We start from the raw sequence: 72,089 nt of genomic DNA on the forward strand, positions 1-72,089 counted from the left end.
AGAATCAATCCTTCCTTGGAATTCTCCGTGTTGTTATTAAAAAGAAATCTGGAAAATAGAGAATGGTAGCAGTTTTAAGAGCTGTTAATAAGGTGATTCAGCCAATTGTAGAATGAGGACCGGCTTGTTGGGGTTTCTGTCCCACCCGGTACCCCACAACCGGCATACCCCAAGAAAAATCACACACAGGACTCCATAAGATTATAAACTGATTGGCCCATTAGATCAGGCTACTTATTAGTTTTTATAACTTATGTTACCCCATTATCCTTACCTATGTTAGCCACACGGCTCCGTACCTTTCTCAGCTGGACAGCTTGCATCTTTCCTCTCCGGTGGTCTGGGCAGAACTGGCAGAGGAACCTCCCTGCTTCCCAGAATTCTCCTGTTCTCATTGCATCACCTCTACTTCCTGTCTGGTTTTCCTGCCTATACTACCTGCCTGGCCAATCAGCATTTTATTAAAATATGATTGACAGAATGCAGACAATTCTCCTGCATCAGTCAATGGACTCTCTACAGTCTGGCAATCATTTGCCTTCTCTATTGCCTAAAGGATGTCCTTTTACAGTTACTGATTTAAAAGATTTTTCTTCACTATACATTTACAGGACAAAGAAAAATTTGTCTTCACAATGCCTACTTATAATACTCTCAGCCCTTTAAGAGATATCAGTGGAAGGGTATTCCATGGGGAACGTCAAATCGCTCCACCCTATGCCAGTATTTTGTAAGTTAGCTATTGGAAATAATACACAATGAATTTTACCATTGTATACTTTACCATTACATGAGCAACATCTTATTAGCTGATTCAAATGTAGATACATTAGAAAGAATGCTTCAGGAAATAAAGAAAATTTTGTCTTGTTGGAGATTACAAATTGATCCTGAAAAAATATAAAGAGGAGATTCTGTTAATTATTTAGGCTATAAAATAGGTTTACAAAAAAATTAGACCACAAAAGGTGCAAATTAGAAGAGATGATTGCAGACTCTTAATGACTGTGGAAGATTGGTAAAAGACATTTCCAATCTATAACCTATTATTGGGATAAAGCCTGATAAGCTAATTAATTTAAACAAAACCTTAGATGGTAACAAGAACTTAAATAGTCTCAAAAAAATGTAATATGAAGCTGAGAGAGATTTGACTTTGAAAGAAGATAAATTACAGATTGCACATGTGGATTGTATGGATCTGAAGTTTAACTGCATTCTGGTCATATTAGCTCCAATCATTCCCCTATAGGAATTTTAATGCAGAGGGAAGATATTATCTTAGAATAGATATTATTGCCACATAAATTGAGTAAAAAACTAAAACTAACGTGGAAAAAGACTCCGCATAAAAGGAAAATTAAGACTTCATCAGTTAGCAGGTATAGATCCAGCACAAATTATAGTGCCTTCTAAAATTGATGAAATTGACAAAATTATGGGAAGAAGGGAAACCCAGCTAAATAACTTGTAGCAATTTTAGGGAGAGATTAACAATAAATATCCCAAAAGCAAGACAACTTATAAAGAGAACTAATTGGATCCTTCCTCATATTGTACAGGAAATACCAATAACCAAAGACCCTGCATTCTATGCTGATGCAAATAAATCAGGAAAGGCAGATTACAAATCAGAAAATGTAAGTAAATTTGTACAAAGTCGTTTTGATACTGTCCAAAAGTCAGAATTGTTTGTTATTCTCATGGTGCTAAGGATTTTAAATTAACTCTCAACATAGTTACCAATTCACAATATGCAGAAAGAGTTGTTTTGTGCCAGGCCTCCTTAGCTTTATTCCTCAGGGAAAGGTGAGTGTGCTGTCTGCCAGTTCTGTAGCCCCATGATGCAGGCCAATCAGACATGACAGGGAGTCAAGTCAAAGCAAGAACTCAGTTTATTACTGTGAGTGTCAGCTTATATAGGTTAAGTGACATCCTGTGATATGGAGGTAACTCCGGCCAATGAGAGACAGTCAATCCCTCTCTCTGGCTGGAGAGGTGTCTACCTCGATTTTGCTGTCTCATCCTCACTTGGTAGCTTTGAGACTATCCTTCAATCTCAGGCAAGGCTTTTGAATGTCCTACAGGACTCAAGGTTCAAGCCCTGAGACAATTTTGGCCCAACATTTCCTGCTTTTTTGTTTTTATATCCCACCCCCTACTCCAGTCCTAAGCCAGAATATTATTCCTAAGCCAGAATAGCCCACCAAGGAGAGTACGGGTCAGGGCCACCCCTATCCTGGAGTTTCTGCCTCCAGGGCCATGAGTTACACCTTTTGTATCTGTTTTTGGAATACTTGTTTTTGGAATCCTTTGAAGAATGCATGGGTCAAAAAGACAGATCAATAAACAAATGGGCATCCTCCCAATTAGGGAAGAGATGAGTGTGGTTAGCCATGGGGACCGATTAAACCAGGCCTCATAGGGGGTTCTTGACTTAAAGAAATTAATACATTCTCTTAACTCATCTAAGGTTATTTTAACTATCCTGGATTGGTCTGCATAGAAGCAACCTTCTTACCCATGTGCCCTGAAAATTCCTCCCAGTTCCATAAATAGCAAGTCCTCTCATAATTTGTAAGGTTACCCTTGCTAAGGAATCCAAAGACTTTTGTAAGTCTTTGCAGTCTCTGTCTTTTCTAAAGTTGCTGTCAATTGTGAGTGAATTATTCCCATTTCTTGTTGCAAAATCAACAGAGATGAAGTGCCCAGGGCAGTCCTGGCCATACCTAGCCCCATCAATGTGGTGACGGCCAGGGCTGTTAGCGGCTCTTTCTTATGACCCAGGGCCAGGAATTCTTCTTGTGTGTGGTAAAGCACGTGAGGGAAAATTAATGCAAACAGGTAAGTATCAGTATGCTAAATGATAATGCTAAATGATAATGATAATAATGATAATGCTAAATGGGTCAGACAGGCAGGGAGTAACCCCTATCTCTTGGAAGGTCCAAAAATACCCATGATCTTTGGGCACCCTCCATAAAGCTATAGACCCTTTAGCTACATCACAATTGAGGTTAGAAAGAGTGTGTCTGATGCATGAGACACAAGTTGCATTTGACATCTGCCAAAGAGAGATAGTCAGTCCCGACATTTCCTCCATTTTGGGGTGTCCCCATCTACAAATATTAGCTTTATCTAGTATTTCATAACAGCCATTTACCCCAAAGGCTTCAAAGTAGGGGAATAGTGGCTGCAAGCAAAGCCAACAAGTTTTGGGAGGCCAAGGGGAAGGAGATAAGGTTTAAAGCCATAAAGGCCATCTTAATGGCCTCCATTAAATAAGGTGTGGCTTCTAATCCCACTATATCTCTAGGTAGCTTGGTAAAAGATACCATAGGGGTAGAAGGGGTAGATGAAGGTGAGATTGAGGTGTGTAAAGTTGAGGTATATAAAGTTGAAGTATATACAGATGTGTCCCCTTTGGGCATTAGCTTGGAAGCAGGCCCCAGCATCCAAGTAGGGTCCTCAGGAAGTATCTCCATTTGAAGCATGAGTATAAGGCTATGATCATATAACCCTTTTGGTATATCCTTAATCTCCACACCTTTCCAGAAAACCAGGATAGGTCCCTTTTCTTCCCCTGATCTATCTATCTGAATATCAGAGGTTTACATCTATATAAAGTGCATCTTCCATATACGGGGTTCTAGAATAGGGGTACCTGGGACACCCTGGAAATCATTATATCTCCATGTTGTTTTATCCAGTGTCCAGTCCCAGTCTGCTCACATTCCCAGGGAGAACAAGAGTAATCAAGGAGCCCCTGCAGTTTCTAATAACAGAGCCATCTTGTTGCTTCCTGGTCATACATAAAAGGGTGTCTGCAGGAAGTCATGTCTCCTAAGGACATGAGAACACTCAGGCTCATTAGGGTAAGATGCCTGGGGTATGGTGCACTCCCGAGAGCCTCCGCATTCAGGTCTCTCTTTGATCCCCCGAATCCAGTCTCCCATGTCCCAGCTCCCACTCACCAAATCAGAGAGGTCAAACATCAGGTCAGGCCACCATTTCCAGGGTTTTGTCATTTGAAAAGTCTGGTTTAGGAACTTTCCAATGCCAGCGCATGGCAAAATCCATGTCACCTTCTGTGGTTGGTGGGGGCTTGCTGCCTGGACCTTGGTCCATGTGAGAAGAATCAACATGATTACCACCAGGAGGGTCATTTGAAATAGATAAACAGACAACATGTTCCTCAAGAGTCAGTCTCCCTTGGAAAGACTTGATGATTTTTCTTTTCTTGTGTTTGAATTTAAGGGTTGTCCACCATAATCTCTTTCTTTCTTTATTGATCATCTTGGTATTCCCCTTTGTTCTAAGGGGAGGGGAGAAGTTTTAAGTAACAAGCAGGTAGCCATATAAGCATTTCTTCTCTGTTTCAGAAGACACATCCATATACTTGGCCCTGTGGCAACAAGTGACCTGGGCCTCTCTTTGTTAGTGAGAGGATCCTTCCACCTAACCTTTAGGCAGGGCCTCATCTACTGGTAGGGATCCCCAATGTTTCTAGAATATATTTTGTTCATCTGGTTTTTGAAAATTTAAAATATTGATGGTTAATAATGCCTTTTGCAGTTGTAGGTGGGGGGAAGACTTCTTCCCCTTTTGCTTTATAAGGACCTCTTTGAGATATTAGTGATGTCTTTCAACAATTGCTTGACCCTGAGGATTATATGGGATCCTGGTGGTAGGGGATATATTCCGTTTCTGGAAAAATTCTTTTAATGTTTTAGTTATAAAACAGGGGCCATTGTTGGTCTTGACCTGTTGTCATAGTCCCACTTTAGCAAAACATTGTAAGAAGTGGTTTTGGTATGGGTTGCCTTTTCCCCTGAGTGGGTAGGAGCCCAGCATGCCATAGAATATGTGTCTATGGTCACAAACATATATTTTAATTTGCCAAATAATGGGAAATGTTAACACATATTTGTTTGCTAGATGATATTGTGTTCTAATACTCTTGGGTTCACCCCCAGCCCTTGTAAAGGTGTGTGTGTGTGTGTGTGTGTGTGTGTGTGTGTGTGTGTGTGTGTGTATAGAAACTGTTGGCAAGTCTTACATGGATCTGTGGCTTCAAGTATTGAGTCCTTTCCAACTGACATGAGTTAAGTCATTCATTTTGATAGCACTTTTTATGGACAGAGTTGAGACCTCTATGAGACAAGTCCTTGAAGCTGCAGCATCTTTAGCAGCATTCCCTTGGGAAATGAGGTCTGGGAGGTTTGGTGTCCTCTGAGATGTTTAATATATATGGGTTTTATTCTGCTTTCTCGGCATGATCCAGTTTGTATGATGAAGGCAGAAATAGGATTAGCATCCAATCTGCTATAGGCATAGGGTAAGTGTGGCAGTAAGTTCAACACATAAGAGCTGTCTGAATAGAGGTTTCAGGGTTCTGGGACTTCTTTAAGGATGCCTTTCACGCTAAGGCTGAGCTCAATAGAGCGGCCGCCCGCCCAATTCCCATCACTTATCCAATGCTAACTGGTACGGGGGAAGGCTTTTCCAATGGGGTCCAACAAGCCACAGTTGCGGCTCCTTATCGGAACCAAGTTAGACAAGCAGGTGATTCAGTGGGTCCTTCCTCTAGCTTGGTCCAGGCCTCCAGACCTGCTTGTCTAACTTGTAGTGTGAAAGGTATCCTTAAAGAAGGCCATCCATTAATATATTGAGATTTCCCCAGGGTGGCCTTAGCCAGATCATACCAGTCCTTGGGGACACAGATGGTAGGCTGCCTCCTGAAGGCAGGTCACGGCCCAAAAGGAGTTGGCACCATCCTTGGTCACTGTCTTTCTCATTTCTTTCAGGTCCTTATGTTCCAAGGATACCAGGTTAGGAGCAGTTGGAATAGGGGCAACATTAACAGGGAAGGCTTGGGGTCCATAAACCTTAACCCTATAGGCCTCAGCGTAAGTAGGGTTAGGATCCGTAGGAGGTTCCGCCCCACATTCTTCTGTGTGAGAGCCCCAACTTTGCAAGTCTGGCAGGAGGCTGGTATATTCATTTCCTCCTGGCAAGGATGGAGCCCCATTATTTGTCCCATTTTCCTCTCCCATATTATTCTTTCTAGGGAAGCTGGGGGCATAAGGAGGTGGCGCTTCTCATCACAGACAATATCTACTTCCGTTTTTGTCTTTGCCTCTACCTGCCTTATTCCTCCCCCACCCCACCCCTCCCGCTCTTCAGTAAACTGTGCCTATTTTTGATCTTAACCTTCTTCTCCTTTTCTCCCATTCTGTTGGTTAATTGGTTACTTTAGGATCCTTCAGACTTCCCGATCTTTGACTTTTTTCTGCTTCTCCCATGTCTGCTTCTCCCCACCCTTCTAGTCAGTTGGTTATTTTCAGATTCTCTAGACCTTTCCTGATCTCTCTCTTTTTCCTCTACCTGCCATTGGGGAAGGCAGATCAGTGGCCTGAAAACTTGCCTTCAGGGCCGTAATAGTTGAATAGAAACTCAATGGTGGGGGTTTATCAAAGCGTTTTTTCCATAGTCTCCACCCGGTTCCACGTGTCCCATAAGAAAAGATTCCTGGTTGGTACCCAGGGGGCCAAGTAATTATATCGTACCATTCCTGCACCGCATTGTGTTCTGACAATCCCATGCCTAGAGAGAGTAACACATATCTCAGTTCCTTAAGTGCTGGGTCATTTTTATGTGAAGTTTTATTACCCATTGTGGAGTCCCACTCAACTTGACCACCGCTTTGCCCTGGGATCAGTTGCCCCACTTTCAGGTGCCAGTTGCTAGACCTCCTTAGTCTTATTCCCCAGGGAAAGGTAAGTGCACTATCTGCCCATTCTGTAGCCCCATGATGCAGGACAATCAGACCTGCAGCCCTACAATGTAGGAAAATCAGACACAAAAGGGAGTCAAGTCAAAGCAGGAACTCAGTTCATTACTATGAGCATCAGCTAATACAGGTAAAGTGACATGCCGTGATGCGGGGTATCTCCAGTCAATAAGAGACAGCCAAGTCCTCCCTCTGGATGGAGGGATGTCTACCTAGATTTTGCTGTCTCATCCTACTTGGTAGCTTTGAGACTATCCTTCAAACTTGAGCCAGGCTTTTCTCGGTCCTATATGCTTGAGGTACAGGCCCTGAGATAATTTTGATCCAACAGTGTTGTATATTGAAACCACTGAATTTATATCAGATGACACATAATTGATTTCATTATTTATTCAGTTACAAGATACAATCAGGAATATATATATGTAACACACATCTGATCCCATATGGGTCTGCCAGGTTCTCTAGCACAAGGTAATGCAGAAATCAATTATTGATTGGAAATGTGCTGGAAGCCTCAAAATTTCATAAAAAACATCATGTCAATAGCAAAGGTTTAAAAAAACTTTTCTATCACATGAACATAAGCCAAGGAAACTACAAAGAAGTGTCTTACTTGTTCTTTATGCAACTAAACATGACTACCTGCAAGAAGTACCCCAAATGATACTCAAAGGAATGAAATCTGTGAGATGAATGTGATCCATTTGTAGAATTTGAAAAACTAAAATATGTACACCACAGCATTGATACCTATTCAGATTTTCAATGGGAAACTGCTTTGAATTTGGAAAAAGCTGATTCGGTAATCACATATTTGCTAGAAGTTATGGCCTTCATGGATATACCTACACAAATAAAGACAAACACTGCTCCAGCATATACCTCTAACAAAATGAAACACTTTCTTTATGCTTTTAATAATATAAAAGCATATTACAGGTATACCATATAATCCTACAGGCCAGTCAGTTATAGAAAAATCAAATCGAACTCAAAGGATACATTAAATAAACAGAAACAGATTGCATAATATAACAGGAGACTGTTCTTTAATTTCCCAGCTGTCCAGACCCGAACAATCTCACAGAAACTATATTAATTGTAACAGTGTTTGACCTATTAGCTCAAACTTCTTATTAACTAATGCTTACATCTTAAATTAGCCTGTTTCTATTAATTTGTGTATTGCCATGAGGCTGTGGCTTATCGGGTAAGGTTCTGTTCCAGCATCTTTCTTCTTTGACAGCTACATGGCATCTCTCTGACTCTGCCTGCTATTTTTATATTTCTTCCAACCTGACTATATTCTGCCCTGCTACATGCTGAAGCAGCTTCTTTATTAACCAATGAAAATAAAACATATTCATAGCATACAGAGAGGAATGACACAACAGTATAATATTTTATTAATTTTGCATTTTCTCAATGCTAATGAGAAGGGTATAGCATCTGTGAAGAGACAATGTATAGTAAAAAAAATTCCAAATTAAGTCAACTGATATGCTTTAAAACTGTACTGACTTCAGATTAGAAACCAAGACATGTGTTATATTGAGGAAAAAGCTTTGATTTTGTTACCACAATAGAAGAAAAGTTATGGATACCATCAAATTGATAAAAATTTGATTTGAACAAGAGGCACCTCTTAATAATTCATCAAACAGAATGGCCATTTAATCTAAGCTAACCTGTAAAACACACAAATGCTTTTCATTTGATCAGAAATAACTTGCCAAACAATAAACTCCCCCAAACTAGGGTTGGGTTAGGATTTTGATTTTGTCTTTTCAGGAGAATAAAGGTATCCTGCTAAGGAATCTGAAGACCACTGGACAAATAAGACATCTGAAAAAAAGAAAAATAATCCAGAAAAAAAATGTCCCAAGAAAAAGAATAAATCAGCCTATTGTATATCACATTAACAACAGGATAAAATTTCATAAATCTTCTCAAATGTTTGTTTCTGCTATTTTCTACAGACATATAATTCAAATGGTCTTTTTGTAGTCCCAGTTCAATTAAAGATTAAACCTGACTTTGGAGTTTGAGTGTGGCTCTCTCCTTCTCTAAACCCCAACACGCTTTTTAAAATAAATTCTAGATCTCTATCTCATGTCAGAAGAGCCACCTAATATGGGACAGAAGAAAAACAGATACTTAAGTACTATTTTATTGCCAGTAGTCTCATAATTTTTTGATTTTATATTGACTCTTTAACAACTTTTCATAAGATATAAGATTAATATATGTATATATGTATATACATATACTAAACATTTGTCATGATATTAATGCAAATATAGAGTACTAAGTTATTCTAGAAAGAGGTTTCGTCTACCTTCCTATACATGATTTCATGTTTGAGGCTTTATCAGTTTTCTGCAGTGAGCCATGGTCACTCTTAACAGCTACATTTGAAGTCTCCCAAAAGAGGATGGGGCTCCACAGTGACAATTCCTCTAGGACTATGATAACACCATTAAGAAAAAAAAAACACCACCGAAAGAATTACTTTGGACTACAAACTTCTCACAAGCTGAGATGATCCAGTCAGGAGGAAAGTTGAACAAAGGAGATTAGATTCAGCATTCTTGTGTTGAAAAGAATAAAGGGGGTAGAGATATGATAGGATGAAAGGACAGATTATTGAATTTACCCTGAAAAGAAAAAGGGAGGGTGCTGAAACACAGCTTGCTCCAGCAGGGAGTTTCCTGTGGCTAGGATCCTCCCAAACCCAAACCCGTCCAGCAATGGTCAAGATGGGAGAAGGATAGAGATGAGAGCAAGGAGAGAGGTATCTTAATTGAGGGAGCCATTATAGGGTTAGCAGAAATCTGGCTCTAGAGAAATTCCTAGGAAATCAAAAGTATGACCCCACCTAGGACCCAGGGCAATAGAGGAGAGGGAACCCAATCTTAACTTGCCCTGTAGCCAGACTGATGATTATCTTAAATATCATCATAGAGCCTTCATCCAGCAACTGATGGAGACAAAGGCAGAGACCTTCACCAACATTGGACTGTGGTGTGGGAGAATTATCTGTATTCTGTCAATCACGTATTTTAATAAAACGCTGATTGGCCAGGCAGGAAGTATAGGTGGGTCAACCAGACAGGAAGTATAGGCGGGGCGATGAGAACAGGAGAAGGCTAGGAAAGAGGAAGCTCCCTCCACCATTCCTGCCCAGATCACCAAAGAAGCAACATGTGAACTGACAGCTGAAAAAGGTACCAAGTCATATGGCTAATGTAGATAAGGATAATGGGGTAATATATGTTATAAGAGCTAATAAGTAGCCAGAGCTAATGGGCCAATCAGTTTATAATCTTATGGAGTCCTCTGTGTGATATTCTTTTGGGCTTGCCGGATGTGGGGTACTGGTCGGGACAGATACCCCAACAAGCCGGCCTTCATGTTACAGGACTGAGCTCCCAAAGTCCAGCTGAAGAGTGGAAGGAATAAAAATATGAGCAAAGAGGTCAAGACCATGATGGGTACACCCACTGAAACAGTTTGCCTGAGCTAATGGGAGATCATCAACTCCAGCTGGACTGGGAAGGAACAAGCATAGGACTGAGCTAGTTCCTCTGAATGTGGTAGACAGTTGCATGGCTGGGGCAGACTGAGGGGCCACTGGCAATGGCACCAGGATTTATCCTTACTCCATGTATACTGGATTTTCGGGATCCTATTCTCTTTGGGTGCATACCTTGCTCAGCCTCGATATAGCAGGGAGGGCCTTGGACCTTCAACAAGGCTATGTGCCTTACATTTTCTGAGGATTAGATGGGGGTGGGGTGAGAGGGTGCATGGAGGGAATGGGAGGAGGAGAGGGAGTGGAAACTTGGATTGACATTTTTCTTAAATGAAATAAATTTTTAAAAGAAGAAAAAGGGAGGGTATAGATATGACAAGATAAAAGGTAGATTATTGAATCTACATTTAAAAATCAACTACTACTTTTATTTATTTCATTGAGCTCCACATTTTTCTCTGCTCCCCTTCCTGCCTCTTCCCTCTTTTCCAATGATCTCCCAAGGTCCCTATGCTCCCAATTTACTCAGGAGATCTTGTCTTTTTATACTACCCAATGTAGATTAGATCTATGTAAGTCTCTCTTAGGGTCCTCATTGTTGTCTAGGTTTTCTCGATTATGATTTGTGGGCTGTTTTTCTTTGCTTTATGTTTAAAAGCCACTTATGAGTGAGTACATGTGATAGTTGTCTTTCTGAGTCTGGGTTACCTCACTCAAAATGGTATTTTGAAGCTCCATCCATTTGCCTGCAAAATTCAAGATGTCGTTATTTTTTCTGCTGTGTGGTACTTCATTATGTAAATGTACCACATTTTCCTTATCCATTCTTTGGTTGAGGGGCACTTAGGTTGTTTCCAGGCTCTGGCTATGACAAACAAAGCTGCTAGGAACATAGCTGAGCACATGTCCTTGTGGCACAATTGAGCATCTTTGGATATATACCCCAAAGTGATATTACTTGGTCTTGAGGAAAGTTGTTTCCTAATTTTCTAAGAAATCACCACACTGACATCCAAAGGGGCTGTACCAGCTTGCATTCCCACCAGCAATGCAGGAGTGTGCTCTTTACCCCACAACCGTTTCAACATAAGTTGTCGTCAGTGTTTTTAATCTTGGACATTCTTACAGGTGTAAGATGGCAGCTACTAGTTTTAAATATTTTACATTGGTTTTGACTTTTGTATGCTGTATACAATTTTTGTAAATTAATACAAATTTAAGATTAACTTTGTTATAACATACTGAATATACATTTCTAATCCTCTTCAAGGTATTGTACCTATGCAACTCATTTAATAACTTAATGCAAAAATCTAGAACTTGAAAGTTATTATAACCAACTGTTTAGGATAATAAGGAAATGTAGTTTTATATTTAATGACTACATTTAAACTTGTAGTCATATTAGGCATGCTTTCAAGGTCAAACAGATATATTTTAAATACACAGGCCATTTTCAAATACTTCAGAAATCTACAGAAAATGACATTTCAAATGCTTTAATATCATAGGTTCTCTTTTTTATGGCAATGAGACATACCTGCTCCTGGCAGCACCAATCTACTTTAAAGAAGATAATAGGCATCAAAAAATCTCGACATAGAGTTTGTTTTCTTACTGACAAAAGTAGGCCACTGGGCAAGGAAATGCCCTTACCTTGACTGCTGACAGTATGCTACCCTACTTGGACAAGAAGGACACAAAAGAGAGTGACTGCCAAATTTATCAAGACAAGGAAGAACAGTTCTTCAGTTTTCCAAGAATTCTACTTCACAGAAAAGTCTGTTGATGAAGTCTAGGCCTTAATCCTAAAGATGCATGCCTTAATGTTGCAGAGAAACTGTGGGTGACTGCCTAGGCAGTCATGTGTTTCTGTCATTTCTTACATTTTTTGGAAGTCACTTGTTTACGCTTCCTGTTTACTCAGTTATTATTTACTTCTCAGGTCTCTATGGCAATTAAAGACCAACTAGTGACATTTATAGCTTTCCTTGTTTAAGAGACTCAGAAAAACAATTCACTAAAGAAGTGTAAAATGTATAAGGTTTGGTGATATCAAAAGATAGCTTTGAATGGTGATGCAAGTTACGATAGAAAATAAGTTAGGTGCAGGACTTTGGACTCACCAAGATAGGATAGATATTAGAATATTTTCTCTGAATTTGTCAAATTTCTACTTATTTCCTTTATATATTTTATGTAATTATTATATTTATTTTATGTAGTTTTACTTATATTAATTATAGCCTTCTTTTTTACTTTAGTCAAAAGGGAAAATATAGTGGTATTTATTTGTGTTTTAATAAATAAAGCTTGCCTGAAGATCAGAGTGCAAAGCTAGCCACACTAGACAGCCACACAGTCTAGGCAGACGTGGCTCACACCTTTAATCCCAGCAGCCACATTAGTTATCCATAGAAAGCAGGCATTGGTAGTGCATTCATTTAGTACCATCAGTCAGAGTACTTACTATAAAGTAGGGTAAGAATTTTCAGTCGAAGATTTTATAGATGTCAGAGATCTATAGCAGTTGTAGCAGTTGACTGTTTGCTTGTCTGATCTTTCAGCTTGAACACCATTGTCTGTCTCTCAGTTTTTATTAGTCATGCTATAATTTTCTATTTTTCTTATATTTATTTTTGTGCCTCTTTGTTTTACTACAAACATCCTGATTTCAAGAAATTTCCAATTTACTTATGTATTTCAATATGGACACAGAGTTCCAATCTTATAATCCATCTCTGTTGTTATTTGTTACTCAGATTGTCTTAGTCCTGTCTGTTAGTAGTTGTTTCAAACTGATCTCTGTATCTTTTTGTCTATGCCATGTCATTCTTTGAGCAATATTTTGCCTTCTTGAATAAACATAGTCCAAACTCCTTTTCTACTTTTGTCACTCAACAAAAGTAGTCAGAAATAATAATATCTCTAAACAATCCTGTTGCAAAAAAATAATGTTGAAGATCCAGGATCTGAAATTCAGTTATGATCCTTATAAATCCACAGTGGTCTTCTGTATCCTTGGCTCTATGTTAAGTATTCAAGTGGCTATAGATCAAAACTGTGTGTTAAAAACTGATTCTGCTCTGAACATGACATTATTCCCTAAACAATACGAGCTTTCAGTTATTTACATAGCTTGCTTTTATCATTTGTAATCTGAAAATGACTTAAAGGATTAAAGTAGAACACACATAAAGCAGAGACAAATACCACATTATTTTATATCAGAAGCTTGAAAATGCAAAGATTTGAATATTCAAGAATGTTCTAGAACCAGCTACCCATGGATATGGAGGAACAACTATATTTGAAAATCTTCAAATCCAACATTCTAGGGGTCATTCTACCTCTATTCTTTTATTTTCAAATCTTTTTTCAATAAAATTCAATCTTATTATTCTCATTTTTTTCCTTAGCTAAGCCTCTTCTCATGTTACCAATTTCCCATCATCCCATTCCTATGTTTGGTGTTCATGTCCTCCCCAATCTATGCCAAATCACTCTTTTTTGTAGAATATTACATCATGCCCTAACACCCCATGCCAGACACCTCAATCATCAAAACTTGTGAATGACACTGTTTGCTTTTAAATCATTATTTAAAAATTTATATTTAATTATTAGTCTTAAATTTTCATTTCATTCTGACATTTTCTATCACTTTGCCTATTATATCTTCTTTTTCCTATAAATTTATCAAAATAAATTTTAATTCATTTTAATTTTTACCTGTTGATAATATTTACAACTTTGTTGTCTTCTTAATTCTTTTTCCTTAACATTAAATTTCATAAGTAAGTACTTTAATGGGCTATCACAAATTAAAATTACAATTTAAAGGATGTGATACAATTGACATTGAAAACTTTTTTAAAAAGAATTCCAAAATGCCATATGCATATATGCATATGCCACATGGGAAATTACATAGCTCTAATAAGAAGCTCTTAACATTTCAAAAAGATTTTATAGTAAAATAAATAATAATAAATGGGCAAGTGCTGGTATTTAGCTGAGTAGTAGCTGAGCATTGATAAGCATGTATTCTGATTTAATCCTTGGGATGGGGTTTAAACTAAAATATATCTTGCAGGGTATCAGATTGGGAAGATGTTCAAAGTACTACTACCATGACTCTATACTCTTGCTAATGGATCCAATTTTTCTCATTAATAAGTGTGTTCTTCTTAACTGTACAAGAACATTGCAGAGTAACATATAGTATATGTGTACATGTGTATGTACCTCTCTGTGCAGAATCACATATTTTTCTTTATGGGTGATTAGAATGAGAGATTTGCCCTTTAAAACACTCTGCAAGTTGAAATAAGACAGGGGTAGACTGTAGCTTGAAATAGGTTGGGTCCTTCAGTAAGCATGGACCCTAACTTTCCAAGAGACTGAGAAATTTGCTCTTTTCAGTGTTTGAACCAGAAGGGGGACAATTTTAGGTAATTTTTATTCATATTTAGCTTCCTATAGCACTACAGACACTAGAATCCAAGCAACATGAGAATGCATACAACTGTGTAGAATATTGGGTTATTAGGCCTTCTCCACTATCATTATCTTTCCAGTGTTTCAGAGAAAAAAGCAGAACTGGTGTTTGAGCAGACATTTAAAAACCCATTTCACCATTTTAGTTCTCAGGAAAATTGGCAGCTCCACTGTTTATCCCTCAATATTCACCAGGTATTTGGTCCCATGTTTGTTTGCAGCTTGAGCCCCCACTTATCACCAAGGACACCTTCCTTCATTCACTTCCCCCTGACTTGCTTATACAAACTACTCTGCAGTCACTTCGCTAAAGAGCACACTGATTTATTCTGGTATTTCTCTAACATTTCCACTGGAGTAAAGCATTTTCAGCCATTCATGTTCGACTAGGAGTAGAGTCCATTTTACCATGCTTTGTGAAAAATGAAAATGAAATCAACTTATACTTCAAGATAATATAATGAATGACTTAAAGTTTTCTCCCCCAGTTCACATTAAATTTACAGGGAAATAAAAATTTTACTGTACTATCAAGAAGTAGAGAGTAGAAGAATCAATCATCAGACCTGAGATTTCAATACATATCTAAACAATAAAAACAGAAAAACATGACAATATATTTCAGAGAAGAGTGAGCTGTAACCAAACAGCCTCAGAGAAGACTCTTTGAGAGAATCACCAACATTCAGTATTTGGAACAACAAAGTCAAATAGAAGACTGAAGCTGAATGCATAAAGGGGGGAAATGTGAGTCAAATAATCCCAAGCTGACTCCAAAAGGAGTATTCTAAAGTTTTTCTTTATTAAAGGGGAAAACTCATGGAACAGGACTGGAGTTCCTACCTCAAGATGTGGAACACAAGAAGGAGAACTGAGATGGGCAGGCTAGTGGCTTTCTCTGGGTGCCCAAAAGTTAAGCCCCAACCTGGTCCAGCCTCCCAAAGGCCATTGGTTAAAAGAGGTTCCCCATCACCTCATGCTTTTTTCAAAATAAAAGAGTTCCAAAACCAATACAAAACTGTATACACCAAGAAAAAATATCAAGTATAAAAATTAGAATTATAACCAGCATAAACAATATCAAGCAAGAGTCATATGCTAAATTTTTTAATAATCATTCTATCCTAAGGAGTCTAAGTCTTGTATTAGAAATGACTTGACGAAGTCATGAAAGAAAAGTAACTATGACTATCTAGTCTTCAACCCCGTTAAAGACCTCAAAAGGGAAATAATAATACTTGAGAAAACAGGAAGTGTAATCAAGTAACTTCTAAAATGTCCAGTAGATGACAGAGACAACTGGCTTTCTAGGTAGTCACTCAAAGTCTCATTTGCAATGTTGAAGCAACCAACTTTGACTTAAGGCCTAGAGTAACTGAGAGGCCATTTTCAGAGGCAGGAAAAATTTTCAAAACAATATTACTCTGTCTTGGCAAGGTTTGGCAGTCTTTTTCCTTGTACCCTGTTTGTCCTGTCCGAACATCATACACATTGTCAATGGTCGAGGCATGGGCAGTTCTTTGCCCAAAGGCCAGTTTGCCAAGAAGAAAACAAGCTTCAAGTGGAGTGTCTTCAGGGTCCAACATTCTCCCAGTATTGCCAGGAGCAATCGTGTCTCACATCAACAGAACCCTAAGTTATTTAAATGCCATGTTCTACAGAAGTGGTTGAAGATTATCTATCTATGTAGACTATAATCTCTATGTATCTAAAAAACCTAATTAATCTGACTATAAGTATGACAAATATGAATGACTTGATCTATAATACTTAATACCTATATAACTTAAAGACTAAGACTTCATATCAGAACAATAAACAATCTTTAAACAACTATGCAGCAAATAAGGAAAATGACCTCAAAATATAGACAGTGTACAAGTATCTTGATCAGAGGTAGAAATGTATTATGCAATATGATAAATATATCCTAAAATTATATCAATATTCAAAATATATTAGACAGAGGTAGAAACATGCATGCTTCCAATTTGACAAAATAACTTTGCATAGGTGTACAAATATTGTAAACAGAAATAGGAGCTTATTCAATATAACAAATATAGTTTGAACTTGTATCAATATACAAGAATCTATATCAATGTAAATTGTCCATAAAAATAGCTTACAATATGCACATTATGCAATTAGCAAATGATAACCAGACTACAATCCACAGCTCCAGAGAAGCTAGGTAACAAGGAGAACCCTAAGAGGGATGCATGGATCACCCTTTGAAGGGGAATTAGATGTGATCTCCTGGGTAAACTGAGGGCAAAGGGGTGGTTGAGGGAACAGGATGGGGTATGAACATGAGGGAACAGGATGGCTGAGTTTTTGGAGGAGGAAAGGAGTGGGAGAGCAATGAAAGAGATGTTATGATAGAGAGAGATACTATTGGGTTAGGGAGAAACCTGATTTTGGGAATTTCCCAGGAATCCATAAGGATGATCCCAGCTAAGACTCCTAGTCTTAATGGAGAGAGTGCCTGAATTGGCCTTCCCCTTTAATCAGATTGGTGAATAGCCTAACTGTCACCATAGAGCCTTTATCCTGTGTAACTGATGGAACCAGATGCAGAGAACTGGGAATCCAGACAAAAAGAAGGAGAAGGAATTATATGAGCAAGGGGGTGGGGGTGTCAAGATCATGAAGGGGAAACCCACAAAGACAGCTGACCTGAGCTTGTGGGAGCTCGGACTCTAGACCTATGGCTGGGGAACCTGCATGTACCGAACTAGGACCATTGCATGTAGGAGACAGCTGTGTAGCTTGGTCTATCTGATGGGCTGCTGACAGTAGGACCAAGATCTATCATTGGAAAATGAGCTGGCTTTTTGAGTCCACTCCCTATGGTAGGGTGCCTTTCTCAGCCACGAGGCAGGATAAAGGATTTTGTTTCTGCCTCAGCTTAATGTGCCAGGCTTTTTGACTCTCCAAGAGGGGAATTACCGTTTGGGAGGAGTGGATAAAGTATGGGCTGGGAGGGGGAGGTTGGCGAGCTGGGATAGCAGAAGGGGCAGGAGAGAAAATTGTGGGTGGAATGTAAAATGAATAAAGAAATGGGACTCATTAACTCATTCTGAAGTTAGTAGTTAAAGGTCTGTATATTGCCCTATTGCCCATTTCCTCTGTACTCATAGACAGATTTTTAGGCAGAATAACTCCAACAGTGCTATAAAGGATATCTGCATTCACCTAAGGGCTAAATCCTCCTTTCTTTCCACCATGTGAGCAATTGCCAAAATATACAAATGATGAATTTCCATAATTTTTCTTAAATATGAAATTCTGTGACTATCAACAGTACTTACCATGAACCAGGAAACTGAAGGCAGCCACTTTATATTACTCCGTCTTAAATACAAACAGGCATCCAATGCATTCCGATGTTTTAGGAAGCCTAGATTGCCAAGGGGAGACTAATGGAGACTGAATGAATGACATCAAATTCCAGAAGAAGCGTGATAGAAATCCAAACATGTTTTTGAAAGTCTAATTTACTATTTAGAAAAGTCTGAGACACTTAATTCGTATTGTAAAAGAGAAATTGTAAACAGAGTTCTTGGACGTTAAAAATGTGATTGCCAAGGAGAAAGTATCATGAGAAGTACTGGAAGACAAACCCAAGGAAATATTCAAAACTAAAGAACAACATCAAAAGGAACAAATACAAATACATGAGGCTCTACTTCTCAGTAGCATGGCATTAACAAAGTGAGTAGGCAGAAAGTATAGAAGAGAAAACACTACAATTTTAAGCTCTATGAAGATATAAGTCGTCAAATGAAAAGGACTTGCTATGGAATGCTCATAAAAATGTCTAAATTAGGTTGGGTGTGGTGGCTACCAGTAACCAGAATGCAGAGGTCAGTGGATATTTGGATCTCTAGAAATTTGAGACTAGCACATTCTGTATAGTAAGTTTCAAAAGTTAGGTGGGGCTACATAGTGAGACCCTGTCTAAATCAATAAATAAATACCCACAGAAATAATGACTAAATTACCTTTACATATGATGAGTGTCTCAATCAAGGACCAAAGACAATGAAATCAGTCAGCCAGGGACTGAAACCTTTGGAACCAGGAGATAAAAGAATTCATTTCTCCTTTTAAATTGTTTGTTGGATATTTTGTTACACTGGTGGAAAACAACCACAATGGCCTGATTTGGCCTTTCTAAGAAATAGGTTCATGTGCTGGTTACAGAACAGTGATTTGTTTTGATACATGTCTGAGAAATCTGAACTAGAGCAGGAATGGGTAGGCACAGGAGAATGTGCTGACGGGTCGCTTCAGATTTGTATGCATGCCTAGGCTTGTCAGGGCAAGATTGTGAAGGGTTTTAATTTGACTAAAGGATGGCCTTGAACACAGGTTTAAGATGTGATTATATAGGTCACTACTGTAAGTGAATAAACCATAAGAGCAAACAGACCTGATAGATGCTATGATGTCTGATGAGTTCCCAAGGGAAGAGTAAGGAAAACAGACGAGTGAACACAGGTGGGAGATTCCCAGTAAAAGAGAATAAATACTGCTCAGAGGCACAGAGCTAGAGTCATGTTACCATGTTAGAGAGTCCCAAATCTTTTCTGACCTCACTTACACCTCACTTCACCCCACCCAATATCCTTCAAAGCTGAAAAGTGAAGTTGAAAAAATGAAGATTACGAAAACATTCATATTATTTTCTCACCTAACTAAAGAAGGTAGGTCTAACTAGAATTTTGATGAAGCTGGAATCTTTGATCATTTTTTCACGACTATACTGAAACTGTATTTTCAAATTATGCCTAGAAAAATCAACAAATAATAACACATGCAATTACTGAAATTTTTATCTTGCCACCCAGGATAAATTAGGCCTATCAAAAAAATTTAGGAAGACACTGGGAAACCAAAGCTGTAGATGTATTCGGCATCAAACCTATGGGGTAGAAGAAGGCAAGTCATGGTTTCAGTGTGAAGTCTTCTAGAGAAACATGCAGGTATCTCTGAATTTTTCTGCCTCCTGGCAGACTTGAACTTCAAATACGCTAGGAAGAAACTGCTAATGCCATTTGAAGGTCATGCTGGGGCAAGATTCCCTTCTTTGTGGAGTTGGGTTATTTCTTGACTAAATTGTATTTCTCTGGCCTGTGATACATTTCTTAAAGGGTCTGGAGTGAGAATAAGGACTAGATCTTCCACTCTGGAGTTTGAGATCTAGTTACTAGATTACATCGAGTGGGAAGAATTCCACTTAACTTGCACGTACCCTGAATCTCTGGTTTTATGAACTGATGAGTCCCACCTTGCATGTATGAGGCCATGTGAGAATTATTTCATACTTTCCAGATGCTGGCCTTCTCTTTCCACCTTATTCTTTGCTAAACATAGCTGTGTCCAGATGCCGAAGAAAAATCTTCAAGCAAAGTTTTGCAAGTAAGCTATTTCATCCATGTTCTTGGTGGTTATTCTCCTGCTTTCCACAATCTGAATAATAAATATTAACAAATGTTTCAATAAAGTTCAGGTTTTGGAATGTGTTCCTGTCTCTAGTAAAATGGAACTTGTGGTGAGGAATAGCATTGTAGATCAAGTTTAAATCTAGACCTAGTTCTCCAGCAGATCTAAGGCCTTTCCCTCCCCAGTCATGATTATTCCATCTCCAACATGCCATGGATACTAATGATCCTACATTTATCTTTCAGATGGTTATCCTCAATAACTTCTGCTCATGCCTATCTGTTGACTGAAGTTTCTGTCCCACTTAGTCCTGCAGTCATTCAGTCCAAAGAAATATACAGTGACCTACATTAACAATTATAAACTGATTGGTGTAGTTGCTCAGTCTTCTTAATTAATTCTTACATCTTATGTTAACCCATCATTCTTGTCTGGGTTAGCCATGTGGCTTGGTGCCTTTTTTGGCAAGACTGTCACATCTTGCATCTTTTGCATCTGGGTGACAACTACAGACTGCAACTTCCCTCCTCCCAGAATTCTTATTGTCCCACCTTTACTTCCTGCCTAGCTACTGGCCAATCAGCATTTATTCAAAAATTAAGTGACAAGGTACAGACCATTATCACAGCACCTGTCGTCTACTCTGACAATCTCTGCAATCTGAATTCATAACTGTGATTCATACAGAGTATGGGAAAAGCCATTTTGTACCAGATTTAAGTCAAAAGAACTCTCTGTCTGCTCTGCCAATGTAGCTACTGTGGTAACTGTGACAAATGTTCATAGCACGGAAATGTTTTTAATTGTATGAATTTTCTGAAGATTTACAAATAGTTCTTGATAATAATGAGGAATGGCTAGAGGCCAAAAGCTGCCAACTGGTAAACCTAGTCTGATTATCTAAAGAGCAGAGGTTCTCAACTTTCCTAATGTTGTAATTTTTTAACACGGTTGGTTCTTTAGTTATGGTGACCATCAGTCATAAAAATTTTTGTTGCTACTTCATAGTAACTAAAATGTTTTGAAACAGAGCTAAATTTGGGACTAAATTTGGATCTCAAATTGGCATCCGAGAAGTTTTATAGTGTTATAGATCCAATTTATGTCATTTTGTACAAGTCTACTACTCTAGTTTTATCACTTAAGGAACAAAAAAAATGTTTACATTAAATCATTAAGTGTTTAGGAAAATGTGATTAAACCAATTGGAGAAAAATACTTCAAACAATAATTAGAACATCAGAAACAATATCCATGGTCATTTACAAAGTTGTTTCGTATGTAAAGGAAGAAAAGAATTCAAGGATTAGAGCTGGAGAAAGCAGTTAGGTAGGGAGAATTGGCTATTGATGAAAATGAATGTGCATAGCAAATAACAACTGAACACTATTTTCCTTACTAAAATTTAGTTGTATGGACCAGAAAAATCACTACAAGGACCCCAAGAAACCTAGAAATTGTACAAAACTGATTTGAAATGGCACCCATCTGAAATTTCACAGATTTGTACAAATGAATACTTTGCTCATTGAAATTTACTATTTGTATTTTAAATCATTGGGCCTCTATACAGGATGTCACTAACTTCCAATATTGTATCAAACATTTCTTAAGTATTCTGGAATAAGGAAGATAAAATAAATAACCTTCTTGAACATTGGAATTTTTGAAGTAATATGAATTATATTTAAATTTAATGCAATATTTTTCAATGATACACTGGCATACATTTTAATATAAAAATATTTTTATATAGAGTGAGCATTTCTGCTTTAGAAGATACCCTGAGCTCCTTCATCACCCTCAGGACCCTGCTATAAACTTATGGTTTGTGATAAACTGGCATTTTAAGATATAGACCAAATAAACAATAGCTTACTAAAATTATCTACCTCTTCTATTTTCAGTTCAGATTGACTGCTCAATTTGCTTTTTATAATCAACCAGTATTAATGTATTAAGACATGTAAAAATATAAAAACAAAATCTTGGCTGCTTTGGTCACGAAACTTCAAAGTTTTGAGTCAGTTTGGTCCAATAATGAATGAACATTTCCCTAAAAGCAGACTTGCACTTTATATAGAATGGTGCTCAAAATTACTACAGCTTAGATTTAATCATTTTTTTGTTTTACTTCTGTGTATTGAAACTAGTAAGGAAGACACTCTGAAAATGAGACTTTCCCTGACTTCTTATTAAATATAGTTAGTAGGTCTAGTTTTCTGGTTATGCAACTAAATTGTCACTGATTAGGTAGTCACACTTTGTTCATCAGTCATACTTCGCAAGTTTCATTTTCGACAAATCTTCAATCTGATTTAATGTAGAAATGAAGAAAATCCAACCTTCCTAGCCTAGAAAGGGAGTATGTGGCCCAGAGAAAACAAAAATAAAAGTCAGAAATAAATTATTTATTTACTTACTTGCTTATTTAATTTTAGAGGAAGGTTCTCATTATATAGCCCAGGCTGATCCTGAATTCATGATTCTCCTGCCTCTACATCAGGAGTGTTGATTTCCTACTTGCCTAAGACAAAATATTTAAATAGAGTAACAACCTAATTGGAAAGTCTCCACATTGTGTGCATATATTTTTAAGATTTTTCTTTTTTAAATTTGTTTTTATATCCTGACCATAATTTCTTCTCCTGCCTCACCCCCTCTCCACATCCACTCCTCCTCCTTCGTTTTTCTCTTCAGAAAAGGGCAGATCTCCCATGGCTATTAACCAGCCATGGTATATCAAGCTGCAGTGAGAGTAGAAACCTCCTATCGTATTATGGTTGGAGGAGGCAATCTTAAGAGGTATGGGTCCCAAGAGCATCAACAGAGTCAGAGACAACCCTGTTCTGTCAGGAGGCTCACAAAAAGACCAAGCTACAAAACTATTCCATACATGCAGAGGGCCTAGGTCAGTCCCATGCAGGCTCCCTGGTTGTTAATTCAGTCTGTGAGCCCCTATGAGCCCAGGTTGGTTGATTCTGTGGGGTTTCTTGTATTTTCTTTCATCCCCTCTTGGTGTGGGAGAATTGTCTGTATTCTGTCAATCATATTTTAATAAAACGCTGACTGGCCAGGCAGGCAGTATAGGTGGGAAAGCCAGACGGGAAGTAGGGGTGGAGTAAAGAGATTGGGGGTATTCTGGGAAGCAGGAAGCTCCCTCCGCCACTCCTGCGCAAACCACCAGAGAAGCAACATGTGAGCTGACAGCTGAAAAAGGTACCAAGCCACATGGCTAATGTAGATAAGGATAATGGGGAACATATGTCATAAGAGCTAATAAGTAGCCTGACGTAATGGGCCAATCAGTTTATAATCTTGTGGAGTCTCTGTGTGGTTGATTCTCTCTTGGACTTGCCGGCTGTAGGGTACTGGGCAGGAACAGATACAACAAGCCGGCCGTCATGTTACACCCTCTGACTCTTACAATCCTTCCTTCCCTCAATTTCACAGGTTTCCCAGAACTCTGCCTAATGTTTGGCTGTGGGTCTCTGCATCTGTATCCATCAGTTACTGGGTGAATATCATTAGCAATCATTTCATTGATTGTTTTTTCAGGTCCTGTTTGGTTCTATCCTAGGTCTCTAGATTATCCTACCTCTGGGTCCTGGTCTCCAGGCAGTGTCAGGGCGAGCTTATTCTCAGGGTATGTACTTACAAGTGGATAGTAGCCATAAAGAAAAAGACAACCATGCTTCAACCTACAGACTCCAAAAAGCTAAGTAACAAGGAGGGCTCAAGGAGGAGGATGTATGAATCTCACTGTGAAGGGAAAATAGAATAGACATCATGGGAGGTGGTGGGGTAGCAAAAGGGCGAGGATGGGAACAGGGGGAATCAGGTTGCGGGGAGGATGAAGGCAGAGAATACTGGGAGACAGTTGGAATCTCGGAACACATCTAGGAAGAGCTAGAATGGAATGACCCTAGCTAAAACTCTTAGCAATGGGGTACAGGAAGCCTAAACCGGCCCTCTCCTGTAACCAGGAAGACTTCCAGTGGAGAGATTAGGACACCAACCCAGACACAAACCCATCGACCTACAATTTGTCCTGCCTACAAGATGGGCTGGGGTAAAAGTGGCACAGAAACTGTGGGAATGGCCAACTAATGACTGGTCTAGCTTAAAAATGTTTTAAAGGGGAAGCACTTTTGTTGATTTCACGTAAATATTATGACAAACTGTGTTGAAAACTATCCCCGTATTATCACTGTCTTGTGTAATTGTAAGGTTTTGGCCTAAATTAATTCTTTTCACTCCAAATAACAATTTCACATCATCACATGAAAAATGGCAATCCTGTGGCTATTTCATTGTTGATCTATTCTTTCAAAATTTTAGATATTAGTAAGCAAATAGTTTATCCTTCTTAAAAAGTTTCTTCTTTGCACTATGGATCACTGATTTAGACTCAGTAGCTTTCATTTCGAATTTTATCCCAGAATTATTAAGTTGTTTTTATTTGGGGGGCAGAAATATCAACCCAAGTGGGCAGACTATAAATTTTTATTAAGTTAAGTCACATTTGTATTCCAAAGACTTCTTTTGGTTGCTCTTACACTACACACGCATACATACACACACACACACACACACACACACACACACACACACACGGCTTGTGGTTTTAAATAGCTGCCATCTTTTGAATGTACCTCTAGTGCCATTTAAATAATACTACTTTATGAGAAATGAAGAATATACTTTTACATTTGGCTTCCTCAGTAAAAACTATGCTTTACTTAAAACTAACTTGCTTGCTGTTGGCTGAGAAATGTGAGAAGGAAATTCTGCTTAGTGTTAACTGTTTTAAGAAGGCAAGTGCTAAATAATTTCAGCTCACAGCTTTTCTACATCATTACTCAACAGAACAATCGTGACACACCACACTAGTGCATTTAGATTATACAAATATAAACAACACAATGCTATCTGCTTTCATAGCAACCTGCCACCAAACATGAAGCAGGCATTTTGCATAACTTCCACGTTTAATACAGTAAAATATTCAGGCACTTTTAATTTCACATTAAATGAAAATTTAATTTTTAACAAAATTTTATTCAAAGTATTAGGAATACAATATTCTAAACATAGAAATAGTCAGGCTGTAGCAATGGTGCATAGATAGTGGTAAATAAGTTCCCTGGTGCTCTGACTTCTTCCTAAATAAAACTTCAGTTTTCAAGTTGGTAGAAAATGATAGCTTCATTAACTCCTCTTTCTAAGGGATGGAAAATGGCTTCAGTGGTGAGAAGTCACATCACTTTAACAAAACTAATCTCCCAATTTATTTATAATTCCCTCTTTCAAAGATGAAAATTTAGAATGTAAGTATCATTGGAAGGGAACAAGAAGTAAACTACCTCTTAAGGTGATATCCTGATCAGTGCCTACTTTACTTCAACAAAACACTGAATTAAAGTTTAAAAATTACAACCACACCATTATGCTTACCTAAAATTGCCAACACGAATACTTTTTTACATAATACAATACAGGAATACAAAGAAAAAATGATCTGTTCCCATCCTTTTACCTTCAGCAGAAAAGTTTATAATAGGATCTGAAAAATAATTTTCATGGCAGAGAACTAACTCCACAGAGATACTTAAAACAGAATGAACTGGTCAATGAGAAATTGCTACATTTATTCTATAATAGTACTTTGTAAAAAGAATGGCAATTTACTTGGAAGGAATTGTATTGGAAATACTACTCATTAAGAAAACATAAAGTTACCCTGAGAAAGACTCTTAAAAATACCAGTATTTTCAGAGTCCCTTACTAACATATGAAGAAACATTTGTAGGCTCTAAACTCTTATTATTACCTACATCAACAATGTTTTCATCTCAAAGGCATTTTGGCCTTCTCTGCTGTACTGGTAAAGGTCATAGCCAAGACTTTTGGGTATGATGGAGGAAGGGCACGTAGCAGTCATTATGAGCAGGTCTCTTCCTGCTCCAAGAGTTTATTCTTTTGCAAACAGTCTTGGGGTCAAACCTATGAGTCACACACATGAAGGAATCATCTATTAAGTAAATTGGTAGTTTTCTTAAAATAGTAAACACATTAGTCTATGTTCTCTAATGTATGCCTAGAAAATAAGGCATTAAGAATTCTTCATTGGCCAGTGCAGAGAACAGACAACTGTTTTTCTTTTCATTGGAGAGAAATGAAAACATACTTGAAAGTGCACTGCTATTTTTAACTTCTTACACATTTACATTCAGCATTTTTATGGCCCTCTGTATACTTTTAGTATAAAATCATGCTTACTCCCAATATCTTACATATCCCATAATTACTTAAGAAAAGACAAAGTGAGAGCAGCTACAAAAGTAGCAAGATATTTTCCACAAATAAAAATACAGTATACAAAAAATGGCAAGTTAGTGATGAATGGTAACATGAACTTTCAATAGTATCTTTCCTTGGTGTCCAAACTAAGATTTGACAAGTTTAAAACCTTGTCCCGTGTCCAGCACCGTAGGAAGAAACCAACTCATTTTCAATCTTTTCAAGCACCTAAAACAAGTTTTGCAGATCCAAAAAAGGTTCAGACCACATAACCAGTTTGCCAAATGCACTAACGGATATGTAATCCGAGGGAAATGTAACATCCAGTGCTTGGCCACATCACTTCCTGTCGGCAGGTGCAGCGTGTAGTCACTCCAGCGCTTCGACACACCGTACACGGCTCTCACGGTGCGGCCCTTCTCAGTCCAGCAGACGTTGTTGCTGGGGTTGCAGTTGTACTCTACCCAGTCTTTTGTGAAGTCACCCAGCTGTGGGGGGTCGGCTTCTTCAATATCTACTGTCTTTGCCAGCTCAGCTCCCTGAACTGCAATGTACTGGTCATTAATCTTTCTCACTTCTTTCACCCACGGGGTTGAGTTCTCACTGTCTAAGATGATAATAAGCCGGGAGCAGAAGGAACCGTTCTTTTCTCTCCACCATTCTAAAAGCGTATCAAGGCGAAGTATGTCTCCACCTGTGAACAAGAAAAATCCAGTTTAGTGGTGATTTCTGAAGTCTCTTGTTCCTTCAAATTTTTAGAATATTAAACAATAACAAAAAATGAAAGATACTTTCAAAGTGTCTTTTCAGAAGATACTTTTAAAACCTACATAACTTAGAAAAAAATATGCTATGATAATGTTCCTTGATTTACAATAAGGTTACATACAAATGAAAATCATTCTAAAATGAAAACAATGTAAGTTGAAACAGTATATATGACACCTTCTAAATACAAAGACCAAAGCCTACCAACACAGTATATTCAAGCATTAGCTGTCTACCATTGTGACTGTGGCTGGCAGACACTGCCTAGCATTCTGGGATTATCACATTGCTGGTATGGTAAAGCATCAAAATATAAAATATGATTTGCAGTGACTGCATCTACTTTTCATACCACTCTAAAATTATGAAGTTGAACTACTGTAAGTTAGAGACTATAGATAAATTTAGTAAAATTATACAGAAAAGCAAACGTTCTACAGTTGCGTAGTAAAAGACAGCTCATAATCCTCATGAAAACTGCCACCTCATTTTTATGATGATAATTCATATTATGTTTTTACATAGCAGAAAATCAAAGGAAGACTTTATGAAACTTTAAATTAATAGAAAATTCAATTTTATTAAATTATTAATATTGCTAATTAATTAATAACTCTCAATAATTATTTACACAAATAACACTGAATTCGAACAAACCCACACTTTTTCAGTTTTATCTCTGGTTGCTTGCACAGCTACTGTGGTTACAGGGGTCCTACAGCTCAAATAGTAACAGAATAGTTCTTCCAGATTCTGAAGTCACCTGAATAAAAAGTATAGATTCATTCAGAATACTCCACTAAGAGAAAAGATTGTGATAATGAAAGAAATAAAGAAAGGAAGAAAAGATGGGGAGGGAAGAAGAGAGGTGGAGAAGAGGAAGAGACTGCTAAAGAAAAAACAGTAAGTTCTGTTTACTGCTGTGTACTGGGCTTCTCAGTCACTAGAAGGAAGTGCCATGGAAAAGTAACACTCTAAAAAGCACTGGAAAAGTAGAGTCATTACTATACATATAAAGCTAGTTGACATCCCAGCACCGACACTATACTAGAGGCACTACACGTTTTGCTCAGTCTGCTTGGTTATTCAAAGCCTATATGTCTTCACATGAATTCTGTTAGGTCCAAAGCAGGCCCCCAAAACAAAAGTGCTGCTGACAATGTCCGGAATGACAGTCTGGACATCTCAGGCTAGACTTTAATCAGGCAAACAGAAAAACTGCTACCAGACAAACAAAACCTAAACTCAGCATTCATCAGAAATCTTGTAAAGTGGGTTTCTGTTTGCCAGGAAAAGTCATTATTTCCCTTATCCTTTACTGCCTCAACCCCCCCAGGCAACTACCTAAAACAAGGGCATCTAATTCCTGATTAACTCAAACGAGACTGTAACAGATCAAATGTCCACCTAGCTCCCAGCTCACTTCTAGCTATTCAAACTCCCAGACTGTTCTGACTCACAAGCATCATCCACTCCCTGCTCCGCACAACTCGCAAGGCTTTCTGCCATTTGCTGTTTCTCTTCCCACACTCAAGAGCCTGGCAGGCTGAAGGCCTCAACAAACCTTTATTTTACTTGCAAAACACTTCTGTGGCTTCACTCCCAGAGCCCTTGCTTACAGACTGCAGGATATTTCTCTTATTTGGAAAGAATTTCATTAGTACTTAAGAGGGATTGCATGAAATCTGTAGATTTTCTTGCAATGTGGCAGTTCAACAATATTCATTGTCCCACAATATGACCATGGGAGAATTTTCCATCTTCTTTTGCTTTCTTCAATTGCTTTCTTTGGTGTGTTATAATTTTCACTATAGTGGTCTTTGTCTTCTTCAATAGGAATATTCTTGTGCGGGAGAATTGTCTGTATTCTGTCAATCATGTTTTAAATAAAAGCTGATTGGCCAGGCAGGAAGTATAGGTGGGTCAACCAGATAGGAAGTAGAGGTGGGGAATAAGAACAGGAGTATTCTGAGAGGCAGGAAGCTCCCAGGAAGTAGAGGTGGGTCAACCAAACAGGAAGTAGAGGCGAGGCAAAGAGAACAGGAAAATTCTAAGAAGGAGAAAACCCATTCCTCCCCGTCCAGCCCAGACCACCAAAGAAGCAAGATGTAATCTGCCCGTCTAGAAAAGGTACTGAGCCATGTGGCTAACATAGATAAGAATAATGGGTTGATATAAGCTACAAGAGCTAATAAGTAGCCTGAGCTAATAACTTACGGAGACCTCTGTGTGGCTTTCTTTGGGGCTTGCTGGCTGTGGGGTACTGGGCAGGACAGAAACCCCAACAAGCAGGCCCTTCATGTTACAATATTCCTAGATTTTGATTTTGTTCTTTTTTTTTTTTCTTGGAGCCTATTGTGAGTGGGAATGCTTTCCTGATTGAATTCACTGCTGATATACAAAACTGAAACTTTTTGTATGCTTGTATCCAGCCATTATTCTAAATTTTTGTCAGGTCTACGAGTCTTTTGGCAGTCTTTCATCTTTCTAAATACAGAAAATGAAGGTACTGTGCACTTCTCTCTTCAGTTTTGTGCCTGAGGCAACTGTCCTAAACTCAATCCACCCCTGGCTCTGTCTCAATGACCAAAGGTTACAATCATGTTAATTCTAGGAATCTGCCCCAATAAAACAATGAGAGTAGAGGGAAACGTATAAATATTTCTTACCACAGAAGTATAGGCTAATATAAAATCTGAAACAAGGGGAACAGAAATAAACTATAGAATAATTAGAATATTTTATAATAAAATAAAACTTACAACAATTTTCTGAGGGAATGTTTAGATCATGAGGACATGCACAACACAGAAGCTTATCTACAGAAATTATTGTAGTCAGGATTACTAGGTATTTAGAAAGCTGTTTCCTTTCCCCCCAAAAAAATGCTTTTTTCTATTTTCCAAAATTTTTAGGTAGAACAACTGTAGATGACAAAAGGGCTGTGTACACAGATGACACTGGAGAGGCCTGGAAAACTAAACTCACAGCATCCTTCAAGGAAAGGAGATGTTTAATGTGTCCTCCTGGAATGCTGAGAATGGATGCAGTTTACAACCTGGTGGTCTTTTGCCGCCTAAGGACCCAGGCTCTGTCCAGATCTTCTAGAATTTATGTTTTACTTCCTGCAGTCCCTTTCCCCCTAAAACCTGGAACATTATTTCTAGACCATAAAACTCATCCCTGTGAGTGATATTATTTGAACTTTCCAACAGCCTAATTTACTTCCATGTTATCTTAGGACCAGGCCAAATCCTGACTCCATGGGGATTATTACTTTAGTCATTTTCCCTAGATATACACTGCAAATATATATTACTCTCATTGGTTAAGAAAGAGCTGGCTGGGCAGGATTTGGGGGGCAGAGAGAGTGTTGGGAAGAAGGGCAGAGTCATGCAAAAAGGAGCAGGATGGGCAGTGCGCAGATGAGGTAAATGAGCCTCAGGCAGCACACAGATTAATAGAAATGGGTTAATTTTTTTAAAATTTAAGTTATAATAAATAGCTAAAAACAAGCCTACAACTATTAGCTGAGATTTCTTAATTAATAAGAAGTTTCCATGTGGTTATTTGGGAGCTGGCAATTAGGACAGAAAAGTCCCACTACACTTTACTTGATCATTGTTTCTAAGTCAAGAACCCATCTTAAGTAGGAAGCCATTGTACTTTGTAAAAAGCTTCAATGTAAACATGTCTTGAGATTTGGTGTACTCACAGGGCTGAGATATTATCAGAAAACCTTTTTTCCAAAAGTTGTGAAAATATGACAAAAATATATGAGCTAATGTCAAACTCTAGACATTCTAGCCCAGCACCAGTACCAAAACCAGGCTACACTGAGTTTCACTCTTGTCTTTTAGAGAATCATTTCCCTCCGAGCTGGAAAGCCTAAAGGAACCCTCTACAGAGCAACTGTTACTTTCACAATTAGAAAGAGCTTTAATATGTTGCAATTTAGTAGAAAAAAATCCAACAAACTAATTTGCGAATAAGTATTTCTAGTAAGATAAAACATACTCTTTGCTAAACTATCAAACTAAAGAGTATTTTCTGTAATTTGCAATTTTGCTTATAATAGGACCCCCAGAAGCCAGGCATGTCACATTATCTCTGTATAACTAACGTATTCATCAGCTTGTTATGAGATAGGCTGAGGATACAAACTATTTTATGCATTTCTCTAACACTCATGCATACTATTAGAGGAACTACTTGAATACATGGTTTCCATGTATGACTAGGGTTCTTCCACTTTTTCTAAAACTGTCCCAAAGGTAACTTTTTATGATTTCCAGATATATAATGTCTCTAGAGATCAGACTACACACTACAAGCAATGACACAAATCCCACCTTCCACAGAACACCGCTGCTTTGCACGGCACTCACAGTTACTTCAATATTCTTCAGCACATCCCACCCTAACTCTCTTTTAGCATCCACAGACACAGCAGTAATAAAGCATTGTGAGTTACTTTTCTACTTTATTTTATTTTGTTCTGATTTTTTTATAGGTTCTGTGCTACTCTGGTTTTTTGGCCCAAATACAAAGCAGTTAACATTTATCTCTAATAATAATAATATAATAATAGCCATTTGATATGTTTCAAGTAACCAAGACTACTTTTTAATGGTTCTGTGTAGCTGTGGTAAACTACTTTACAAAGTATCTACATTTTTTTACTCTTGTCTCTCTGATAATAGTCCTGATTGTTTTTTACCCTAAAGCAACAGTTCTCAAACTGAGGGTGGCAACCCTTTTGGGGCTTGAACGATCTTTTCACAGGGGTTACTAAAAACCACTGAAAAACACAGATATTTATATTACAATTCATAATAGCAGCAAAATTAATTTATGAAGTAGTAACAAAGATAATTTTATGGTGGGAGGGTTGCCACAACATAAGGAACTGTATTAAAGGGTGGCAACATTAGGAAGACTGAGAACCACTACCCTAAAGCAAGGAGACAAAATTATCAGTTTTAATACTAAAACTTCAAAAATCTACAAAGACTACACATTCTACGTAGTGTGTGTTAAAATAAGGAACAAAGGCACACTGTGATTTTCTTTCCCAAAGTAACATTGTTGTAAACTTGATGTTAATTTGTTAACCCAAGTAAAATCTAGTGTTAATGGGTCATACTTCAAGACTGCTGAAAAGATAGGTATTAAATTATCAGAGTTTAAAGCTCCGTGTCAATTGATTTGGAACAAATTAGAGCATTTTCCACAGAGCAGGGGTGTTCTACTCAATTTCAAGGCAAAATAAATGTTGCCAGGTTTGATTCTGGCAGGTCTGAAGAGCGTTCATGGACCTGGCTCAACCTGACTACTTCAAATGGGGCAGGCTCCCCAAGCCAGGACCCATGGCAGTTTGTATTCATCAACTCTAAGATAAGACAGGGCAGTGTCATACTATACTGTGAGACACCCACCATCTATTCTCCATTGTAATATACTTACTGACTTTGTATAATAAACTCTACAACAGTTACAAAACCACAAAACTTTTTGGCTAACAAAGAAATTGCATAATGGCCAATTTACTGATAGTACATTTCAAAGACTATAAAGATATTACTCTAGAATGTTAAATCTAGATATTTATAAAAATTGCAATTTTATCTTAAAATTAAGTTTACATAAATTGTTCCTAAATCTTTATGAAACTTAACACCAAACTTAGATACTATCTATTATTATCTTTTTTTTTTCAGAAAAGAGAAAGGTGATATAAGCATTAGTAAGCTGAATGAGTAGGATTTACTTTTTAAAAAGGCTTGAAATAAATTTCAAAATATTTAAGAAGAAAATATAAACATTCTGACAAACATTTATATTAGGTATAATTCCTTAATGGAAGCATGCACACAAGAGTTAGGCCAGAAATTATTTTTGGAAGTAGCTGATTACTACGCTGTAGACCTGCAGTCCCAGGCTCCACTCAGGAGGCAGTAAGGAGGATTGCTTGAGTCCACCTGTTAAAGACAAGCCTGAGCAACACAGAAAAATCCCATTCCTAATACTGTCTTGTATTATTTATAAATTACAGGGATATGTGAATATCTAATAAAATTATGCCCCCTTCCACACTGGGCATGCAAAGTTTATTATAAATATTATATTTACAAAAATCAGTCCTTCCTTTAGGTTTTATTCCTTCTGAGGTTTTATTCTGTAAAGTGTTTTTAATGGGCTAGAATTTTTCTATAGTGCTCTGAGTTAAAATACATAGACACTTATGTCTTCCCTAGAACTGAAGTAGTCATGAAGGCTCTTTTCTGGATTGTCATTCAAGAGCTCTAGGTTAAGGAAATGAATTTATAAGCTATGTTCAAGAAGTTTGTTGTATTCCTTTTTATATATCCTGCTCTTCTTGAAAATGGGTGATCCACACTAACAACTCTCTGTTTAACCAGAGCATGCTCGCCTGGAGTCGGGTGCCTGCTGACTTTGGTAACGTGGAACAGTGGGAAAATGTGTCAGGGGCCTGGCAGACCTGGGGTTGATCACAAGAAGTTACATGCTGCCTCCAGCTTGCACTGTATCCTCTGAAAACTGGAAGGCACAGAGGCGATCAGAGGACTTCATATGAAAATCAAATCTAATATTGTTTACCAAATACTAAGCATAGTAACTGATATTTAAAATATGCCCAATATTTGCTTTATTCCCAAAACAAACATTGCATTATTTCATATTAAATTGCAAAAAAAAAAATGAAGTTTTAAAAAGCTGCTTTTATTTCTGATAAAGCCTCAGTTACAAGTCAGGCATGAAATTGGTGGGTTCAAGCTAGCTTAAAACCATCTGCTATGGGGAGGAAGATATCTACATTAAGGGAGCCATTTTAGGGTTGGAGAGAGACTTGGCTCTAGAGGGGATCCAAGGTGTCCCCAGCTAGGTCCTTGGGCAGCAGAACAGAGGGTGCCTGAACTGTCCTTGCCCCACTATCACGCTGATGATTATCTCGAATATCACCATAGAATCTTCATCTGGCGATGGATGGAGATAGAGACAGAGACCTTCATCAGAGCAATGGACTGAACTCCCAAGGTACAGTTGAAGAGCAGAAGGTGAGCAAGGAAGTCAGGACCGGGAGGGGTTGGTCCACCCACTGAGACAGCATGCCTGATCAAATGGGAGCTCACCAAATCCAGCTGGACCAGGTCTGAATGAGCATCTGATAAAACCGGACTCTCTGTATGTGGCTGACAATGGGGGCTGACTGAGAAGCCAGTGATAAAGGCACTGGGACTTGTTTCTACTACATGTACTGGCTTTTTGGGACCCTAGTCTATTTGGATGCACACCTTCCTAGGCCTGGATGGAGGGGGGAGGGTCTTGGATTTCCAACAGGGCAGGGTTCCCTGCCCTCTGTTAAAGAGGAAGGGGAAGGGAGGAGGGGGAGTGGGGGAGCAGGAGGGGAATGGGAGGAGGGGAGGAAGTGTAAATTTTTGAATGGAAAGAAAAAAGCCATCTGCTATGTGAGATTGTTACCTTCTAGAGTTCTTAACTGCAGCTCTGTCAATATCAGGCTTAGTTTCTCTGACCGGAGTGTAGATATGACTGACTTTTCATCTATGGAACAAGGCTTCTGACAAAAACAACTTAAAGACGCTAGGGCTTATTGGTCCCATAGGTCCAGAGGCATCAGTGATCACGCAGGGGTGAGGCAGTGCAGAGCACCTCACACATGGCAGCGGAGAAGTGGGGTGGGGTGGGGTAGCCTGGGACAGCTGGCTTTCTCTCCTATATTTACTTCACTCAGCCCAGGAGACCATTGCACCGCACACCTACATTTAGAGAAGTTCTCCCAGTTCCAGGAATAATTCTATCTGGAAATGCCATCAAGCATACCCAGAAGTCTGCTTTACTAGTCTCCTGGTTACCACTAAATCAAAACAATTGGCAATGAATATCAAGCATCACAACATTTACACTTACATTTTATGACAACTCTATTACTGTTTTCCTCTGAATTTAAAACTAGGCGGGACATAATTAAATCTATATGTATTATTTTCAAGCTAAAACAGGAAAATTACCTTACTTTTTCATAATATATTCCATGATTTTCTTTAACGTAGGCATACTTAAGGCTGCTCCTACCAGGTTCCAAGTTCTTTTAGGTCCTGGGCACATACTAATCCACAAAATAAACCCTAAAACTAATAAAATCTTTACTATAGTTAGGAAGACTTACAAATTCATGTACTACTATAAGAGTTCATTTCTCTGGAACTTCTCTTGGGGGAAAAAACTGTTTTCTTTTCCTATATGCAGGTAAACTTAAGCTTTTCCCCATCAGGACTCTAAAAACTATAAATGTATCAAAAATCTAAACTAACACTAAAGAGTTTAAGGCTTACAAAGAAACTGCTCATTCCCTACTTTCCCTTGTTTTATGGACATGTTTATAATACTTAAAGACTTAAAGTGCTGGTTAACAGCTCATCAGCTTCTAAAAGACACTACTGGTATAAAATGATTCTGAAAACATTTTAAAGGGAGACTGATCGTACATATATTTTCCTCTCTAAATACTGTAAGATTCTCAAATCCTTATTACAGTTTACTAAAATGAAATAGGTAATCTCAAAGAAATCAAAAGTAATCATATAGTAATCATATAGGACATCTGTGAAGCAGTGATCTGAGAACTTTCTTGTCTCTATGTGATTACACAACACAACAGTGAACCTGACAAAGATGAACTTACCTGCTAGCGCCCACTCTCCTGAGCCATGGGTGTGCCCACTGTAATACAAAACATATGTATCGTGTCTAGGTCCATCCACTGTCCGAAGTTCAAGGAAGGCTTTCAGTTTGGAATGTAGAGTATCAAAAGACAATCCACTTGTGGAATAGTCACATCCATAGGTCTCAATCATATGATATGCAAAAAATCTTTGGATGGCATTAAGCATGCCAGTAGACCTCAAATTTAACTCTTGTACATGCTCTGGTGGGAGCAGTGTTGGCTGACCATCAGGACTGCAAAAGAAGGGGAAAAAACAATTCTCCTGATTATTCTGGTTTTTAGAAAGTATTAATTATATATGTTACATTCTCATTTGCCATCTATAATTGATTACCTAAAAACCATAATCAGGCAGGCTAACTGAATGGCAAGTTTCTCTTCTATAACTCCTTTCAAGCTAACAATTAAGTTTAGAAAACCCAAAACCTGGTTTCTAAAACTTGTACTTCTTATCAGTAAAACAGTAAAGGCTGGAATAATACCTCATGAAATGCACAGCACTGTTTTCTGTCCTATCCTTATTTTCTTATAAGGAACTGATACTGAATAAGAACTTTTAAAAGCAAGATTGTACTAAATAGTTCAAGAACACCTGAGTAAGAACTAAAAGGAAAGAACACTGTATTGTTGAAAAAACTAAATTCACATTTAAAACATGGGAAGTAAGAATGTGATTATATATTTAATTTCTGTAGTGAAAAACAGGATCTTTGTAATGTATTCAAAATCTACTAACTTAAGGTACAGTTTAAAAACAGAAGAAATCATCTGTTAACAAATAAAACTTTGAAGTAGTTATTAAGACTTGACACTGACTGAAGACTGACCTGATTCTGGAACAAACAGTACCCTGGGGAACACACTAAACTATGTTTTATAACTACCAGAAATGAAAAGTTTTAATGTTAAGGAACACAATTCATCACTATTCTCCTCTCCAAGATGAAATTTCCATCAGAAAATGGAAAAACTCTAAATTTTACTTCTTGTACTATCAATCTTATCCCAGTAATGCTTCAGTGTTTATTAAAATAAAATCTTTTGTATATTTCTGACATTTAACCGTAACCAGGGCAAAAATTAACTGTGCAAATTACTATTTCCACAAATTCTTTCTGCAGAACTGCCATGCCTTCCTTTCTGAGATCTTCCTGAAACACATGCATTTAAGAAACCCTTCTAATTCCAGTAAGCCTTTGATAAAAATGCACTATTACAAATTTAGGCCAAGCTCCAGGAGACCAGTCCAAGAGAGGAAGGGGCAACTACATGAGCAAGGGAGGTCAAAATCATGACAGGGAAACCCACAGAGACAGCTGACCCAAACTTGTGGGAGAATAATAGGGATAGAAGGAGAAGAACTCCAGCTCAAAGGTAGAGAAAAAATATTCAAAAAAAAATCATAGAAGAAAACTTTCTCAACCTAAAGAAAAATATCCCTATGAAGGTACAAGAAGCTTATAGAACACCAAATACACTGGACAAAAACAAAAGTCCCCTTGCCATATAATAATCAAAATGCAAAACATACAGAATAAAGAAAGAATATTAAGAGCTGCAAAGGAAAAAAGGTCAAGTAACACATAAAGGTAAACCTATCAGAATTACACCTGACTTCTCAATGGAAGCCATGAATGCCAGAAGGTCCTGGATAGATGTGCTGCAGACACTAAGAGACCATGCAAGCCCAGACTACTGTGCCCAGCAAAGTTGTCAATCACCATTGATGGAGAAAAGAATATATTCCATGACAAAACCAGATTTAAACAATACATATCCACAAACCCAGCCCTACAGAAAGTACTACAAAGAAAACATCAACCCAAGGAACCTAACTGCATGCACAAAAAAACACAGGCAACAGATAACCTCACACCAACAAAACCCAAAGAAGGTAAACACATACCTACTACCACCAAAAAATAACCACAGTAGAATAGATAATGAGAGCAACAATAAATAAATGGGACCTCCTGAAACTGAGAAGCCTGTAAAGCAAAGGACACAGCCATAAGACAAAAAGGCAGCCTACTGAATGGGAAAAGATCATCACCAACCACACATCAGACAAAGGACTGATCTTCAAAATATATAACATTACTAAAGCTTATATCGTATATCAAACCCCACACACTAATAGTAGGAGACTTCACTCCACTCTCGCCAACAGACAGAAACCAGATAGAAGTTTAACAGAGAAATAAGAGAACATGTTATGACTCAAATGGACTTAACAGACATCTATAAAACAGTCCACCCAAACACAAAAGAATATATCTTCTTCTCAGCACCTCATGGAACCTTCTCTAAAATTGACTACATACTCAGTAACAAAGCAAACCTCCACAGATACAAAAAAATTAGAGTAATTCCCTGTATCTTACAAGATCACCATGATTTAAAGTTAGAATTTAACAACAACACTAATTGCAGAAAGCCTACAAACTCACAGAAATTGGACAGTGAACTACTGAACCATCCCTGGGTCAAGGAAGAAATAAAGAAAGACATTAAAGACTTCCTAGAATTCAACGAAAATGAAGTCACAACATACCCAAACCTATGGGACACTGTGAAAGCAGCGCTAAGAGGAAAAGTTCAGAGCACTAAGTGCCTATATAAAGAAAGTGGAGAAAGCTCACAGGAGTGGCTTAACAGCACACCTGAAAACTCTAGAACAAAAAGATGCAGAGTCACCCAGGAGGAGTAGAAGACAGGAAAAAATCAAATCGAGGGCTGAAATCAATAAAATAGAAATAAAGAAAACAATACAAAGAATCAATGAGACAAAGAGCTGGTTCTTTGGGAAAATCAACGAGATAGACAAACACTTATTCATACTAATCAAAAGGCAGAGAAGGAACATCAAAATTGGCAAAATCAGAAATGAATGGGGATTATAAAAACACTGAGAAAATCCAGAGAATCATTAGGTCATACTCAAAAACCTGTACTCCACAAAATTGGAAAATGTAAAAACAATTGACAAATTTCTGGATACATGCCATATACCAAAATTAAAGCAATACCAGGTGAACAATTTAAATAAAACTATAACCTGCAATGAAACAGAAGCTGTCATCAAAAGATCCTTTTTCTAAGGATGGGCCTTTCTTTTAAAAGCTCATCCAGATTTCCTGATCCTAGCTAAAAATTAGCTAAACATATCTATCAAAATATATTTAATCCTGAAAATGACACTATCACTTAAGTTTTACACACAAGGATGAAGTGCAAGAGCACTACATTTTGGCAGTAAAGTTGGGGAAGAATAATCTAAGAGAACTTTAACAGTCAAGTTGTTACTAAAGTTCAGCATACCACAGTACCTGCAAAAGTTGGTAGGGATCACAATTGCAAAGCCAACAGAGGTTCCTCCTAAACAGTTACCAAGTTCATGGAAGAGTCCATGAGCCAGGGACTCCAGTGGCAAAACAATGAGAAACATGCTCAAGAAGATTCCATTTGTGGGCTAAAAAAGGTAAAACAAAACAATGTTTATATATTTTGTGTATATTTACATACATGTGTATTGACTCACAGTTTTTAACACTACATTCAAAGACACAAATAACTGATAATCTAAAAACAATAAGAAAATGTACACATTTGTAGACCCGGGTAAATTACCAGAACAATGAATCTTAAACAGATCTCTAAGTCTTTTGGAAGTTGTACCAAAACATGGCACATATTTTTTAAAAATTGTTAAATAACATTCCATTCAAACTTAAAACAAAAATATAACAACTCTGATGTGAAAGAGTACAAAACAAAAACCATCTCTCCATGTTCAAGCAACATATGCATCATTTTTCCAAACACTATTATTACTACTTTATCAAAGAGTATGCCTGAGGAAGGACTCACTATCCCCATTCCATGTGGAGCCCATAGAATCCAGAAGCCTTGAGAATAAAACCTAAAGGAAAGTCAAGACCTTAAGGCTAAAAGATAGATTTCATTTTTACATAATAGTTTACCTTTTAAAAATCCCAAAGTCAATTTGTCTAAATTGAAGATCACAATGGAAAAAAATTATGAACAAACCTTTAAAGCAGCATATAAAAGACAGAAAATTTTTAAAAAGCCATGTTTAAATATTAACTGAAACTAAAATGCAGAAAAAACAAGTGCTCATTTAAGTTGAAATGAAATATAAAGATGATAATTAATCCCACACTGTTGCTTTTTAATATTGGCACTATTCCAGATTCTTGCATTGCTGCTGCATAAATAATGACCTATATACAGGAACAGATGTCAACATTAAGAAGTGGTTCTTCTGGTGAAAAGTAGAAAATTTACCCATAATGAAAGAACAGATACACTGTCCAATTTGGTACACTCTCAGTTATATAATAATATAAATGATAACAAGTTATAATTATTTAGTATATTCTATTTATGAATATTAAAAATATAAAAATGTATAAGTGATTAAAATCACTTCAAGTAGTCTTTTTTAATATTTCCACACTTCTGTATTATATATATGTATGTATACACATATACACATATATCTCTAAAGTCACAAATATAGTGGTTAGAGAGACAGCTTAACAGTTCAGAACACTTATTCTTGGAGAGGAACTTATTTTGATTCCCAGCACCCATTCAGCAGCTCACAATAGTTTGTAACTCCAGTTTCAGAGGATTTGATGTCTTCATCTGTCTTCTGTAGGTACCAGACACACATGTGGTACACAAACATGCAAGCAGCCAAAACACAGACAAAAAAATAAACCGTTAAGAATGTTTTCTTCATCATAAATATGTCTATTTTTTACTAAACGATGTGACAGATAACATTTCCGTAAGGCCATTAATTTCTATATATTTACATTCCCATTTGCCAGCTTAATGGTATCTAAAACCCTTTCAGTGAAATATACTACACCTTACATAACTGATATATAACATACATATTTCTTATGTAATGCATGTCACATAATTTCAAAATACCTTATGTTTGTGTTTATTGAAATGTTTATGCTTATTGAATTAAAAACAACTAAATGGAAGATTCATCTTTTTACATTTTTTAGTTTATGTGTACCTGTGTCTGTGTGTATACATGCACTTGTGTGTGCAATTACACATACTGTATGTAAAAGGCAAGAAGAATGAGTCAGATCCCTAGAAGCCAGAGTTAGAGGGGGGTTAGAGATTGTGAGACACTGCATTTATTATGTGGATGTTGGGACCAGAACTCTGGTCTTCATGGTTGCATAGTAACCATTTTTAATAGTTATGTCATATCTCTCCAGCCTCCAACAAAACACATTGAGTCATAGAAGTAAAAGAATAGAAATCTAGAGAACTTTTTAAAAATCTAAGGGTTTAAATATTATTTAAGAGACCTTGACTTGATATATAGTGATGTTTCATTTGTATTTTAATAAATAAAACTTGTCTGAAGGTCAGAGAGTAAAACAGCCCCACTGGTCAGCCTTACAGACCAGGCAGTGGTGACACAAATCTTTAATCCCAGCAGTCACACTAGTATGTCATAGAAACTGGGCAGTAGTGGTGCACACCTTTAATCCCAGGACTAGAGAGAATATAAGCCAGGAAGAAACAGCTCTCACACACAGCCTCTCATTCTGAGATTCCTGGAGGCAGAATCGCCATTATGGACTGAGGAAGAGGTAAGAGCCAGAGACTGGTTTGCTTTTCTAAGCTTCAGACTGAACCCCAATTTCAGTTTTTGGGTTTTTATTAATCATGCTACACTGATATATAGTCATCAAAGTCTTAATAGAAGTATTAAAATCTTGGAGCTGGAGAGATGGCTCAGTGGTTAAGAACACTGGCTGCTCTTCCAGAGGTCCAGAGTTCAATTCCCAGAAACCACTTGGAGGCTCAAAACTATCCATAATGAGATCTGGTGCCCTCTTCTGGCCTGTCGGCATACATGCAGACAGAACACTATATACATAATAAATAATAAATCTTTTCTAAAGGAGAGGAAGAAGTGTTAGAAATCTATACTGTCACTGTGTTCTTTCAAAAAAGACAAAAACCACAAAAAATTAAAGTCACAACCCTTATAAGCGTAAAAACAGTTGTAAAAATGAACTTAGGCAAATCTACTAACTTATGCTTTACTATAATCAACAAGAGGTTGGAGTAAGAAAATTCTATGGTCCTGCCAACTCTAAAAGCATATGAAACTCTACAATGGTCAATCACAGAGGACAGGCTGTGAGTGGAGGCTTCCTAGAAGCCAAGCATCCTAATCTCTCAAGAGCATGTCTGACCTGCAAAGAAAAGCAATAATAGAAATAATTGTGAGGACTCAGTATATTTATACATGCACAGAGAATAAAGCTGACACAGAGAACAGTTTAGAAATGCTAGGTCTTGTTAAAATGTAAAGGATAAGCTCATAGTTTTTTTCTTATTGGTTAGTGGGTTTTCTTTAATTTTTGTTTCTATTTTTTGAAACAGGGTGTCTAGACGTAGTTTCAGCTTGACTTTAACTTGTTATTTGGGTAAGCTGCTACTGAACTCTCAGAGATCCACCCGCCATCACATTTTATAGTGTTCTGGGAAAAGTGATAAAATTTTAGCTTCAAGCTAAAATAATGCTCTCCTTTGTAACCTAGACTAAATAGTTTTAAACTGGGGTAAACAAAACAAAACAAAACAAAAAGTGTGAATATTGTGCATTTGTAATTCAGCAGCAGACTAGAAAGCTCCCTGTTGCCTGTGCCAAATGAAGGAAAGGCTAGTCCTTCCATCTTGCTAGAAGTGAATTCATGCTAAATTAATACAGCTCATCTCTTCTTTGCATGTGAAGCTGACATCTATCATACCAGGCTGATCATACCTGGGATTATCCCTCTTTCATATACAGTGAAATTAACTGTATAATGGCTTTTCTGCTTTGCCTTAAAAAGGCTTCTACAAAAAGCAGCACCAAGTCTCCATGGAATCTTCAAATTACAATGATTAGCAAGGAAGGGCATGTAAGAGTGAGATTTCAGAGAGAATGTCTAACTATAAGAAAATGCCATGAGGTATGCTTCTAAGTGGGATGCAGTCTCTCCTTGGCCTTCTGTTGAATTACCAATTCCCATCAAAGTAACACAAGCTATACTATGATGCTGTGCCTTTCCAGTTGACTTATTTAAAGGAAAAGTTTAAAAGACAGAAGCAAACGGCAAGCAGTGAACATAATATAAACTATGGGAAACAATGGCTGTAGTGGTGCACTTTAAAGGCAGAAAGAGATTATGAATAAACCACAATAGAATTAACGTGAAATTCCAACTCTTTAATGAAAGTAACTATGAATGGAACTATTAATTCATTCTGACAATATTACAGTAGAAGAACTAACAAAAAGAAAAGCTACTTAAAAATTTCACTTTTGTGAAGATTTCTTAACTATGACATAAAAAATTCATAAAAGAAAAATAATCAGGGGTGATGCCATATCTATTTTCTTCTGTCCTGACTGCGACTGACAAACTGGACTGTTTAAAAGTTTCTATAATTTCTTGTCTTTCCTTGTCATGTTAGGTCTGTACCCACTCAATGAGTAGGAAAGCTTTCCAGTCGAAATTAGCTCAGCTCAAGGAAAAGCTAATGAGACACACACAAAAAAGTTTAACATTCAGTATCATTCTTATAGAAATATGTGGGGTATTGGGTGTGTGTGTGTGTGTGTGTGTGTGTGTGTGTGTGTGTGTGTGTGAGAGAGAGAGAGAGAGAGAGAGAGAGAGAGAGAGAGAGAGAGAGGTTAGGTAAAAATATTTCTATTTAGATTGGTAAAGTCATTCTCTCCAATATAATCCTACCCAACAAAGACCTCAACTCTTTCCCTTTTACTATATAATTTTCTGATTCTAAATCTTTTGAAATCACTGGAAATTGGATAGATCCAGTAGAAGCCTCTCAAATTATATTTCATATAAATATTATATTTGCTTTTCTGCAAAAGTCCAAGGAGAGATCACACACGAAAATCAAGGGTATATGAGCTGGGGAGGAGGGTAACAGGATCAATGAGGGTTAGAGAAAAAGATTTCATAGACAGATGAGTACAGAAAAGCTGCTCTTTAATTTTTTTCCTCTGAGTATACTCATTTACATTTCACAGAACACTGGGTAGAATAAAGATTTTGAAAGCTTTCTATGCCAATTAAATGAAAATTAAGCTGAAAAGTCTAATTTCCCACAAGGAACAGTTCCAACATCATTGACAATACTTATCAAGTAGCAGACAATTGGAGATTATAAATACACTCAGGTGGATTTATATTAGTTTTGAACAGCTAAATTAATAAACCACTTAACAGGTATATTGCTGACCAGGACTGCCTTAAGACTTTAGCAAAGCATTATCTTAGGCTCTTCCAATTACTGAATTCCAGTCTTCAAAACTTTAACAAATTCCACATGTCTCGGATGGATAGATGCAGAGATGTTAAGGACAAGGCTTGGCAAGCTTTTTCTATAGTTAATATTTTAAGCTTTGGAATCAGGTAATAAGATTTTTATTGAAACTACTGAACCATGTCATCTACGATGACAAAAATCAAGGACCAAGGAGTTCTAAAATCTATTCCTATATTCAGGAACAGGTCTTGAATACACAAAGACAAAAAAAAATAAACAAACAAGAAGAAAGCACTAAGGGGCTGCAGGTAAGAGTGCTTACTGCTCTTGCAGAAAATCAAAATTCAGTTCCTGGCACTCATGTCAGGTGGCTCACAACAGCTGCAAATCCAGATCCATGGAATCTGACACCCCTCTATGGCACCTACACACACATACAACTTCTTAAATGTGGAAATACACATTTTAATATGCCTTAATATTGATAGAATTAGACAGAAAATCATCAAGGATATTGATATAAGAAAAAAAAGTCACTACCCAGCTCGCCTTAGCTCAAGAGTACTGAAATCTCTTTCAGATTATATTCAAATGAAGATGGACTAAAACACCCCAGGTCATAAACAGGTCTTCATCTCAACAATAAGACCATACAAATTGTGTCCTCCAACCATAAAGATAAATCAGAAATAAACAAAAGAGTAATGTTGGAAAATTCACATATATTAGGATTTTAATCAATAAAAATATAAGTAACTTACAGGTCAAAGAAAAAAATTCAAAAAAAAATTAGAAAATACCTTGAAAGACAGTATAACTCTATCTGAAAGACAGACATAGATCAAAATAAAAAAAAATAGGTCATGTGGGAAATCTCATATTTACATTTAATTATGGTAGACATATATGCAAAGGCAATTCAATTGAGTAAATGTCAGTCTCAGTCTTCAGGAAGCAATAGGATATTCGTAAACTAAACAAAATTAAGGTCCTTACTCTATAAACAAGAAATTAAAATGAAGCATAAATCAAAATGTGAAGGCTAAATTGGTAAAGCCTCTGGAAGAAAATAAAGGAGAAAAAACTTCAAAGACCTAAAATTGAACAAATTCTTAAATAAAATACTAAATAAACAGTACATAAGAGAAAGAATTGATAACCTGATTTTATAAAGATAAAAGTGTTTATTCATCAAACAGTATCAATAAGAAAGTTAAAACATATGCCAGAGTGAAAATATTTCTAAATCCTTAATCTTTTAATACAAGACTTGTACCCAAATACACAAAGACCTCTTAAATTCAAGACAAATAACCCAACTGAAAAATGGGTGCAAAATATGATTTAGCTAAATATACCATTAAATTTACTTCATTTGGGGATCTGTAAATTTACAGTCCAGATGAGACACTATTTGAGGGCTAACTTGGGTGATTTTGTCATGCAGGTCAACCTTAGGAAACACTGCCATCAAAAGTTAAACCTGAAGACTGATTCTCCTACAGTACCTTTGCTGAAAGATGCCTAAGAAAGCTTTTGCATGCTCCCATTGGTGTGCATACTTTACTTGCAGACCACAGGTATATGCAAAACAGAAAAACCTAGTGACCAAGAAAGGATCTGGTTAACATATCTGCATGACCTAGAAAGGCATCATGCATGAATGAGACTGACTTGGCAAAGAAAAAGTAGTTAAGATTGGGAAAGTGGCCAACAGTGCGAGGAGGGGGAGAGGGAGGAAAATTCTTGCTAGTTCTGACATCATTATATATAGTTCTGAAAGTCGCTCACTCTGGCAAGTAGGCAAGGTACCCTAAGACAACATCCAAGATGTTTTCACCACTTGCCTGACTCCCTCACAGGCTCCTTGAAGTTCACACTGAATAGAAGCACCATGCCCAGGCAAGCGCTTATATCTAATGCCCTTTAACACTCACATCTGTAAATCAAGCAGCAGCAACAAGTTGATGCAAAGCAACTTAACCAAGAAGATTTGCTCCTGTATGCCCACCTCCCAGCTGAGGTAGAAACTATACAGCTTGTCACATTATGAGCAGTTTATAATCAAACTCTTATTATGTTAGGCTCTCCCTCCGTTTTTAACGGCAAAAATGTCTTGAGCTCTTCAGCATTAGCACCATGTCTAGCTGAACGTCAATAAATACTCAGGAGAAAAGAAGACAGATTCATGACTAATGTAGACAAAAGGGTGAGGAGATGGGGATCTGGATCTGGATCCCCAGAACCCGTGGAAAAAGTCATGTGTAGTGGCACATGTCTACAACCCTAGTACTGAGACAGGAGGATCCCTGGAATTGTTGGCCAGCTAGAATAGCCAAATCAGTGAAAGATCCTTTCTCAAAAAAGATAAAAAATAAAAAATAAAAAAAAATAAAAGGAGGAGGAGGAGCGCAAGAGAAAGAAAAAGAAAAGGTGAAAGTGACTGAGCAAGATTTAACAAGTGATTTAAGCAGACATATGACCTCCACATGCATGCACATAAACACACACATGTGCATAGACACACACACACACACACCACACACACACACAAATCACACAGATAAACTTTAAAAATTATTATAAACACAAACTCTTAATTGCATAATTTGAATGTCCATAAGCATAAATTTATAAAATATCAAATACACCATAAAATCTATTCTTGTCTAGAATTAAGATTCTCTAATCTTTATTTCAGAAGTTGATACGGTACTACACATATAATTTCTTTTCAAATAAAATCTTAACAAAAAAGCTATGCCATAGATATGCTATACATAAGCCACAAAATGCAGGTACGGGTTTAGGCTAGTACTAGTAACTCTGATTATCTCTTTAAAGTATAATCTTCAGCATGCCTTTAAGTATAATCTAAGAATGTCTTAAAGAATAATCTCCTATTGGCATTGACAAAAGAAAATAAACAAAGAACAACAACAAAACACCAGACCTTACCTGCCAGGAGACGGCTCCCAAAATTGCTGTTGCAAGAAGACTAAAAAAAACTAACTGCTCTGAAATTAAGCAAAAATGACGCATCCCTTTGGATGCCATGATTCTATCAAGGCTATTGTTATCTGCCCTGTGACTGATATATACTTTATGGCAGTCATTTAATTTGGTATGAAATCCCCAAAGAGTTAAAAGAAAAATAATATGGCAAATCATCCAAAAAATTCCAAAAATGGAAAAGCCTGGTATCACAAAATACCAGAGATGAGTGTCTCTGAGTTTAAATGCTGAAAGAATGAAGAATGTAAGCTCAATCATTCCAATGAAAACCACGGAAAGTCTCCTGCAAATTCTTCCACGGTACAGAAAAGGTTTCCACCTTTCGGTTACTGAAAGTCCACTAAAATAAATGTCAAGGAAAGGATCGGTTATTAAGCAAATAAAAAAGCATGCAAAAGCAATTGGATTCTGGGGAGTTTCCAATGAAGAGAAAAATAGCAATACTGAGAAAATTATTAAGTTTGGAATAGCTAGAAAGGACTTCATTCTTAGATCTATAATGAGCATGGCCAAAGCCATGACAAGCAAAATAACACTCAGAGACTTCTCCACCAGCATAGTTGTGCTGGCGATGGCAAACCCAACAAGTTCCAGAAACTCTACTGTGGTTAGTAAAGTGGGTCGATGGCGGACATAACCAGAAATTCTCTCCACCAAAGCACACAATATCCTTAATACTATAGAAGTCAGAAGCAGGTATTTGGTGGACTCTTCTTTCACATCATTTTTAAAAGATGAATTATCAAGAAAACATAGAAGGCCAAGCAAAAATCCAAACCAGAGATTGGAGAGACTTAAACTTGCTGCTTCCATTGAAAAGTAATAGTAGAGTATGCTGGCAATCCCGAGAACAAAGAGGCCGAGAATAAAAATCACCAAAATTAAAGAATTGGCTGTTTTTTCCCATCTAACATAAAGACCTAAACAGATAGCCACCAGTAAATTGATCCTGGCTAAATAGCCAAGATATCGTACGGAGGAATGCATGTTCACTTCTCTGTTTGCTTCTTCCAGCCTTGTCATTGCTAGATAGAGACAATGACTAAAGCAGTAACGCAGTGATTTACACATGTAATCTGGCAATGCAGGGGTTTCCCGCACGTCACAAATTCACTTCTTGTACTTCATTCAACAAATCACATGTGGTGGTAGCTCCTACGCCAACATTTTCTCTGGTTTGCTTTATAATGACCTAAGGAGAAGAAAACGTATTTCAGTTAATTTTATATATTATTTTGTGTCATCTTCTTTATACGAGATAAATCCCTGACCCCGTTTTGTTTTTTCTGAGACAGGGTTTCTCTGTGTATAGCCCTGGCTGTTCTGGAACTTGCTCTGGCTGTCTTGGAACTCACAGAGATCTGCCTGCCTCCACCTCCCCAGTTGTGACAGGTATTAAGGGCATGTACCACCATCGCTGGGCCATACTACATAAACAAATAAGAAAAAAAATAGAGGTTTTTCTGAAATCCAGTTCAAAGCCTTATTGCACATATCTTAACAATAATGTTTTATGGCTTACAAATTCTGCAAGTTACACACACACAAAAAAAGGCCCATGATTTCTATTCATATTGTTAAGACAGTATCACTAAGTATCAGAGGAGTCTTCCTGTCAATGTTAATGCTGAATTTGCCTAATCTTTTCCTTTATGAATATTCAATTTGGCTTATATCATAGGCACTTGGCTCTGACACAACAAAATGCCATTCAGTTTTTAAGTGGAGTGAAGGGCTTCACTGGTCCTTCTAATCTGAAAACACTAGTACACAGAGATGTCAACCACTACTGCTGTCTTAGTCTCCTACATCTTTTTACAAGACAGCTCTAAAATACTATAAAATTTCAGTCTTCATATGGTTCAGTTAATAAACTTAGCTAAAAGTAAAATTTAACCCTATTAAGGCTACTCAGTCCCTAAAGCTGAGCCCTTATTCTAGCACTTTTGCACCTATCAAAATAAAAATAAATTACTTGGATTATCACTTATTATTCAAATCGAAATACTATCTATGTAGTAAATCAATTGCTGAACTTCTTACTCAAAACCCATATACTGGAAAACTTACCATGTCATGGTAAAGCAAATAGAGAACTTCAAGTCTACTTTTTCAAAAAGTCACTACATTACAGCAATTATTTGCTAGCACCCAAATAACTATTTCAAACTTAAGGGTTTCCATAAGTTTCACTTAAAATACAATAATGGCTAAAATACACACACACACACACACACACACACACACACACACACACACACACACTGGAGCAAATGAGATAAGCTCAATTATGAAGATTTACATGAGTTCAGTCTCCGAGATTCATAATGCTGAGAGAACCAAGTCCTACAAGTTATCCTCTGACACATGCACACACATTGACACCACACACACACACACACACACACACACATGCATACACACAAATACATAAAAAAAAAGAATTACTACTGAACTATCCACTAGGTAGTTCTTCAATGTTTTCCCGTGTACTGGAAGAACTGGACTATTGCAATAGCTTATGGTCATACAATACTCAAAAATGTAAAATATTCAGAACACAAATAGTTCATGGTCTGAAGTGGGTATCAGTACTATGGGGCCTTCCTAAGTGTACAAGGCATTAGGCATGAATCACAGCAACAAGCACACATGCATCCTAAGAGGGGTACACTAAAAGATACACTCAAACAGAACTATGAGATAACTTTGAATTAACCCCAAGAAGCATTTGGCTGGAGAAAAATGTTTCTGGAACAATCTTAGAACCACTAGCATATTTCAAATGCCATTACTTTTTCTACTTTTTTTTAGGTTCAAAAACATATTTTTATTTCAAAATCTATTTATTGAGTATTCAAATCAACTTTCCTCTATAACGTATTCATATAAACACTTCTTACTATGTAAAATTAATGAGAATTTTTTTGTATATTGTGAATTTTTATATTATTAAGGAACTGAAAAAAATCTAGACTACAAAAAAGTTTTATAAAATATTACTCTTATATACTATACCACACACATGGGGGAAAGGAAGGGGAAGAGCAGGTAAGGAAAGACTCAACATATTGATGGTATAATATGGGATCAGAATAAGCACTACTAGAGAGAGAAAGCTTCACACACTATGCTAAAAAGGTACACTTCCCAATCATGAGACACCTCTTCTGTGTTTCCTAGTCAATACTCTTCCACTTTTGGTTGTGAGCCAAGCTTTAATGGTAGAGTCATCTCTCCTGCCCTGGTCAATAATCGTTCTCACTCTGCCTATTCAAACCTCTTTGTTCTCAACTCTCGACACCTACATCTTCATGTGGGATTGCCCTCTATATGCTGTGACTACCACTGGTTAATAAAGAAACTGTCTTGGGCCTGCACAGAGCAAAATAGAGGTAGAGCAGAATAGAAGTAGGCAGGAAAAACTAAACTGAATGCTGGAAGAAAAAAGGTGAAGTTAGAGAGGAGGCATGTAGCCCCACCAGAGACAGACACCCAAACTTTACCTGGTAAGCCATAGCCTCATGGGGATACACAGATTACTAGAAATGGGTTAAATTAAGATGTAAAAATTAGCCAATAGGAAGCTAGAGCTAATGGGACAAGCAGTGGATTAATAAAGTTTCTGTGTGGTTATTTCAGGAGTCTGAGCAGCTGGGAAACAAACAAGAGGCCAAGCAGTCTCCCACAACAAATTGGTGCAAACGTGGCTAAAATCCACTTAAAACCTGAAAGAACTTGCTTGACACTGTTTAGCACAGTTTCTTGGTAGCCACAATTTATTTTTTCTAGATGAGCTCGTGGAAAGCAGGGGCACCACAGCTACTTTTAGAGAGGCGCAGTAAAAACGTTGCAGCTTCTTTAAAAAAAAAAAAGAAAAAAAGAAAAAAAAGTGTTGGCTTCCTGGTTCACCAGCACAAACAACTCTCTTTCTCAGGAGGTCCAGCTAAGGAGTATTTAAATGGGGTTTGTGAGCTTGTGAGCAGAGTGCTACAAATTGCTTAATGGTGACACAGACCTGCTACAACCTGTATCTGGGGCAGAGAGAATGGCTCTTAGAGACAGTGAACATGCCAAGTTGGATGGGGCAGAGCCAACAGCAGTACCACAGAGTCAGCCCCAGCCATGCCCACATAGCAAAAAGAAGAAGAAGAAGAAGAAGCAGCAGCAGCTGCAGCAGCAGCAGCAGCAGCACTACTACTACTACTTCTGGTCAGAAAATGATTACAGATACGCAATAAAGGCAAATTCAGCTGGAAAAGACCTCTAAATGGGTCACAGTGTTGGATAAACATATGTAGGCGTAGGAGAAAAAGAGTATAGAAAGTTATAAAAAAGAGTAAATCATTTTAAAAATGAAACAAAGTCTTTAAAGAGACAGAGCACTGACAGTCATAGAATAAAGGAGTAAAGATAATAAAATAAATACTAAAGAGTAATAGAGTAAAAACAAATAAGCCATGTAAAAATGGAATATACACAGAGTCTAGACTATGTATATTATTGTGTTTTCTTTGAATTTTTTGACTGTGAAGGAGCTAAGTAACCAACATATATACTTTAAAAGTATCTTGTCTTGAAAATTTGAGTCTAAGGATATGTTGCTTTGGAAAAGAGGTTCAGCTTTTGTTACCACAGAACCTATGGAATTCCTCAAGACTAATGTGGTTTGATGAACAAAGACCTTCCCTGAAAAGTTGCCATAAACACTCCCAAAAATTACTTCACCCAATAAACAGCAGAAAGCAATTTGTAGAGAACTATACCCAAATTCCCAAATATTGATTATAAATGTTTGTTTACATTTAAAGGGGTATATGCTATAGAGATATGCATTGGTATGGATCTTGTTCTACTGATACAAATTATAGGTCAATTTTGTTATATATATATATATATATTTCTGCTCTTGATTAAGGTATTATGCTTGTGAAGCTCATTTAAAAATGTAATGCATAATTAAGAAATACAGGTTAATAGATAATCACCTATAATAATCAATCTTGTCATGTTAATTAGGTTTTCTAGATATATAGAGGTATTTTTCAGTTTGGTACTCTTCAAACCTTTCAGAGACTTCCAGAATATGGCATTTAAAATGCTTTAAGAACTTAGGACGTTTTAAAATTGATTTTTATTGAGGTCTACATTTTTCTCTGCTCCCCTCTCTGCCTCACCCATGCCCTTCAACCCTCTTTTAAGATCATCATGCTCCCAATTTACTCAGGAGATCTTGTCTTTTTCTACTTCCCATTTAGATTAGATCTCTTTATGTCTCTCTTAGGGTCCTCATTGTTGTCTAGGTTCTCTGGTATTGTGTTCTGTAGGCTGGTTTTCTTTGTTTTATGTTTAAACTATGAGTACATATGATCTTTGTCTTTCTGAGTCTAGGTTACGTCACTCAAAATGTTTTCTAGCTTCATCCATTTGTCTGCAAATTTCAAGATGTCATTATTTTTTCATGCTATGTAGTACTTCATTGTGTAAATGGAGCAGAGAAAAAAGTACTCCACATTTTTCTTATCCATTCTTCAATCGAGGAGCATTTAGGTTGTTTCCACGTTCTGGCTATGACAAACAATGCTGCTATGAATATAGTTGAGCACATGTCCTTGTGGTACAGTTGATCATCCTTTGGATATATACCCAAAAGTGGTATTACTTGGTCTTGAGGAAGGTTGTTTTCTAATTTTCTGAGAAATCACCACACTGATATCCAAAGGAACTGTACCACTTTGCACTCTCACCAGCAATGTAGCAGCGTTCCTTTATCCCACAACCTCTCTAGCATAAGCTGTCATCACTGTTTTTGATACTGGCCATTCTTATAGGTGTAAGATGGAATCTCAGAGTGTTGGATGTTGCTTACAAGGCACTCTTTGTTTACTTAGGTAATATTATATCCTTCTGGAGTCTTTGATGGAGTTGAAGAATACATAGTTATAATTATAGTTTTCCTTAGTTATGCTAAATGATAAAGTAGGTATAAATATTATAATTGCAATTCTTGCTTGATACTTGTCTTGTTACATACAGTTTTACTATGTTAAAAGTTAAAACCTTCCTTTTTTCTTAAACAGAAAAGGGGAGGTGATGTGGGATTCATCTCTGCATGCTGTGACTACCATTGGTTAACAAAGAAACTGTCTTGGGCCTGTGCAAAGCAGAATAGAGGTAGGCAGAGAAAACCAAACTGAATGCTGGGAGAAAGAAGGCGGAGTTAGAGAGAAGCCATGTAGCCCCACAGGAGACAGATGCCCAAGCTTTACCCGGTAAGCCACAGCCTCATGGGATACACAGATTAATAGAAATGGGTTAAATTAAGATGTAAAAGTTAGTCAATAAGAAGCTAGAGCTAATGGGCCAAGCGGTGATTTAATTAATACAGTTTCTGTGTGGTTATTTCAGGAGTCTGAGTGGATGGGAAATGAACAAGCAGCCAAGCAGCCTCCTACAACATCTCACTGCATTTTTACTACATGACTGCTTCCTACAGGGTCATCAAATAGGAACCTAAGTTTCAAATAAATCTACCTCTATCTGTATATCTGAATGCCAGTCAAAATGAGAACCTCTCCTTTGTGTATCTTTCCTGTCATAGAATTTTATTCTCTCCAAACTCTCACTTATCCTGTATTCGTTAGTACTTAAGCATTTGTAGGTCAGCTTTTTAAAACTACTAAACATGGGGATAAAGAGAAAAAAGTAATCTTTGTTCTCCCTATCTCTTCTGCCATATTCAATTTTCTTCCTCTTGACAGTTATGTTTGGATGTTTAATACATTCATTTCAAAACACTGAACAGTATAATTCCCTCAGTGTAACTGCTCTGCCAACTTCTGGAATGATCAGCAAGTTCCTTTGCAGGATCCTGCACATTTTGTTTAAAACCTTGACACTGTTGAGTACTATCATCTGAAAACTTCCTTTCCTTGGCTTCTAAAGTTCAAGGATCCAAATATTCTTCCAAAGTCAATGGTTTCTCCTTGGTTGTCATCTAAATTCTTCATTTTCAACCCATCTTTTGGATACTCAAATCCCAACCATAGGCTTTGAGCACTCTCAATTACTTCCATATCTTAATTATATAAAAGACAATACAGCTGTATCACAGAATATTATGTAATCACATTCTTAAGGCATTTATTTTTAAGTATTTGCCCTTTCTGACTTTCTTTAAATGATAGCCTGAACTAGAAATTAAAACAAATTAAAAAACAGCAATATAATTCTTTTCAGTTGAGTTGACTTTCCTATTGATTTCATGGAATATTCCAGAGGCAAATAAAAACTGAATGGAGTCAATTAGTAAGTCACTGCTAAAGTTCACTTTTAAAAAATTGCAAGCTTGGAATACAGCTCAGGAAGCATGCTTAGTAATTGAGAGGCCTGGGTTTGAACCCGGAATCTTGTATACTACTTTCACCTTATTTCACACTTCCTCACCCACTATTTAATCTTCAGCGGCTCTTGATTCCTCTTTCTCCTTAGCATCTCTCTCACACTTCTTTTACTTCTTATCCCCAAAATCACCACCTCAATTTTGGCCACCATGCTCTCATGCTTGAATGTCTTCCTATTTTGGTTTTCAGTCTACTCTTGCTCTTCTTAAGAAAGTGTGGTTTTTTGTTTGTTTGTTTGTTTGTTTGTTTGACTTGGTTTTAGTTTTACAAGGAAGGGTTTCTCTGTGTAACAGTCCAGGCTGTCCTGGAACTCAATTTGTAGAGCAGCCTGGCCTTGAACTACCACAGAGATCTGTCTGGCCTGCCTCTGACTCCCACTGGGATCATAGGCATGCACCTCCATGACCCAGCTAGAAAGTGTGTTTTTAAAACCAAATTTTACCATGTTACTACACTATGCAAAATTCTCTAATGGCTTTTCATCCCTCATAGTACTATACTCCAGACTCCTTCAGTGACTTTGAAAAGTACTCTACATAGGGTAAGAATAATGTTCCCACATCCTGTTACTGCTCTTCCTCTTACTTTGTATTCCAAACAAATGACATTTTGATTATGAACTAAATAAATACCTATGCCCTCTCTGGACACAATTCATTTTCCTCCTGCTAGTTCTAATTGCCTTCATCTGTCAAACTCTTCAGATCTAGGCTTAAATAATTTTCTTAGAAGAATCACCTCTCACTAGTCAGATGGTTCCTGTGTGCCCTCTGAAATAGAAAAAATAAAAATTTGTTTAATGTCTACATTTCTCATTAGGTCACAAGGTCTCTGGTGAGATTCGACTTCCACAATGTACACTCAGCCATTACAAGTCTGTAATCAAGTTACATTATATATATATATATATATATATATATATATATATATATATATATATATTAAGGACTAACACAGAAATCACTACTTAACTAATGCGGATAAAAGCAAGTTTACTAATACGCCACTAGTAATTTCAACTTTACTTCTGCTTTCACTTAATTCATATTTCTTCCAAAACAGAAAGTGCCCTCCCGGTGTCCTAAGGCAATGGGCTTCAATACACAGTGTATCCCTTTCATTAGCTTTCAGTGGAAATCTATTTCCGTCCCATCAAGAGGAAGTATCAAAACCTGAAAGAATCACACTGAGAAGTCAGGGTTGGAGATCTACGATCTTGCTTTTCTGAGTTCCTGCCAGCAACTCTTTAGACCGACCTCATAACCTGAAGAAAGGCAACTCTGAGTCTAACTTCCTCCCTTCTGAGCAGTAATAGTAACTTGGCTCCTTAGGCCTCGACCGAATGAGACGGGGAGAGATGGTGCCGGGACTGGCCCCCTTGCCCCTCTTAGCTCCGAGAAACGACACAACGCGTGGCCCGGGTGGGGTGACGAGGGACACCCAGGGTCACCCTCCCTTGGCAGCCGCCGGCCCCCGGCTCGCAGCGCTCCCTCCCGGAGGTCGGTGGGGCGGGGTCTGGCCGAGGCGGCGGGGCCCGGGGCGGCGCCCAAGTCCTCGCTCCGAAGCCACTTACCTGACCGGCGATCGCCCGGACCCTCGCTCCGTCCGCCGCGAAGCTCGCAAAGCAAAAGGGCGTGGGGCGTCTGACTGCAGCTCGGAACCAGGCGGTGCTAAGCGGTTGGGGACGAGAGACCGAGACCGCCCTCACTCGCACTGCACGGCCTCGGGAGAAACTTTCTCTAGTACGAGCGCGACCGCCATGTTGCCGCCGACGACTCCGGGCGGTACGGATCGCCACCAGGGTCAAGCCGCGTCGCGCGCTTCCTTTCCCTGGCCCGGCCTCCCAGCGGCTCTCCACGCCCCGCCGCGAGCCTCAGCCAGGCAGGTGCGCCCAGCGGTGCACGAAAACCACCGGCCCCAGCCTGGGTTCTGCTTTACCTACCATCGGGGGTTAGCAGCAAGAGCAGGAAACTAGAAGACCACCGGAGAACAGGCCCCTAAAGCCGCTAGGTCACCGCCGGGAGTGGACCGAGAATGGGCCAGCTTGGGTGGGACAGTTGCAAGTTGACTGCAAATATACACAGAAGGCGTTGCTGCTCTTTCATATAGATGGTATAATTTATGGCTTTGCATATGATAACCAACCTGCCTTTTAAATTAAGCCCGCCCCATTAATCCACATCTTGAACATCTTTGTTCTACAGCTCTACCTCTTCCTTACTCTGAGTGACTTTCAAACAGCACTGACAATTTTAACTTGCACTCTGGTGTCCTAGAATTCACAGGGTCATTCTGTTGGGAGCCACATTTCACAGTTGCTGTGGTGATGGGTAATCTTAGGGGTTAAAATCTGCTTGGAATTGCAGTCTCTCCATCTATAAAATGGTAACAAAACCTTCCTCACAAGATTTGTAAATATTCAGGGAAACAATGTGTTCATATAATGAGGGTTTTGTTGTTGTTGTTGGTGTTGTTTTTCCGAGACAAGGTTTCTCTGTAGTTTTGGTGCCTGTCCTGAAACTAGCTCTTGTAGACCAGGCTGGAGTTTTTTAAAAATATATCCAGAACACCTCTTTAGGAGGGCTTTATTTAAGACAATGATCTTAATGATCTTAATGTACAATGACCAGTATAATTCCATCTTGAAGTAGAAGGGGAGATAATGGTTTCTAATCAAAATCCAGCTTGTAAAAGTGGGAATTTAAAGATGGGAAGCAGAGTATAGGAAGGCGTGGGTGGATAGAGAATCCCAAAGAGAAAACGGCGTTAGGGAACAACTCAATGACTAAGGTCTAACAGCATTCTTGCTGAAAGAGCAAGGGTTACCCAGAAAATGGAAAAATGAGAAAGAATGCCCTAGTGAAACTGACTTCAAAGCGTTCTTGGCCAAAAACTAGACTTTACTAGGGTATGCACAGTTGGACCTGAAGACCAGGTTCTGAATGAAGCACAAATAAAGCCGGGCCAGGCTAAAAAGCATGAAGCCCCCTTTCCTTTCCAAAAGCTCCCTCTTTCTGCCTGCCTTCTGTCAAACCATTTCAAAGCCCCAGCCTTCTCCTAGGTATACAAATACTGATAACATCTAGCCTACAAGTTCCTCTATGGATTTAGGGAGAATGTATGCTTTAAAAATACCTTACAACCTTTAGATGGCTTAGCCTTTCAGATAAAGCTCAAAATCCTTACATAGGGCATGTGGGTGTTATCTGGGCGGCAGAGTTCTTGCCTTGCTTGCCTGGTGTTCTGGCCTGGAGGAAGCACTGTGGGGGAGGGGGGTTGTTAAATCAATGCAGACTACGTGTGTACTTTTCACCTTCATCTTAAACTCCCACACACTCCCCTGCTCTGCACTCTAGCCTGCTTTCTCCCATTTCCTCAGTGGAGGGCCACGTCCAGTTTTACTCACTATTACGTCAGCTTAGTTTCCCATATAGAGTTAGCATTTTAATGTTTTTAAAACAAATTGATCAAATACTATTGGCCCTCACGAGTTCTCACCACTTAATTTATATTAGTGTTATCTGTGTATTTTTTCCCCTCTGTTCCTTAATGTTACAGTCACCTTGAGGCCATTGAGGACATTGGGGCTCTGTTGAGACACATTGAGGGAAAGCTATTTCCTCCTTGTCAAAGGAATGAAATCTACATCTGGCCCTGTTTGGAGATTTGAGATTCTGATCTGCTTCAAAGGTTGGAACATTCCATACCATGTCTTCTCCCTTTGGAATCAGCAGAGCTAGGCCTGTCTATTATTATCTGGCCAAAATCCATCCCTCAGAAAAGCTGCCATGCTAAGGAGATAGGAGGAATAATTATCCTCTTAATGAGATAATGCACTTTTCCCTCCCAGAAATCTCAGCTACTTGCACAGCCTCTACCATGTGGCTTGCCTGCTCCTCTGAGTTAGGAGTTTTTCTCTGTTCTACCTTTTTCTTTTGATCCTGGCAAAAGCCTCAGCATGTTCTCTCTGACATTTGGGGTTTTTTACTCTTTCTCTGAAGCCATCTTCCTATGACCGTGGAGCTGTTTGCACTCGTGTGGCTACTTACGAACCTCCATTCCTGAACATTTCTTCCTAACTTAAATGACATGATTTTCTCTCTTCGTCTTGTCCATACCCTTCCTCCTAGTAACTACCAAGATTTACAGCCTGCCACCCTGTTGCTTTCTCTCAAACACTGGCAAAATTGTCCTTGAGCTCCTGAATTCACTTTTCCACCCTTTTATTGACAAGACTAAGAACCCAAAATGGAACCTCAATTTCCCTGGTAACAAATGGCACCCTACATGAAGTCCTCCAAAATTTCTAACAACACTAATAAAGTGTGAATTTCATTGTTTTCATTTAATAAGTTTAGGAGCTTGTGACAGTCACTACATCTATAGAGTTGAACCACATTCTGATTCGTATTTCATACATGGAATAAAAAGATTGGCTTAAGATCCCTTTAGACTTGAACTCTATTTCCTAGTCAGACTACCAAATCCATAACTTTTGACCCTCCTCCTCAGAGACATTGTCTTTACTTCCAATTTTGCATACCTTTTGTGGATACTTCAAATGTTTTTCATTTATTTGCTTTATACCCACCATCTGAAACCACTTTAAAGAAACTCTCCCCAGAAGCTGAAATGACAAAAACTTGTGCTTCAACCTGGCTTTCAAACTTGAGCCAGTGTGGGTGATAACAGAGTAAAGAAAGGACAGATATACAGAAACACTTATAGAAAAGCTGGGATCAGGTATGGCATACATTCTGATGGAAACACATATCAGCCTGGAAACTTAGGGCTTTTATTCTATACCTCTGAACAAGGGGGTAGACTTACTGTATACTTACTGTATGCTGGAGTGATGTGGGATTCCCCTCTGTATGCTGTGAATACTATTGGTTAATAAAGAAACTGGTTTGGCCTGATAGGGTAGATGGGCAGGGAAGACTAAACTGAATGCTGGGGGAAAGGAAGCAGAGTCAAGGCGAAGCCATGGAACCACCACCAGAGAGACAAGACATGCTGAAACCTTGCCGGTAGGCCATGAACCTCAATATAAAATATAAAATAATGGAAATGGGATAAATTAAGATGTAAGAACCAGCCAATAAGAAACTAGAACTAATAGACCAAGCAGTGATTTAATTAATACAGTTCCTGCGTGGTTATTTCTGGAGTCTGGGAAGCCAGGAAACAAACAAGCAGCCTCCTTACAACACTGGAGGAGTTACCTAATCTAGGTAGGTGGCATCTGTAGATGAACAGTTTCATGTGATAGTCATCCAAGAAGAGGAAGCTGTGGCTGGTAATTTTTGTATACATTTTAGCTAAAGGTCAATAGTTCTTAGTCATCTGTACTTGAACTGGAGAAAGGCTTTGTCATTCCTCTGAGCCTGGTTTGCTGAATGTCCATCCTTTCCCATGGGTCTGAAGCGCTGGGATCCTTGACATGGTCATGCCCATTTTAACAAATACACATTCACTCGGGACTTTGTCCCCCACGAAATTGTTCATCTCATCATGAGTACCACCAGGGGGAGGCCGATGACTTAGAAAAGCTTCAGCTGCAGGAGCGGAGTGGACAGCAGTGAGCAGTGTGACTGTTATGGCAGCTGGCATTCATTATTAGTTATGTCACAATGCAAGATGCCCATCCTTGACATGTATAACCCCGGTAATCGCTTTCAATCAATTTTATGGGCTATTAAATCATTTGTGAATAGTTTCATGGCCAATTATAGAACTCATGTACTAATTATCCATTTGTAGTTTCTATCCATGGATTTCCAGACCTAGATCCTCAGGAGTCCTTTGAGCTTCCAAATATCCTGTAGATTTATTTTCTACTTCAATCAGCTATTTCTAGTTAAATAGCACTAGCTATTTTGTGTTGCTCAGTACTAAGACTCTCTTTAAAACAGGCTTTTTCTTCTTCCTCAAAAATGACCCTTAGCCTTATGACCTTGAAGCCATTCTTGATATTAATTATCGTTTCTGTATACTTTAGAATATTCTGCGTTTGAAGGTACATAAATCTTTAATCTGTACAATCCAGGGTGGTTAATTTGGATGGTTGAATTTGCAAGTACTCTTTCCTTGTCACTATATAAAATCTAACCACTGTTATATGATCTTTTACTCTTTTGGATTTTGGAAGAGTCTACCCTCCAAATTAATCACACACAGAGGACTATTCTTAGTTATGAATACCTGACCTTAACTTGGCTTGTTTCTTGCCAGCTTTTCTTATCTTAAATTATCCTGACTACCTTTTGCCTCTGGGCTTTTATCTTTCTCACTTCTGTATATCTTAATTTTCATCTTCTTTAAGAAAAAAGATTTATTTTTTATTATGTTTACAACATTCTGCCTTCATGTATGCCTGCACACCAGAAGAGGGAATCAGATTCCATTACAGATGGTTGTGAGCCACCATGTGGGTGGTGGGAATTAAATTCAGGACCTCTGGAAGAGCAGCCAGGGCTCTTAACTTCTGAGCCATCTCTCCAGCCCCGTTACTTTCCTTTTTACTTCATGGTTGGGTGTGTGGCTGGGTGGCTGGCCTCTGATATCCTCCTCTCCTGATCTCTTGTTCCTCTTTCTCCTCAAAGATTTCTCCTTCTATTTAAACTCTCTGCCTGCCAGCCCCACCTATCCTTGCTCCTGCCTTGCTATTGGTCTTTTATCTCTTTATTAGGACCATCAGGTGTTTTTAGACAGACACAGAAACACACCTTATCAGAGACAAACAAATGCAGCGTAAATAAAAGTCACACATCTGAAAATAATATTCCCCAACAGACTGCACTTATATTAATTAGCATAAAAAGTTAGAAGGGATTTTTTTTTTCCTTGTGGAAATGGGAAGTGTTAAGGTGTCTGGCTATATCACTCAGGCAATTCTTCCTGAGAATCAACTCCCACCCCTCAAGTGTTGGGGACCTATGAGGAAAAGGTGGTGGATAACACCAAAGAAACAGTGTCTTTCAGACCCAGAATTACTGATCCACTGATGAACTCAGAGACTGTGGCATGACACTGAAGACCTACACAGGTAACAGCCAAGCAAGGTCTCAGAACTGAGATGGGGAAGTGAATACAAAGTCCCACCCCTAACAAAGACACTATTTGCATTTGATACCTGTTGGCAAAGGGAAGGTGAGTGTTCTCCAATGGAGTGTCACTGGATATATAACCACACTCCAGGGTAAGCCCCATACCCAGTAGTTAGCCAGCACAAAACAAAAAGGGCTATTTCCTTTCCTTTTGTTTTGACATTTTTGGCCTGTTTGGTTTGATTTTTGTTATATGGGTTTCCTTTTTATTTCTTTACTTTTTTTTCTTTTTTTTTTTTTGAGGGTGGGCTTTCTTAGGTTTTTGTTGTTGTTCTTTTGTTGAGAGAGAGAGAGAGAGAGAGAGAGAGAGAGAGAGAGAGAGAGAAAGAAAGAAAGAAAGAAAGAAAGAAAGAAAGAAAGAAAGGAAACTAACATGGGGTTGCATGGGTAGGGAGAATCTGGGATGAGTTGGGGGTGGAGAAAACATGATTAAAATATGTTGAATGAAAAAAATTAATTAAAAAACCCAGAACTAGACATTTAAAGTGAATTGATTTAAAATTTTAATCTTCTGCTAGCTGCAGGAAACCTTTCAGAATGAATGCATACATCTACCCTTATACTTCTACAAAGTCCTATTTGAGCACTGCTACATGTCTCCTTGATGATACTAATTGGCAATAGCTTTCTGTCTGAGGCTTGCTTTCTTATAAGGGTACCACATAGTAGTGAGGGAGGTGACACTGGCCATTGATATTTTAATCTTTTCTTTTTCCTAAGTTAGCATCTGACTCTATTTTTTGACTTATTGTCTCCCTAATCTTCATCCCTTGAAGCTCACCTATATTAATCTTATGAAAGTTATCAAAAGGATCTAAAATTGTGAAGGACCAAATTTATTTATTTCTTCATTCTCTTTCTTTCTGTCTGTCTGTCTGTCTGATTTCTTCTTAAGTTGGGAGGACAAGGAGATTCTTCAGCCAGTAAAGCTGTCTACCTCCAAGCCTAATGACTGAGTCCGACCCCCCAAACCCACATAGTAGAAGAAGACTGAGCCCTGCAAGTTTTCCTCTGACCTCTAAGCACATGACAGTACCCAATCCCTGACACCTGGCACTTCCACAGCCAAACATCTGGACATTAGACAGTCACCTAGGAATCAAAATACAGTCATGAGATTTCAGGCTATGATTATTGATGATAGTCTAATAGTCCTACACCTGGAACCGATGTTCTCCACGGCAAGCTTCTTTGCAGGCCAAGTCTATGTGCTCCTTGCCAAGAGGTTCACCCAGAGCAGTTAGTTCAGGAAAGCAACACCTGTTAAAAAAAAAGAACCATGTTAACAGAAAAGCAAGGAAGGACAGAGGGAGTAGTACCTGGGTCACCGGAAGCATGGCTGTTTTCCATCATATATTCATATCCTGTATGGCAAGAAGCCAGCATGAGTCTTGTATAATTTCTCTTCTCCAGTCTCTGTTGTTTTCCTTCCTTTTAATTCTTCAGTCTGGACCTGAGGCTAGCATCTGGGGTCCCATGTGATGGTAGCAATGTATGATTTTAGTTGCAAAGTACTTTCATCTATATTAAATAATCTGTATAAAATTCCAGTGATATAAATAGTTTCACTGGCTTATAAATCACGTATTCCAGATCTGGTGAAAGTACATGGGTTCAGGTCCTTACAATTAACCGTCACAGAGCAGGAACTTCCACCTATTTTATGGTTTCAGTTTGGGATCCCCACTGGGGAGCAATCTTATGAGTGGTGTTCACGGTAAATAGGAAAAAGGGCTGTGGTGCTACTCTTGGAAACATCTCAGAACCATCTGGAAGAGTCTACATACCCACTCTGCGTCTGCTTTGTAGTAAGTCCTAGGTACTCTGATGTTATCGTAGTAAGCACAGTCTCAGAATCCCTGTGACCTTTACCTTCACCAATGCAGTGGTGGTTCAAGCATGGACCCCCAAAGAGCTGCAGCAGCCCATGTCAGAACCAGTTAGAAACAGAAAGTACCCTCCACTAACCTCATATCTACTGAACCAAGAGCTTCTGAGGGTAGATCCTGGATTTAAGGATTAAATTCAGATGTATACGATTCACACCACTTAAAATTTTTGACTTAAAAAATTGAATTTTATCTCACCATTCTCCATGTACTAAAAAGTACATCTCCTAACACTTTCTATGTCTGTAAAATAAAAATGCTAACTATTTACTCATGAGGTTGTGAGGATAAAATGAAGCAATGGATGTGAGGACTCCAGACCAGTGCCTGAGAGTTCTCAACCATTTGTTACCTTTTGTTGTTGTTGTGTTCTTTTATAAAGCAAAGTTGGGTTTTATTAAATAAGGCATGGAGGTTTGTTAAAAAGTGTCTTCGTGCTTCCATTTAAGCATGGACACTAGAAGGTAGGAGAGATGGGGATGAGGGTGAGCACTTGAGGAAAGGTCTGGTATTATAGCTATTTTGTTGGTTTGTTTGTTCTTTGAGACAGGGTCTAATGTACACCAGGCTTGCCTCAAACTCTGTACTAGCTAAGAATGATCTTGATCTTCTGAGCCTTCTACCCCCACCCTGAATGCCAGGATTACAGGCAAGCTCCACCTTAGAGAGTTTCTGCAGGGCAGGGCATCAAACCTAGGACTTTTATGCATGCTAGGTAAGCATTCGACCAATGGCTACCTCTTCAGCCTCTGATATTTGTGTTCTATAGAGACCAACTGAGCAGTTTTAACTTCCATCCATCTTTCCATTCCCATACTTTTCAGATCAGCACTGTAATGTTTAGAACTCAGCAAAGGAAGCTAAGGAGACTACAGACATTAACCAATACCCTGGCTTATAGATCTTCTGCACAGAAATAGTGTTAGTTTAACAGAGATCTCCTTAACAGTAACTTGTTACCCCCCCACCCGCACCCCTGCGGGTTGTAAGGTTCTTTATTATTCTCACCCTTTGGACAGTTTAACTGTAATACACTATGGTGAACATTTCTTTTCCTGGTCTTCATTTTTACTTGGGGCCTCTGTGTGTGACTGTCCATATATTTCCAAGACCTAAGAAAGTTTTCTACTATTACTTCTGTTCAATGTGTTTTCTTTGGTGTTTTCTCTTCTTACTTTTGGGAATTCCAAAGGCAGACATATAAATCAGTGGTCCTCCAAAGATCTTGAATTTTCTCAGTTCTTCTTTCAGTTCCCCCCCCCCTCTCTCTCACACACACACATGCTGTTTTGTTGGACTATTCAAAAGACTTAGCATCAAGTTCAAATATTCTTTATTCATGGACAATACTGTTCAAGATATTTTTGAGGGGGGATAGGGTGGTTTGAGATAGGGTTTCTCTTTTGTGGCCCTGGATGTCATGGAACTCACTCTATAGACCGGACTGACCTGAAACTCACAGAAATCCACCTGCCTCTGCCTACTGAGTGCTGGCATTAAAGGCATGTGCTATCACCAACTAGCTCCAGATATTAACTATATTTTTGTTTGACTTGTTAAATTCTTCATTTCTGTGATTTCTAATTTTTGCCTAAAATCTCACTCCACTCATTCACATCCTATATGAATTACCTATTTTTTTCTAAATTTACTTAAGTGTGTGGTGTTTTGTCTGCCTGTATGCCTGTGCACCACTTTAGTGCCTGGTGGCTGTGGAGGGCAGAAGAAAGCAATGGATTTTATGGAACTGAAGTTACAGAACACTTCATTCCACTGAGGATTGAACAAGAGTCCTCCGATAGAGTATCCAGTGCTCTCAATCACGGAGTCATCTCTCCACCCCTGCTTCTCTAGTTGTGTTTTTTATTTGTTTTTCCTTTTGTAACTGCATAGATTTATTCTTTTGGATCTCAACTAAGATCTCAGTTGATATCTTTATTTGGTCATTATTGGTTTATTTATTTATTTATTTATAGTGTGAGTGCAGGTGTGTTGAGGTCAAAAGGCAGCTAGTGTGGTTAGTGTTCTTTTTCTGCCTTGTGAGCTTCAGGACTCACACTAAGGTCATCAGGCTTGGTAGCAAGTACCTTGACTCACTGACCCCTGGTTTATTTACTTAAATAGGATCTTAAATAGGCTTCAAACTTGCTATGTATCAGGGTTTGACCTTACAAGCCTATCTCTGCAGCCTGCTAGGCTGACAGGTGTATTTCACCATGTATCAAGTGAATACAGTTTCTTCGTAATCTATCACTAGAGAGTTATGTTATTTTTAAGACATCACTTTTTAAAAAAATGTTTCTTAGATAGTACACTGAGATTTGTGCAATACCTTTCAACTTATTGTGACTTTCTTAGTAAGCAGCTTTGTCTTGAATATATGTCTTCATTAAATGTTGGTTTTAGTTTGAGCTGGCTACTACAGTGTAGTCTCTTATAGTGTCTTTAGCTATGATTAATGATTCTGGACATAACACTTACTGTGGCAGGATAAACCACCATCCTTGCTTTCAACAGATGTGCTGCAGACAGCCATGGGTGGGTTTGTTTCCTGTGTAGCCCACTCCTAAAATTGGAGTGGTGGCAAAACAATTTAGTCAAGTATTGTTTTAAGAATTCTCATTTATGCATATATCTGTGCATTTGTGTGCAAGTACACACAAGGAGAAGAGAAGAATACACTGGATAACCTGGAGCTGGAGTTACAGGTAGTTATGAGCTATACAACGTGGGTCTTCTGCAAGAGCAGTGTATGAACTTAGGCTGAAGCATCTCTCCAGTCCCTTCAAAGGCATGCTTGATGCTCCCAGCAGGGCCTATGGCGCAGGTCATCTGAAGGGGTTCAAGAAGGCATGGTGTGGGGTAATGTACGGAAGGGGAAGGGGCAGAAACTTCGGAGCCCCTTCTGTGGTGTCATGCTCGAGTAGGACAGCTGTGTATTGTCAAACGAGGTGAGGACAGAGCTGGAGTAGGAACTGTATGTGGACAGCGGCAAGAATTGTAGCTTTTAAAGGAAACACAATTGGTTCACAACTTTCAATAAAAAGACAAAAGTCACAGCTGGCACAGAGGAGTGAAGAGGGATGCTGTGAACCGCAGGAAGGAGAGCATAATTTGCAAGAATAGCAATAAAAGTGAGAAATTTATTAGGGATGTCTATACATCTTCATGTGGGGGAGGCACTTTAGGGCTGATACATTCTTACACATGCTGGATTTAAGAAACATACTTATACACATGCATTCTAAGGGTCCTAATTCAAGAAGAGAATACGGCAAGAAGGAGTACCTATGTACATTACAGCAACATTGTGGAGGTCATGTGGAGGAGCTTAATAGCACTCAGTACTTACTGATGATTTCTGGATTTCTACTGTCATTTGTGGTCACGGCATTGGGCTAGGGGAGAGACAGCAGAATGCAAGTCAACCTGACTTTTGGGAGAGGGAAAACAGGCTCCATCAGACTAACCCTTTCCCTAGATCCCTCCACAAGGCATCCCAGTTTGATTATTCATGACCAAGAAAAAAGCATTTTTGAAGCACTCTCCAAGATCCTCTATACTTTTATGGCTACTAACAGTTTCTTTCTTTCCTTCCTTCCTTCCTTCCTTCCTTCCTTCCTTCCTTCCTTCCTTCCTTCCTTCCTTTTTTGTTCTCTTCCCCATCAGCACCTGATCAGGAGTGGGATTGCTTCTAGACATGGGGAAAACTTCCTTTAGAGCAGTGGTTCTCAACCTATGGGTTGCAACACTTTGACAAACCTCTATCTCCAGCAATATTTTAATTACAATTTCCAACCATAGCAAAATTACATTTATGAAGTAGCAATGAATATAATTTATGGTTTGGGGTCACCACGACATGAGAAACTGTATGAAAGAATCACAACATTAACAAGGTAAAAAAAAAAAAAGCCCTACATTTGGGGATTTACTTTAGCTATGAACAAGAGGATTGAGGCAAAGACTAGACCTTCAGAGTTGTCAAGTCCCACTTAGCAGGGTAGCTGGAGTCAGGCTGTTCCTTGCACACACTCTCAGTAATTGATCCCTGAGTGCAGCACAGGGAAGAAGGAGATGGCATTAACTCTATGGATGACCACTTTAGTCCTGCATTTGTAAGAAATTGTTTGCAAGAAATTGTTTGCAGATGCCCATACCATTGGTCTCTGAGGGCATCCTCCCTGATATCTGAGGCCTTGAGTGTGACACTTTCTCTCTAAGTTATCATGCCTAAGCACGATATGTCATTCATCTGCATGTTGGGTTGATAAGGTGGCTACTCTTTGGTCCAGAGCAGGATAATAAGTATGATTCGCAAAGGTGAAAATGCCTGGCACTTTCTGATCCTGAAATAATTTTATTGGAGACAGGGACTGTCTTTTCTGAATGAAGCACTTTGACAGACCCCTGAAATGGCATTGAGATCCTTTCCTCCAATGCAAGACTCTTTGACAGACTTCAATTTACTTACTACAGGTAAGGCAGCAAATCTGTGAAGATTGGAAAACTATCACCTAGAGGTGACCTAGGCCATGGAGATAGGCTACAGTTGCTGGGCCTTTGCTGTTGGAATTCCTTTAGTCAGGAGCCTTTAAGATACCAGCCCACTTGACCATGGCCTCTTACACTATGAAAGCCAAGAAAAAGTATGCACACTTGCTCTCTCTCATGGCTTCTGGATTCAGTTCCAGTTCCCTGCTTGTGCAGTGGACTGTGATCTGTGAGTCTACCCCTGAATTACAAAAAACCCTTTATTACATGCAGTTCTGAGCTAGTTGGGATTATTTTGTAATTTCCATCTTTATCTAGTGCCCACATGAATTCCATATCCACACCTACAGTGATAGGCCAAAAAGAACTCAATAGGTCCACGACCCAGAAGGTTTCCTTCCCCCCCCCCCCCCCCCCCCGTCCACCAGGCTTGATTTCACCTACTAAGCAGCTTTAGCCAAACACCACCACAGTCACATTGGCGCTGCTGTGTGGTGACTTGGCAATTTTCCAGGATCGAGCATGCATCCCCGACCTGCCACTTTCCCTGCTGCACAGCAATTTGTACAGCTTCCAGCTTGTGTTCCCTGCGCACGAGCTCTGGGCTCTTTACTCTGTGAATGGAATTTATTTAATTTCTCTAAATTTGTCAAACAAAGCGTATTTGTTAGCATCTAACCAGGCACCAATGCATGGAACCAAAGCGGGGTGAACAGTTCCGCACTGCCTCCCCACTATGTGACTACAATCATGACACCTGCTGGTCAATAAAGAATATTAAACCTACAATAGTTTACTGAAACTTAATGGCAGCAAGGGAATTAATAAATTTGAAAGTTATATGATGTCAGACAATGTTACCATTCAGGAATTTAATAACCTTTTTACTTATACTATGAATGGTATTCTGCAAGGCTTATGTGATTTTCCTTATGTGTTCATTTATTTGATTTTGGGAATTAGTTTTGTTTTTCATATTATATCATTAAGAAAATGGTTTGATAACAGAGCCAAGAATGAGGCACTTTTAGAAATGATACAGTCTTTGCAGACTAATAATTTATTAATACTAATGTAAAGGTTAACATTAATTTGACAGACAAAATCCAATCAATGTTGAAGGGTACTGAGACATTATCTGAAAGAATTTGTGCTGTTGAATTTAACAATCGGAATTTGTTGAAAAGTTATGATAGGTAAACGAATAAGGTATCTCTCCAGGAAGGCAATATGCACATCAACAAAGTTATGCAAAAAATGAGATATTATTACTGGACAAATTTCATATCATGAAATCATCAATGAGGGCACTAGAATGGAACACTGGACAAGAGAATCAGACTTTACCAAAGACAGTGGTAAAGAGATTTGAAAATATTAAAGAAATTGTTCAAACTGATGAGCAGGGAGAAAAGGCACAAGAACAAGATTTAGCCTTGTCAGTATGCACCAGAGTCTAAGATGAGTTACCCAGAGTTTCAGTTGTCTATCCAGTAATATTCTCTAAGAAGCCATCTTGCACAAAATACACTAAGGGAGTCAAAGAATATACATGACAATCAATAGGTATGAGCAACCTAAAAGAAATTAAGTCAGCAATAGTATCTTATGGGCTGCATTCACCATTTCTTAGATAAATGGTGTAAACATTGGCTTCAAGCAATAAAACTGCCCCACACAATAGGCTTCAATTAATCTCAGCAGTCCTAGGAAATAGAATCCAGCTGCTATGGAAATGCTATTGGTGTGAAGAGGCAAAAATATTAGAACAACAAGGATAGGCAAAAGGATTTGAGGCTTCCAACGATCAAATTTTTGGCAAGGGTTATTATTCCAATCCTCAGGACCAGGCTCTTTATGACAAACTCACCTTATCCCTATGTGGCACAGTAGCTTTAAATGCTTGGGATAGAATTTAGGAACCAGAAAATAAAACTGAATCATATATCAGGGTTAAGCAGGGCCAGAGAGAACCCTTTAGTAAATTTTACAAAGATTAACTAAGGCTGTACAAATAGGAGCAACAAAACCAGAAACTAGATGTGTACTTATTGAATCTCCAGCTTTTGAAAATGCCAACTTATAATGCAAAAAGATACTTGGGTCTTGAAAGGATAGATCAGTACCAAAGGATGAACATCCTGAATACAATGAATGTGAGACATTTGACTAAAATACTGAGGCCTGGGTAGGAGAAGAAATTTCCAAAGGTATCAGGAGATATCAAAATGCCAAATGTTTTAATTGTGATAGAATAGAATATCTGAAAAGGATTGTAGACAAGAAATTCCTAGGAATAATGTGTTCTCTGGGAAAGGCAAGAATAGGCAGTCTTAGTCTTCTGGAACATGTAGGAGATGTGGCAAAGGCTGACATTGAACCAAAAAATGTAGATTGACAAAAGACAGACAAGGCAACCCAATACCATCAGGAAACTTCTTGAGGGGGCCTCTCGCAGGCTCCCATGTCAAACGTGGTGTAGTAATCCCGAGTCACTGTGGAGAACATGTCTTATCAGGAAAAAAAATTGCAATGTACTGTAAAAAACCATATTGTTCTTGATAATGTAATAGACATAGAAGATGAATCAAAAACTCCAGTAGGAAATAGGAAATGTATATTTTGGTAGACTTTTATAAATGATCAAAGATCAAAACTAAGAGTGTGTATAAATAACATTGTAATTGAGGGATTACTAGACATGGGTGTGGATGTAAGTATCATTACTCCAGGATCTTGTATCGGAATTGGCCACTTCAAGAAACAGATGTTCAATTGCTAGGAATTGGAGCCCTATCTCAAGTGAAACAAAGCATGAAATGGGTCAAATGCAAAGGGCCACAAAAACAGAAAGAAGACTGAGGCCATAGGTAGCTAATATTGCAGTGAATTTATGGGGTCATGACCTGCTGCAGCAATGGAATACCCAGATTAGCATTCCTGCAGTCCCAGAAACTCACAATTCTGGGAAGGATATTATAAGGTACTATACACAAATGTCACCAGCTATCCAGGCTGTACAAAAGCAAAAAGCAACTATCAAATCTTTAGAGGTACCAACAGCCCTACTTTTAAAATGGTTAAACTGAGAAACCAACATGGGTTAAACATAGGCCATTAACAGAAGAGAAACTGCAGTCTTTAGAACTGATGCTCACTATATTGAAGAATCAACCAGCCCTTGGAATTCTTCTGTATTTGCTGTTAAAAAAATCTGGAAAATAGAGAATGGTGACAGACCTAAGAGCTGTCAACAAGGTAATTCAACCTATGGACCCTCTACAATCTGGAATTCTACTGCCTTCTCTATTACAAAAAGGATTGCCACTTATAGTTATTGATTTAAAAGATTCTTTCTTTACTTATACTTTTACAAGAAAGTGACACAGAAAAAATTGCATTCACAGTGTCATACTCAGTCTATGAGGAGATACCAGTGGATCGTCCTACCACAAGGAATGCTCAATAGCCCCACCCTGTGCCAAAGCTTTGTGGGTCAGCCATTGGAAATAATATGTAAACAATTTCCTAAATCTATAATTTACCATTACAGTCATGACATTTTGTTATCTGATTCAAATGCAGATACTTTAGAAAGAATGCTTGAAGAAGTAAAGAAAGTTTTGCCTAAATGGTGATTACAAATTGCTCCTGAAAAAATACAGAGAGGAGATTGTGTCAGTTACTTAGATTATAAAATAGATTCACAA

At 38.2% G+C, this 72,089-nt stretch overlaps 1 protein-coding gene across 1 annotated transcript; it reads right to left on the reverse strand.

Annotated features, from left to right (window-relative positions):
* Positions 1-25,322: 25,322 nt before the first annotated feature.
* On the reverse strand, positions 25,323-56,683 carry Tmem168 (transmembrane protein 168). Its single transcript, XM_048448973.3, has 5 exons — positions 56,461-56,683; positions 47,428-48,676; positions 39,450-39,592; positions 36,079-36,353; positions 25,323-27,279 (listed from the first exon to the last, which is right to left on the reverse strand). Exons 2-5 carry the CDS (start codon positions 48,553-48,555, stop codon positions 26,732-26,734), a joined length of 2,094 nt encoding a protein of 697 aa, XP_048304930.3. The 5' UTR covers positions 48,556-48,676; positions 56,461-56,683; the 3' UTR covers positions 25,323-26,731.
* Positions 56,684-72,089: the final 15,406 nt, after the last annotated feature.

This window comes from Myodes glareolus, chromosome 25, assembly GCF_982192425.1.
Source record: "Myodes glareolus chromosome 25, mMyoGla1.1, whole genome shotgun sequence".
NCBI classification, from domain to species: Eukaryota; Metazoa; Chordata; class Mammalia; order Rodentia; family Cricetidae; genus Myodes; species Myodes glareolus.

What these genes read in the sequence shown, in the direction of transcription:
- Tmem168 (XM_048448973.3), bottom strand. Translation starts at nt 48,555, where the DNA reads ATGTGTAAATCACTGCGTTACTGCTTTAGTCATTGTCTCTATCTAGCA. An exon ending in TGGGAGCCGTCTCCTGGCAG is followed by an intron (nt 39,593 to 47,427) that starts GTAAGGTCTGGT and finishes TACCTTTTTTAG; the next exon opens with CCCACAAATGGAATCTTCTT. An exon ending in AGGAGAGTGGGCGCTAGCAG is followed by an intron (nt 27,280 to 36,078) that starts GTAAGTTCATCT and finishes TCTTGTTCACAG; the next exon opens with GTGGAGACATACTTCGCCTT.